General features: G+C 43.8%; 1 protein-coding gene across 3 annotated transcripts; it reads right to left on the bottom strand.

The window, feature by feature from the left end:
- Positions 1-22,911: 22,911 nt before the first annotated feature.
- Positions 22,912-36,342, bottom strand: GEM (GTP binding protein overexpressed in skeletal muscle). 3 transcript variants are annotated; one of them, XM_043483788.1, is made up of 5 exons: positions 36,190-36,342; positions 34,416-34,755; positions 27,038-27,114; positions 26,045-26,249; positions 22,912-24,567 (listed from the first exon to the last, which is right to left on the bottom strand). In XM_043483788.1, exons 2-5 carry the CDS (start codon positions 34,744-34,746, stop codon positions 24,290-24,292), a joined length of 891 nt encoding a protein of 296 aa, XP_043339723.1. In that variant the 5' UTR covers positions 34,747-34,755; positions 36,190-36,342; the 3' UTR covers positions 22,912-24,289. The 3 variants fall into 3 exon arrangements, with proteins under 3 accessions (XP_043339723.1, XP_043339724.1, XP_043339722.1); XM_043483789.1 differs by lacking the exon at positions 36,190-36,342 and adding an exon at positions 35,815-36,057; XM_043483787.1 differs by lacking the exon at positions 36,190-36,342 and adding an exon at positions 35,015-35,208.
- Positions 36,343-67,462: the final 31,120 nt, after the last annotated feature.

The raw sequence follows: 67,462 nt of genomic DNA, 5'->3' as shown, positions 1-67,462 counted from the left end.
TGAAGTGTGACCAACAGCCACATCCAGAGCAAGCGGATCTGCCGTGGCCACCTTCTGGTGGGATAAAACAGGAGATCCTGCCTTCTCCCCCACTGTTGCTGCAACAGTAGGACAGTGCCCATTTGCCAAAGCTCTGCAAATCATGACTTACATGAAAAACAATGCAAGAGCAGTCAGTCTAAGCCAAGGCAATCATGGGCAAGTGGTAAATTTAAATCGACAAGAGGTAATCCTAGGCTGATGCAAAGATAATAACCAGAAACCAGGAACGCCGTTGCCTTAATTCAAAAAATGTGTTATCAGCAATAAGGCAATAATTCAGAGAGGATTCCTATTAAGAGAATCCTGCACTGGGAAGAAGACAGCAAGGCATTAATTCATTCAGATCTCAAAACAACATTATGAATCAGGAATATATCATTAGCACTATTTTCTCGATAAGGAAATAGGGCCAGGGAAGTTAAGTACACTTACACAAAGTAACACACTAGTGACATGATACTACCAGGATATGAAACCAGAAAGTATGACTCCCACATCTAAAGACTTAACCACTCAACTTACATGGCACCCTTATTTTGTATTTTTTTTATGCCTATGAGACATTAATAAGGCTGTTGAGATTTTTCTTTTCTTTTTCCCCATCTCATTTTGCATAAAAATATCACATACATTGATGTATAATATGGAAAATAATAAAATTGCATATTTTATATTTTATAATTTGGACTTCTTTCCAGCAAATAAGATCTTGTCTATGCCCTTTCTTCCAGAATTTTCCATATATGTGACTTGTACTGGGCTGGCCAAATTTTAAGCCAAATTAGTTTTTTGAAACATGAGATCACAGTGCTCATTTACCCTATACTATGTTGCCTCTTTCAGGTCATGTTGAGTTTTAGCTTCTTTTAAGAATGATTCCATTGTATCAGAAATTAAAACCTTAAATTAAGCTCTAATTTATTTTCATATATCAGTGAATAAGGTGAGACGAAACTGAAGCAAGATTTGGGTTTTCTGATTTTCAGATTTTGGAAAGAAGTTTTTTCCTCTTAGGGTCTTCCTAAAATCACACTGTGGAGCTAATCTCATTCTGCCTCTTCAGAAAGGGGAATAGAAATTTTATAGAAAAATTTTTAAGTCACTCCAATGGCTTTAAACTGTCCTGTGTTGTCACAGGTTAGCTGTATGGTGACCTAACTTTTAATTCAGTTGCAGTAATATTGTAATTTCTTGAAGCCTCAATTTTCTCAGCTACAAAATGGAGACAATATTCCCTGTTTTCTAAAGCTGTGAGATACAATTGAAGTAGTAAAGATGAAGACCCAACACAAGCCTGGCCCAAGAAAGGACACAGTAACAGTTAAAACGCCGCTAGTCTGAGCTCTACCAGTCACCAGCAATGTGACTCTAGATATGCTTGATACTTTTTTCTTTATGTGGGTCTAGACATCAAAGAGCCCTACTGACTCTCTTTGTGATTCCAAGATGTCCTCGGTCCTACCCACCACCCCCTCAGTGTGCTGACTGCACCCCACCACCCAGGCTGGCACTCAGAGCTGGTCCACGCTCCTAGCAGATTCTTGCATCCTCATTCACATCTATTATCTCCACGACATCTGAACTGAGCTAAACATGCTAATTATGCACTCCTCAAGTAATTGCACAAGTTTGAAGTTGCCTCCATTAAAATGAAAGTTTGGGCTGAAGAAAACTTCAGCTTGGAAAGGAGCGAAGATTCCCAAGTTTGCCAGAGAATTTTCTTAATGCCAAGACTAATCTAGACTTGAGCTAGACTAATGACTAATCTAGACTAATCTAGACTAACATGACTAATCTACAGCTGAGAGATTCCCCAAGCAAGCTCTCTTCTGTATCTTCCCAACCCCAGCACACTCCAGTGAAACTGCACCACCACTTCTCCCCATCCATTGTCATCATATTTTATTTGGAAACAAACTGGTCCAAAGAGAAAGAAAACTGTGCTTGGTAAAAAAAAAAAAAAGGGGGGGGGGGATGCTGAAAGAATAAAACAATAATTACTTAGTACCCACCATTTATTGAACATCTACTCTGTGTTGAAGGTCAATCATTAAGACATTTAACCCTCACAACAATCCTGGAGGTAAGTAGATATTAATGAAGTAATGATTTTAATTATGTTCATTTTACAAATGAGGAAACTGAGCCAGAGAGAAGTGGTCTGACTTCAGAAACCACATTCCTTACCAGCACATTGTCTTATCCTTGATGGCAATAGTAACAGTGATAATAGCTCATATTTAGTGAGTACCTTCAATACACTAGACACTACACAGTGTAACATAAACAGGGGATTTGCTCATTAAAAAAAAAAAAAAAACAGCTTCTAAGATGCCCATATTTTAAAGAAGGAGCAAAATTCATCTGAGAGATACATGGTGCTTTTGTTTATTCCAGTGGTTTTCAACCTTAGCTACATATTAGAACCACCTGGAGAGAATTTTTTTCAATACCAACATCCAAAACCTAGCCCAGACCTAGGGGTGCGACTAAAGGCATCAGTAATTTTTTAAAGCTTTGCAGGTGATTCTGATGCCCAGGTCGAGAACCAGTGGTATACTTTAATCAACACACAGGATCATTTTTTGGTGAGAATGTGACTGGAAAGGAAAACACTGTCAATAAAGAAAAATAAACATTCTGCATAATAAAGTTACAGGAAATCAGAGTCTTCTTCAAATCAGAAGAGGGATTTGAAGAGGGAGAAATGATCTCTCTGGAAAGAGATCCAGACAGTCCAGGAGGAGAGACTGATGATCCAACAATAAGACAATAGGAGAGACCCTGAGGGGGAGAGACGGAGCAGGAAATTTAAAAAACATGGATATAGTACTTCACTCTGCCCTCTATCCACACCCTTTGCCATCTGGAATTGTAGCTCCTCACATCCAAAAATATATTTATTTTCCCCTACTTGAATCTGGATTGCTTCTAAGAGTTGCTTTGACCAACAGAATGCAGTAAAAGTAATGGAGTGCGATTTCTAAGCCTACATTTCAGAAACCTTGTATGCTTCCACTCACTTGACATATGAACAACTAACTGCTGAAAGTTGAAAGACTACATAAAAGAACCAATGTATCCCAGCCAAGCTCCCAGACATGTGAGAATTCAACCAGGATCAGCAAACTGACCACTGGTAACTGATGACCCATATTGAGAGTTCTGATGAAACCAGAACTACATGACTGATTCTCAGTTGCTAATGCACAGAACTGTTACCACTATGTTGGGGGGTAATTTGTTATGCAGCAATAGCTAACTGATACAGATGACTAGTGAGATGGCCTGTGGAATGGCTGAGACAACAGAAGGGTCGTACCTATTGCTCAGTTTTAGGTTGTTCTCTGGACTGTGTTATAAACTCTTTTGAAGCAACCCCAACTAGGCCCAGAACTTCAGTAAACACAACCACCTGGACTAATGATACTTTTCCTAGTAACTAAAGGTGAAGGAGAGTGCCGAGTCATAGGAGGTCAGTTACAGCTGGAAAGATGCAGAAGAGGCTTGAAAATTCTTCAGAGACAGGAAATCAGAGGGAGAAATCATCAAGAGGCAAACAAAATTCCCCCAAGAATGCTGAGAGCCCAAAAGGAGGGGAGATGGGAGGAGTCACACCTTGCGGACTGGACCTCAGGGAAGGCTTTTGGGATGTCAAGGAAAAAAGGAAGTCTCTCGGGGCTGGAGGCCTCAGGACACCCCTGCAGTGAACCCCTGGGTAAGCTGGTACAATATAATTCCGTCTGACTCTCACTTCAGCCCTAACAGGGAGATATTTATTACCCTCATATTATAAGGATAAGATAGAAGGCTAAATAACCTCCCCAGGATGACTCAACAGGAAGGAGGGCGGTGGAACCAGGTCTGACTCAAGCTTTCTGGGTAAAATCTGATTAGGAGGTAAGAGTTCTCAACCCTTCTTCCCTGAAACTCCAAACTTCCGGGCTTCCCAGGATGTGGCATTCTGCTGCACCCCGGTTGAATAAAAGGGACCCCAAACCCTCGCATTCCGTTCAAACGCCATCCCAACCTGCCCTGAGATTTTTCTCTGTAGTGAACAATTTCATTGACTCCCCACCCCCATCCCATCCGCCTGCTTTCAACAAGAGCCAGTGCTTCAGGGTTCCTGTGACCCAACCCCCACCCCCACCCCACCCCCACCCCACCCCCGTTCTCCTCGACGACGACGACGACGTGGCAGGACTGGGCTCTGAGATCCGGAGCCCAGCCGAGGGTCACGTTAGCGTTCCCGCTCTCTCCGGTGACGCAATTCCGCCCCAAGATGGCGGCGCTTCTCCGTCAGAGCCCGCGCGGCCGGAAGCCAGCCTCCCGCTCTCCAGGGTGCGAGCAGGACCCTCAGTGGGGCGCAGGGGAGCGGGAAACCAAGACCCCGGTCTATCAAAGTCAGGAAGTCCCAGAAAACATCAGGAACCCAGGGCTTGTGCCCCCGCCCTGCTCCCTCTGCCACTACAGGGTCAACATCATCTCTGGATGCTGGAAAACTTTTCCCCTAAAAAATTATGCTTTCTTGAGGGAAAAAAACTGTGCCACCTGAATTTTTTTTCAAACTAAAAAAAAAAAATCCACCAGGCTCAATTTAAGCCTCCCCAGGTCTCCAGGGGGTGGGACAGAGGACAGTGACGCTCAGTATTCCCCATCTGCGCCATTTGCTCGTCTCACAAACACGGCTCTCCAGTCTGGGAGGACCCTGCGCGGCAGCTCCCTCCGGCCCTGGCAGAGAACCCAATCCTTACAGCAGCGGGAGCCAAGCTCTGTTGCCAGGAGATCAGGCAGGTCAGATAAAAATTAATTGAACGTGAAGCACCTTCTCTTCATGCTAATTGCAAACCCGGCATGGAGCCTCCCATTTGTAAGAAGCTTTTGTCATAATTAATCATGTATTTTATAGGAGGGTGGCTCTCGTGACAGCTCAGTGCGGGGTCCCTGGGTTTGGGAGTAAGCCTGTGCGTCTCTCCTGCCGTGACTCACAGATGCATGCCTCATGCCCAGCTCCATGGAGGCCGTGACCTTTGTCCATTAGCATCTGTCCCCCGATGGTGACTTCATCAGCTGTCAGAGCCTCCTCTCCTGGGGCCCTGCGGCTTGCAGATTGTCTCTAGGCAGTTCTGTTCACTCCCCTTGAGCTGCTGGTTACCTTAAAGGTCCCTCCAAAGCCTCTGCACATCCCACACACTTCCTGTTGCTAAGGAATGAGTCTAAGCTTATCTTGGCTGCTTGCATGATAATTAAAATCCAGGGCCTGGAGGGTCAGCTAAAGATTGGTAGTCAGTCCTCCAGTTCCCAGCCAACCTCCATAAGGACCCATCCGGGCTTCACTCACATCCAGGTTACTATTTCCTACTGTGAACCCAGGTGTTGGTGGTTGTTCAGTAGCTCAGTCCTGTTGAATTCTTTGTGACCCCATGGACAGCAGCTCGCCAGGTCTCCCTGTCCTTCACCATTTCCCAGAGTTTGCTCAAACTCATGTTCATTGAGTCAGTGATGCCATCCAACCATCTTGTCCTCTGTTGTCGCCTTCTCCTCCTGCCTTCAGTCTTTCCCAGCATCAGGGGTCTTGAACCAGAACACAGGTGGCTCTAGTGGTAAAGAACCCTCCTTTCTATGTAGGAGACATAAGAGACTTGAGTTGGAACCCTGGGTTGGGAAGATCCCCTGGAGGAGGGTATGGCGACCCACTCCAGTATCCTTGCCTGGAGAATCCCATGGACAGAGGAGCCTGGCGGGCTACAGTCCATGGGGTCACAAAGAGTTGGATATGACTGAAACGACTTGGCGTGCATACACCGTGAACCTGAAGTCAGGAAAGTCACAGGGTGGCAGTGAAGGGAGGGACAGTGAGGTGTAGCAGAGGGACCCAGAGGGTCCTGAGCTTGAATCCTCCCCTAGTTCTCTAGCCAAGTGGTCTTGAGCAAGTTATTTAAACTCTCCAGGCTCGAGGCTTCTCATTTGTAGCATGGAGACAGTACTACTGGCCTCTGTGGGTGGCTGTAGTTGAGTTAAGTGCCTAAAAAATAAACTAAGGTGTGAGCCACGGTTACCCCAGGTTTCAGGGGCCAGCTCTGCACCCTGCCCTTGGGAATCAAGTCCGGGCTTCAGGCCTGATTCCTGCTGGTGGTCAGTGAGTTGAGCTAGTTCCTTTCCCTTTAAGCCCACACGTACTCCCCATGTGTTTACCGGAGCGCACTCCACTACTTTCAGCCTTCCCACAAGGGCATGAGGCTAAGCAGAAGCCCTGAGGTGAGGGCACTGGCCAGCTAGAGGTTAATTTGTCCCCAGAGCCTCCAAGCACTGGATGAAGAGAGCACCGCAGGCAGGCTTTAAGAAGAGGAAAGCCCATTTGGGGTCTTGAGGGTGGGAGGAGGGAGCCCAGGATGGCAGGCACAGAGGGAAGGGAGGACCTCGACCCCCAGAAGCATCTTCCCCAGCCAGTCCACATCATCCCTTCTGGAAAATGACAGGATGCTCCTGCTTTTCAGCTGACACCTACGGGGGCCTCTGGGCCTGAGACCTGGAATGTCTCTGGAGTCTTGGAAGTCTGTCATATTTCCCCATGAAGCCCCCAAACTCAGGACCTTCAGCCCAGGAGAGGGCACTGACCAAGGCCTCTTCACAACTCCTTCAAGTCCTCTGGCTTTCTCAGTTTTCTCCAGAGGGAACCAACGAAGACACAAAGGCCCAACCTTCAATTCTCTAGGAAAGAACAGGGTTCCGGGTCTTCCCGGTCTTCTCTCTGAGTGATCCCAGAAGGCAGTACAGTTGAGCAGCCCCAGATAGACCTGGGATCCAATGTCACTGCCAGGCTGTGTGACTCTGTGTAAGACTCAACCTTGCTGAGCCCTGGTTTCCGCCTCCGTAAAATGACAGTAACAGTAACTACCTAGTAACCGTGCTGTGAGATTTCCACAAGATAATGCTTGTAGCAGGACCCAAAGTAATCGCTTGGCAAAAGATAGGTCTTATTTCAGCGCTTGGCAAAAGATAGGTCTTATTTCACTGGATGGAAAAAAAATCTGGAAGGAAGGAGCAGTCACAGACAGCAAGCTAAAGAGCCGAGAGCACAGGACCGAGAAACAGAAACTCGGATTCAAATCCAGCCCTGTTGCTTCACAGCGGTGTATCCTGAGACGAGTCACTTGACCCCCATGCAGTGGGAGGGTGACTCATCTCAAGTGCAGATGTGATAATGCGTGTGAAAGCACAGTGTTCGAGGGCTGCTGTGAGCAGGCATCGCTCATAGACTCACAGAATGCAGGCGCGTCTGAAGACCTTGGAAAGCGTCATTAGAAAGGCATGCATCAGCTTTTATTTAATGTCACATCCCTCCAGCACAGAGCCGAGCGCATCATCAAGCTCAGTAAATGTTTATCTTTGAATTAACAGATTTGGCCCAACCCTCCCGCTTTCTAGAGGAAAATATCCTGAAGCATAGAAGTGACGAGACATTCATGGAAGAGTTGAGGCTGGTCCCAGGCCTCCAGTGCTCTGCTTCCTGGTTCATATTCTAGAAAACACTATCCTCAGTACCAAGAGCATGCCCACTGCCCATTCTCATTGGCCCTAGCTTATTGCACACAGAGTGTGAGTCATTCATCCTCAAACCTGGCCCTCTGGGGAGCAAGGCTGATCCAAGCCTCAAGAGGCTCCCAGCAAAACCCTGATTCGTCCCTTCTGAAACCCGTCCTCAGAGGGCCCTGAATTACCCCACCACCAGGCCTTAAGTGTTGGAGTTAAAAAGCAATCATTGCCCCCTTTCCTGAGCTGAGGGGGTTGCTGCAGTCCTGGTGGACAGCCATGCATTTCTTGAACACCAGGATTTATGAAACAATAGAAATATGGATGCCTGCATGGAATTTGGAGAAGAGAGGGTGCTGGCAACAAAATAAAAGACACCCCTTCTGAAAGTCACAAAAGATCCCCAAATCAATGACAGATTCACAATGTGCCCTGGGGAAGACAAGCCACACTCATGAACACAGCCCCTCTCCCCCCCACCCCCACCCCCATTTCAAGCTGGCAACCTGTCAGACGCTAAGAGGTAGCAACCCAGGCACTCAGCCAAGGTCCTGCCGATACCTGCCAGGCTCCAACAGAGACACGGAGAAATAGAGACATGATAGAAACACAGAGGCTCTCTTCTCTGTGTTTACGGGGAATTCCAGAACACAGATCTACAGAGGTGAGTCATGGCAAATTGGATGAGGTTATGGAAATTTAACCATATGGGTTGTTTTGATATGTTGCTCCTTTAGAAGCATACTGTCCATTTTTGGAAGCTGGGAGACCAGCTCTGACATCTCCAAAGACTGAACTGTCTCTATTCTACCCGCTACCCTTGCCCAGGAGACTTGTCTGGCTTTTGTCCCCAGGATGAGGCCAGAGCCCCTCAAGTGTGGTCAGAAGATGTGCTGGATCAGACTCTCTGACAGTGTGTTCTGGTCCCCGCCGCTCTGGAACTGAATCAGAACCTCTATGGATAGCACCCTGGGAGCTTCAAAACCCCCAGGAGACTGCAATTCCATTACAAAGCTGTACTCTCCTTACCCCAAATGCTGGATCACTAAGAGCCAGAGGAGGAGGAGATGGAGGTGCTGATGCTTGGAAGTAAGAAAGAGAAATGACTCAATGTCAAATGGAGTTGAAATCCCATATCCTGGGGAGGGGATGCGGCTTCCATGGGACTACCCCAGCCTTCCATTGTGCCACCCCACATGCAAGAGGACTTGAGTTTGGGTTTAGCTCTGCTTGTCAGAGGCAGATAATAAGAGATTTGGCAAGCCACACTGACAGCCCCAGGCCGAGCAAGAGGTCAGTGGAGAAGAGCATTATGAGGGGTGGGGCACCTTTCAGGAGCCCACCTAGCATGTCAGTGCCCAATACGAGGGGGACCAGCACCCAGTGAAGGCACCCAGAAAGCACAGCCGTGATGAAGATGACCAATCCCTAGAGACCAGCTGTTTGGGCCTTGAATAAGTCCCATGGTGTCATGAATAATCCAAAAGAGTGGTGGTCTCCCAAAAAGACCAGCCCTGCTGAGAAAGGGCTAGCTGAAGATTTAATTTTATTTTTAAAATACTAAGGAACATGTCATTTCTCACATCAAAGTGTCACAGAGAAATGTATTCCCATCACACAGATAATATGTACACTAAAAAATATTGTGGATGATATTTCTGCTTGGCTTATGTGAAGTCATCTTTACTCTGTGAGTGTATGAGACAGGGTTACTTGAATCTGACCTCTAGCTTCCAAGCACAAACTTGGGAAGTCCAGATCCACTTCAGCTCAGTGCTTTGATGTATGTGATGTGTGTGTGTCCTTGCTCTTTGGGTAAGCTGTGTCTAATTTACGAACTGAAGAAAAGAGTACAACCAGAATTGAACTTCAGTTCAGTTCAGTCACTCAGTCATGTCCGACTCTTTGTGACCCCACGAATCACAGCACGCCAGACCTCCCTGTCCATCACCAACTCCTGGAGTCTACCCAAACCCATGACCATCGAGTCAGTGATGCCATCCAGCCATCTCATCCTGTGTCATCCCCTTCTCCTCCTGCTCCCAATCCTTCCCAGCATTAGGGTCTTTTCCAATGAGTCAACTCTTCGCATGAGGTGGCCAAAGTACTGGAGTTTCAGCTTCAACATCAGTCCTTCCAATGAACACCCAGGACTGATCTCCTTTAGGATGGACTGGTTGGATCTTCTTGCAGTCCAAGGGACTCTCAAGAGTCTTCTCCAACACCACAGTTCAAAAGCATCAGTTCTTCGGCACTCAGCTTTCTTCACCATCCGACTCTGTCAACATTCACTCTTGCCATCTCCTGTTTGACCACTTCCAATTTGCCTTGATTCATGGACCTAACATTCCAGGTTCCTATGCAATACTGCTCTTTACAGCATTGGACCTTACTTCTATCACCAGTCACATCCACAGCTGGGTATTGTTTTTGCTTTGGCTCCATCCCTTCATTCTTTCTGGAGTTATTTCTCCAATGATCTCCATTAGCACATTGGGCACCTACCGACCTGGGGAGTTCCTCTTTCAGTATCCTATCATTTTGCCTTGTCATACTGTTCATGGGGTTCTCAAGGCAAGAATACTGAAGTGGTTTGCTATTCCCTTCTTCAGTGGACCACATTCTGTCAGACCTCTCCACCATGACCCGTCCATCTTGGGTGGCCCCACACGGCATGGCTTAGTTTCACTGAGTTAGACAAGACTGTGGTCCATGTGTTCAGATTGGCTAGTTTTCTGTGATTATGGTTTCAATGTGTCTGCCCTCTGATGCCCTCTTGCAACACCTACTGTCTTACTTGGGTTTCGCTTAACTTGGACGTGGGGTATCTCTTCACGGCCGCTCCAGCAAAGCGTAGCCACTGCTCCTTACCTTGGACTAGAGGTATCTCCTCACGGCCGCCCCTCCTGACCTTGAACGTGAAGTAGCTCCTCTTGGCCCTCCTGCGCCTGTGCAGCCGCTGCTCATTGGACGTGGGGTTGCTCCTCTCCGCCGCTGCCCCTGATCTCGGGCGTGGAACTTGCTATCGTACAAGTACAGAGTTCTTTTTATTAACATGTGAAAGCACTTCCCAAAACATGTTCTATGGAACATCAATCCTGTAAGATGCACTTAAAAGTATTTTGGACAAATAGGTGTGGAAAACATGCCATACTCTGTTGCTGTCTACTTGAGATTCACAATGCAATATCAATCAATATCTGAGAAAGTTTTCAGTGAGTATCTATTGTTTGGCCTAGACAGTATCCCTTCCCACTTCCTTTTGCTCCTGCATTCTGGTTTTCTTGTGGGGAATCCCTTCCTCCTTCCTCCCTCTCTCCCACTCACTCAAACCCTACATTTCAAGTGATCTTATCTGTTGAGATAATTCAGTAACAATGCTGCCTTATCCTCAGCATGCATGCACACACGCACGCGCGCGCGCGCACACACACACACACACACACACACACACACACTTCCCCTTATAGGCTTCCTAGCCAAATATGCTATCCAGTGAAGTACACACACATGCGATTTTTGGAGCTACATCTCTCTGATCACAGCATCATTAGAAACGGTCCATGACTAAGATTCCTAAATCATTGCTATATTCTTTACTTACAGAGATTTTACCATTCAGAACTTCTTTTAATTTCTGTGAACTATCTAGAATTATTCCAATAGTTAGCCTCTCAGTTTCTGTTGCTTGCAACCAGTGAACTATAGATGATGCAAGAAACCTATTTTCCATGTGCAAAAAAAAAAAAAGTTGTACCTTTACCTTACACCACCTAGAAAAGTTAACTCAAAATAGATCAAAGACCCAAACATGAGTTAAAACTGTAAAACTCTTAGAAGAAAATATAGAGAAGAAAAGTTTCATAACATTGGATTCAGCAAGGATTTTGAAACTGAAAGCAGTAATCGATTAGATCTTTTAAACCATAACTTGCTTAATAAATAATATCCTATAAGGTCCATATAGTCATAGCTATGGTTTTTCCTGTAGTCATATATGGGTGTGAGAGTTGGCCCATAAAGAAGGCTAAGCACTGAAGAATTGATGCTTTTGAACTGTGATGTTAAAGATTCTTGAGAGTCCCTTGAATGGCAAGGAGATCAAACCATTCAGTCCTAAAGGAAATCAAGAATACTCATTGAAAGGATTGAATATTCTTTGGAAGGACTGATACTGAAGCTGAAGCTCCAATACTTTGGCCACCTGATGTGAAGAACTGACTCACTGGAAAAGACCCTGATGCTAGGAAAGATTGAAGGCAGAAGGAGAAGGGGATGACAGAGGATGAGATGGTTGGATGGCATCACTGACTCAAAGTCATGAGTTTGAGCAAACTCCAGGAGATGGTGGAGGACAGGGAGGCTTGGCATGCTGCAGGCCATGGGGTTGCAAAGAGCTGGGCAGGACTGAATAACCACAAAAACCTGCCTTCACCAATCAAGCTTACCTTAATTATTCTTGTGAATTACATACCCTTCAAGCTTCATGGAGCCTAGACAATGTCACATGACTCGATTAACTGCCCCCAGAGATAAAACCTCTGATGTATGGGCTTCCACAGTAATGGCTGAATCATTTTTCAGGAACATGGGGCTAGTTTTGCTCAGATCAAACCAATCAAGATGACCAACATCCAACTGAGACTATGCAAGTGTCCAGTGGATGACCTTTTGACGTTAGAGGGCCCCAAACTCCACCCTGAGATCATGCTAATGCTGCCATTTTCTGAACATGCGTATTATGAAGAAGCATGTAACTCAGATACACCTGCACAGAACACCAATTATTTCAACTTTTTTCTTGCCTCCAGTCATCTTTCCCCACTCCTCAGGCCACTTTACTTCCTTACTCCATAAATATCCCGAGGCCCTCTCGCCTTTGGGGAGGTGGACTTGAAACTTGTTCTCCTGACTCCTCGCTTGGCTGCCATGTGAACAAACCCTTTCTCTGCTACAAACCTCTCCATCTAGATTTGACTTGCTGCATGTCAGGCAAATGAAACTGGTTTGGCAACAATTTCTTGGATATGACATCAAAAGCACAGGCAACAAAAGAAAAAGTAGACAAATTGGAATTCATCAAAATTTAAAACATTGGTGCATCAAAGGACACCATAAGCAAAGTAAAAAGACAACCCATGAAATGGGAGGAAATCTTTGCAAATCATATATCTAATGAGGGATTAATATTCAGAATATATGAAGAACTCCTACAGCTCACAATAACCCAATCAAAAAATCAGCAAAGGACTTGAATAGACATTCCTCCAAAAATAGTATGTAAATGGAGAAGAAAATGGCAACCCATGCCAGTATTCTTGGCTGGAAAATCCCATGGACAGAGAAGCCTAGAGGACTGCAATCCATGGGGTCGCACAGAGTCGGACACAACTGAGCAACTAAACCACCACCAAATGGCCAATAAGCACGTGAAAAGACTTTCAACATCATTAATCATTAGGGAAATACAAACTGAAACCACAAGGAGATACTGCTTCACACCCAGTCGGATGGCTATTATCAAAAAAATATATAGGAAGTGTTGGCAAGAATGTGGAGAATGCAGAACCCTTGTACATTCATTGCTGTTGGGAATGTAAAATGGCACAGCCAGTGTGGAAAAGGGCACAGAGATGTCTCAAAAAATGTAAGACAGAATTACTAAAACATCCAGCAATTCCACTTCTTCTCAAAAGAATTGAAAACAGAGACTCTTACAGATATTTATACACCCGTGTTCATGACAGTATTTTTCATAATAACCAAATGGTACAATCAATCAAGTGTCTAATGATAGATGAATGAATATAGAAAATATAGAATTCATTTGTGGATACATAAAATGGAATATTATTCAGCCTTAAAAAGGAATGTGATTCCTTTGTGGCAGGAAGTTTGGTCCATCCTTTGCAAGGACATTCAGGCTGGACTCCCCTCTAGAGTACTATTGACTGCCAAGGGGAAGATGACAATTTAGGATAACAGACTAGGAGAGTCTCCTGTTAGACAGCCCCTCCCTGCTTCCAGACTTCCTTCCTAGGACTAGTCTCTGCAGGCACTTGGTTTTTATTTGAATAAAGAAAATAAACCTTGCTAAAAGCTTTAGGCATCATGTACCAGGAGGCTGCACTTTTCCATTATTCTCTATAAAAACCTAAGAAATAGATCATCTTAATTAATTTACTTGTTTCTTCCTTCTGATGATGAAACTGAGCCTGATAAAGACTGTTACCTGTCCAAGTTACCTAGCTGGGATAACCCAGGGGGAGCTAGCATCCAAACCCAGGCAACCGATCCTCACCTTGGGTTCATCTTATGTTTTCATCTACTCTCTCACGGAGCTGCACAACCTGCATCTTCCTTTTCAGTCACAAAGGAGGTGAACCTCATGTGTCCATTTCTGTATTCTTGCCTATACTCACAGTTATAATCTGAAGCACCTATGACACCCTCAGTTCAGTTCAGTGCAGTCGCTCAGTCATGTCCGACTCCTTGCAACCCCATGGACTGCAGCATGCCAGGCTTCCCTGTCCATCACCATCTCCTAGAGCTTGCTCAAACTCATGTCCATCGCATTGGTAATGCCATCCAACCATCTCATCCTCTGTCATCCCCTTCTTCTCCCACCTTCAATCTTTCCCAGCATCAGGGTCTTTTCCAATGAGTTAGTTCTTTGTATCAGGTGGCCAAAGTATTGGAGCTTCAGCTTCAACATCAGCCCTTCCAATGAATATTCAGGACTGATTTCCTTTAGGATGAACTGGTTGGATCTCCTTACAGTCCAAGGGACTCTGAAGAGTCTTCTCCAACACCACAGTTCAGAAGCATCAGTTCTTCAGCTCTTAGCTTCCTTTATAGTCTAACTCTCACATCCATACATGATTACTGGAAAAATCCTAGCTTTGACTAGACGGGCCTTTGTTTGTAAAGTAATGTCTCTGCTTTTTAATATGCTGTCTAGTTTGGTCATAGCTTTTCTTCCAAGGAGCAAGTGTCTTTTAATTTCATGGCTGCAGTCACCATCTGCAGTGATTTACTCACAGTTATAACCTGAAGCACCTGTGACACCCTAGGGTCTCGTTTATCTGTTGGGTGGAACACCGTTCCACCTAAAAGCAAGGAAATGGACAAGGTCACTATCAATCTGATTATTTTTACGAGTCAAATGTCCTCATTTTTAACACCTAAAATAGCATTTCTCATTGCCCAGTCTGTACAGAGACTCTCAAAGACACAATAAAGAAAATCAAATTACAAGTTCTCTCCTGCTACTGCCAGAAGAGATGGCATTGGCATTTCCCCAACTGCTAATGCGTTTTAACTGGCTTCAGACATTCCAAGGGACAGTGATCAAGGCCAGTCCAATACGTCAGCAAAGTAGGTGAGTGTCCGTCTGGGGTGGTGGAGGGGGGAATCCGCTGAGGGCGGGCACTGAGAGACCCACCTGCTCCACGTGCTGGTCTGACTTCCACCTGTGATTCTCCTTCAGACACTGTTGAAGCCATTGATGGGCAAACAAGCCTTCATGCCACCTCGTATGTGCATAGCATTTTAATGACTCTGTAGAGGTTTGAAGACTCTTCAGAGATTACAAAGCACTTTTACTTATCTCATTCTGTCATCTTAAAAACACTGTAGTTTTTTCAGGGTTATATGCCCAGAAGTAGGATTGCTGGGTCATACGGTAGTTCTGTGTTTCATTTTTTAAGACCCTCCATACTGTTCTCCATGGTGGCTGCACCAATTTACATTCCCAGCAACCATGTAGGAAGGTTCGCTTTTCTCCACCTCCTCCCCAGCATTTATTGTTTATAGACTTTTTGACGATGGCCATTCTGACAATGTGAGGTGATACCTCACCGTAGCTTTGAGAGGGGTCGGATGGTGGAGGGAGGCAGGCTGAAGAGGGAGCGGGTACATGTATACATACAGCTGATTCACGTTGTAGAGTAGAAACTGGTAGAATATTGCAAAGCAACCATACTCCATTTTAAAAGATTTAAACAGTTTTTAATTAAGAAAACACTGTAAAAAAAAAAAAGAAAAGAAAAGAAAACACTGTGAGATCAGTAGTATTTTTCTTATTTTATGCATGAGGATTTTAAGATGCACTGAAGTGAAGAAGTGAAGTGGAAGTCACTCAGTTGTGTCCAACTCTTTGCGACCCCATGGACTTAGTCCGTGGAATTTTCCAGACCAGAATACAGGAGCGGGTAGCCTTTCCCTTCTCCAGGGAATCTTCTCAACCCAGGGATCAAACCCAGGTCTCCCACATTGCAGGCTGATTCTTTACCAGCTGAGCCACAAGGGAAGCCCAAGAATACTGGAGAGGGTAGCCTATCCCTTCTCCAGCAGATCTTCCTGACAGGTGGATTCTTTACCAACTGAGCTATGATTAGCAAAGCCAGGACAGCCTTTTAACTCAGGTGGCAGGGCAGTGATTCTTGTGGAAAGAGCATTGAACTGAGGTGTGGAACCCTGGGTTGTGGCCCAACTGGGTCACTGAGCAAATCACACCTTCAGGGTCTCAGCGTCTCTCTGTGCAAAACGGAGGCGTCCTCTGCCATCTGAGGCCCTCTAAAGCTCTAAACTTGAGTGACCTTTTGGAGTCAACAGGTCCGCATGTACTACTGTGGGACCAAGAGAGCTCATGAACATCCAGAGTCTAGAATTTAACTAAAGCTTCTCTATTCCAGGGCATTGCTGCCTATGCATCCATTTTATTTGACCTAGACTTTAATAAAGCCCTCCAACCTCAGACTTTAATAAAGGCTTGTGCCCAGGGTCCTGTTGCTCTGTGGGCACCTTACCTGGACCTCCCTTCAAGGCCCACTGCACTTCCTCTTGGACCTGTGAGTAGCAAACTTCTGTGTTTCACTTCATTTTTTGGTCTGTTGTTGACCATGCAGCACTCCATGCTGCATTAAGAAATGTTAAGTCGGCAAAGTCATAATAGTTCGCTACCACCCTCCTTATGCGCAAAATGGTCTTGGCCGTGACTCCGACAATCCACAAAGGAAAGTTAAAACATGTCCTTGCACAACAGTGGGTGAGGATGCACTTGGGGTGACCACCCAGCTGCTGGACTGTTTCACCAGGGGTGGAGGGGGGAGGCACATTCATGGTATGGCAGGTCTCATCTGAAAGACATCTGGAGGCCCTATTTGCACTTGTTTTTTCTTCCACCTCAGCTCAGAATTACTTTTGCCCCATCATTCCTCAGATAAGCCAAGCTCCTCACTTGCTGTTTCCAAATATTGAACCACACTATGGCCAGCCACCAGCTCCATCTTACCATCAAATAGATGAATCACAGGCAATTTCCTCTGCATTTTTTTGAATAGGATTTCCACTCCTACCTCATTGCCTTGTCCAGCCTGATGCTTACAAAACAACAGAAAGTACTGCTTTCAAATGTATCTGATTGTGTTTTTAATCAAATAAAAGCTGACCGACTATCGATTGCACTCCTCACGGCTCTTCGCCTGCCCGTTTTCTGGTATTTGCAACATGCTCTCTGTGTCTGCAGTCCTCCTGATAAGGTACATTTTGCCGACATTCACATGAGGGCTATAGTTCGCTCATCAAATATCTAGTTTGCAACATCTCCCATCCGTATTACAATTACTGTTTGTCTTCAAGTGAGGCTGGTGTAAATATGTGCATCTGTACATATACAAACATATATAGGTGGAAGGTATATGCGTGTAGCTAAAATTACAAATACCCTTCAAGAAAGTGCCCTCCAAAATTGTTTCAAATCACCCACAAGGCAACCAGTTTTCTGCAAGTCAAAGGACATCTGTGGGGCCTCCAAGTAATGCTAATCTAGTACATCTCAGGCCACTTGAGTTTCCAGGTTTCTTCAAGTCTGACAGTGAGAGGTAACTTCTCTACTTTGACTCAAGTGGTTAAAAGCCTCAGCCCCACAGAAGCTGCAGGTTCATCTTGTTTCAACTTATTTGACCACAATCTCAGTAAACTTAAATTACAACTCATTTTGAGTTTCTGAAAGGGCACACACCTCTTGAATACTCAGTTTCCTTCGTAACTACTGAAGTAAATAAAACCATTGACAGAAGCTGTATTTTTGAAATATACTGAATAGTGGAGCAAGATGAGAGTCTAGTTGACATTTGAAGTTATTTTAATTGCAGTACTCTACTCCAGATTTTCCAGTAGTCATGTACAGATGTGACAGTTGAACCTTGAAGAAGGCTGAGCACCAAAGAATTGATGCTTTCAAATTATGGTGTTGGAGAAGACTCCTGAGAGTCCCTTGGACAGCAGGATCAAACCAGTCCATCCTAAAGGAAATCAACCCTGAATATTCATTGGTAGGGCTGATGCTGAGACTGAAGCTCCAATACTTTGGCCATCTGATGCATGCGAAGAGCTGACTCATTGGAAAAGACCCTAAGCCTTGGAAGTTTAAGGGCAGGAGGAAAAGGGGGTGACAGAGGATGAGATGGTTGGATGGCATCACCAATTCGATGGGCATGAGTTTGAGTAAGCTCCGGGAGTTGGTGATGGACAGGGAGGCCTGGTGTGCTGCAGTCCATGGGGTCGCAAAGAGTCAGACACGACTGAGCAACTGAACAGCAACAAGACTCTAACTGTGAGCTCTCTCCTTCCCACCTCTGCCCCCCAACACACACACACACACAAATTATGCACTGGCACACCTACATGTGTGCACACACACACTCATGCAGAATCAAGTGCATGTACGTTAGTTCAGTTCAGTTCAGTCGCTCAGTCATGGCCAACTCTCTGCGACCCCATGAACCGCAGCACGCCAGGCCTCCCTGTCCATCACCAACTCCCAGAGTCCACCCAAACCCATGTCCATCGAGTCGGTGATGCCATCCAACCATCCCATCCTCTGTCGTCCCCTTCTCCTCCTGCCCTCAATCTTTCCCAGCATCAGGGTCTTTTCAAATGAGTCAGGTCTTCACATCAGGTGGCCAAAGTATTGGAGTTTCGGCTTCAATATCAGTCATTCCAATGAACACCCAGGACTGATCTCCTTTAGGATGGACTGGTTCGATTTCCTTGCAGTCCAAGGAACTCTAAAGAGTCTTCTCCAACACCACAATTCAGAAGCATCAATTCTTTGGCGCTCAGCTTTCTTTATAGTTCAACTCTCACATCCATACATGACCACTGGAAAAGCCATAGCCTTGACTAGACGGGCCTTTGTTAGCAAAGTAATGTCTCTGCTTTTTAATATGCTGTCTAGGTTGGTCGTAACTTTCCTTCCAAGGAGTAAGCGTCTTTTAATTTCATGGCTGTAGTCACCATCTGCTGTGATTTTGGAGCCCAGAAAAATAAAGTCAGCCACTGTTTCCACTGTTTCTTCATCTATTTGCCATGAAGTACCCCTTGGCTAAAAACCTCAAACCCTTGATTTGCATCCTTTTCCCTAGTCACATGACAGGACAAGCAGGTGTGCAATATTTATTTCCTCAGAGCTTCAGGAGTTAAACTGGACACTTACTGGTGGTTTCAGGCCTCTTTTATGGCTTTTCTTGGCAGTCACAGAGTCGGGATCCACACCCTTCCTCCGGGATCGTCTGGTAACCCGGCGATCCCAGCCCTGCCGCCCTTTTCTCCTTGTCTATTATTTGCACTGCCGTCTGGCTGTTGTAGGTATCAGGCCTCGTTGCATTGGGAGCACACCCTGTACAAAAGCTGGGAACCTGCCCAATACGTGCGCTCCTCAATGCAAAGCACACATCGGCGGCTCCCCTGCTGGCCGGCTTCCGTCCCCCTGCACAGGGTTCAGGACACGAGGCAGGTGCTCCCGCGGCTTCCTCGCAGGTCTCCTCGCAGGGAGGGCGTGGTCTTGTACTTCCTGGTTCCTGCCGCGGGGGGTGGGGGGTGGGGGGCGGGGGGGGCGGGGGGGGCGGGGGGGTCAGCCCCCCCGGGGCACGTCCTGGAGCAGCGCAGCTTGACCTCTCACACCCTGTTTGGCGATCTTCAAGCCCCTGCCTTGCCTTCTGAACCCAGTTCAAACTTCCCAGACTGGAAATTGACATATCCTATCACGACCCCGCTCTTACCTTCCTGTTTAGTCACTTTCTACCTCTTGGACAGACAATAAATTAAGCGTTTTCCATTTAATCCTCATGATAATCCTTTGAGATGGGCATTACCTTTGTTTCTCCGATGAAGAAATGGAGGCTTATAGAGGCTACTGCCCTAAATAACCCAGTGCATTTCATTTCCTAGGGTTGCTGACAGTTACCAGAAACTTGTTGGCTTAAAACAACGCAAGTGTATTCTACTGCAGTTCTGGAGGCTAACGCTCTAAAATGATGATGTTGGCAGAGCCATTCTCCCGCAAAAGGCTTTAGGGTGAATCTTTCCTTCCGTCTGCAACTACTGGTCCCAGATGTTCCTCAGCATTCCTCGCCGGCCACACCATCATGCCAATCTCGGCTTTTGTCTTCACGTGGCCTCCTTCCCTAAGTGTCAAATCTCTCTCCCTCTCTTTTCTCTTATGAAGGCAGCACTCATTGGATTTAGAGCCCACGGTAAATCCAGAATGATTTCATTTCAAGATCCTTAACTAAGTACACCTAAAAAAAAAATTCTTTCCAAATGAGGTCACATTTTGAGGTGGATGTGGATTTGGGGTGAATACAACCCACTATAGCTAACAAGTCATAATGTGAAACTACATTTTTCTGACTCCAAGACTCATATATTTAACCACTTCACTTAACCACCTTCCAGAAATCTCCTGGTCAAACTGGACTTCTCTTATTTTTTCTAAACAGGTTTTTCTCTTTCCTGCCTCTCTGCTCTTACTCGTGCTATTTTCTTTACATAGGCCAACCTCTCCCTTTTTCTTTCTTTTAACTAGCCTGCCTGTGGAAATCTTGAGTAGTCTTCAAGATTAAGCTCAATGCCACTTCCTCCAAGAGGCATTCCATGATCGCACCAGCCAAGCTCCCACTGCATTACTTCACATGTCTGCAGCCCCTTCTTATCTTCTATGTCATATTCTAGGTTTTTGTGTAGCTGTCCTCATTCACACCATTCCCACCTCCCACAAATATGCCGTAACTATATCATAAGCTTCTCAAAGGCGAGACCACCGTCTCCCATTGTGTATCCTCCACAGCACCTTGCACAAGTAGACACTCCATGGATTTTGCCAAGTGAATTCATAATCATCCACCTCATTCCATTTATTGAGTAGTTCATGTATTGAGCAAACAGGCAGGTTGCTTAAAATCCAACTTTTCTCCAATGCTCCTACTTCCCAAAATGGAATTTTTTTAAATAGCCCAATTTATTTTTCCACCTCGAATCCAATCATTTTAATATTTTTTAAACTTTATCTAATGGCAGCAAATCCAGCACCTTCCATGTATAATCCTCCCACAGTTTCATTTTCTTCCTATCCCTAATGCCACCTTCTTTGACTTTTCGGGACAGTCGTATTTCCCTCTCTCAAGGACTCGGAGGCCCAGGACAATGTCTTAGCCATCACTGTATCCTTGGCATCTGATGGTGCCTGGATGCCCAGCAGTGTCTGGAGGAGGTGAGGGTGAGTAAAGGCAAGATGCTGTGTAGGAGCAGCAGCGGTGGGAGTGACCTTGGGGTGAAAACCTTGCCCGTCTCTCGCTGTTCTCATCACAACCTCGTGAAGTAGGTGTTATCCCTACAGCACAGATGGGAAAACGGAGGCTGAAGAGGATGAGCAAGTTCCTACTGGTCACACAGCACAGTGATGAAGCCAGTTTGAAACCCAGATCTGTTTGATGAGCCAAATCACCTCTCGGACTGGACTGCAACCTGCACTGTGTGCCTGGCTCAAGCTGGGGGAGCCCTGGGGCGACGATCCTCAACGGGCCCTGAAGCTTAGATGCTTGGGAGCTGTTGGCTATTTATCTAAGAAGATCTGGAATAAGTGAGGAGGCAGGTTGAATTGGAGAAAAGAGTATAAAAAATACATGTGGTGTGCGTGTCAGATACATATGTGGTGTGTGTAGTGTGGAATATGTGTACTGTGTTTGCTGTATGTGTATGTTATGTGTGTATGCTACGTGGAAGGGTGCATGTATGTGGTTTGTGTTACGTGTAGGGCATGTGGAGGGGAGGTGTGGCATGTTAGGTGTGCTGTGTGCAGTGTGTGGGGCGGGGAGAAGGGCTGGCTGATGAAGATGAAAGGAGCTGTGTGTATAGGAAACGGTTTTAGATTCTAGAAGATGCAAATACGTCACAGCTGGACACCAGTCATAACCCAGACACTTCATAGCTGAACAAACTGAGAAAATCACTTATCCCCTGGCCTTGTTTGCTGTCAAATGGCCTGTCAACTTCATGGAGCCACTGGGAGAACTATTCAAGAAGAAATGCTATTAAAACCTTCAACGTATGTAAAGCTCTGTACCACAGAGAGCAGAGAGGTGAAAAGGAAAAGATTGAAGTGGTTCTTGACTTTAAGGAGTTTCCATTCCATTTGGGGGAGACTGACACATAAAACAATATTGTAAAGTAATTAGCCTCCAATTAAAATAATTAATTTTAAAAACTAACTTATGCAAAATGGAAGATGTGTGAAATCTTGAAATCAATGAAATTAATGAAAACTGCCATCTCTCGAGCTCCTTACAGTGTGGCCAACTGAGTGACATCCATCTCACAACCTTATTAGCCTGGTATTTTTAGCAACCCCGTTTTGCAGATGAGAAACTGATAGTTAAGAAGCTTTCATCTCTGCTCCCGACACACATGTTAAATGGCACAGCCGGGACTCCCCCCAGGCCTGTGTAACCTGAATCTCTACTCTTATCTCTTCCCTGTACTGTTTCCTTACACAATTCAAAGATGCAATGTTCTGAGATGGGAACCTTTGCTCCCAACTTGGAAAAGGGAGGAGAAAGGGCAATAGATCAGAAAAGAAATCCCTTGTAAAACTGTGTCCCTTGGGGCAATATACAAGGTCCCATGATTGTCACTGTGAGTGTGCCTGACCACAAACTCAGAAAGAGAGGAAGTTGAGCGTGAAAGAGGGTGCACGTGGGGGCCCGGGGTGTGAACAGGGAACGGCAGGGCGTCCCACTCCTGCCGCAGAAGGGCTAGCTACACAGCACCACTGGAAAGCAGCCATGTATTAATGTCCAGCTGTAACAACGTCAGCGAGGAGAATTTGGTTAAAGCCTCGCCTGGCGAGATCTCAGGCTGAAAATCACCAGCTTCCTTTATTCCCTCCCTAATCCTTTATAATTTCCTCTAATGCCTTACTCAAGCTTAGGACCATGAGCCTTTGGGGAGCAAAGTGAGGCCCATCTGTTGAGTTAGGAATTTGCCAGACCAAAGTAAAGATCAATCTCACTTTTATTGTAACTTAGCATTTATGTGACTCCAAATACTTCCTAACTGTATCAGCTGAAAATCATTTTGTATTATTGTGAATCACGTCCCAAAGGAGAGATGTCAGGAATACTCTTTAAAACAGATAATGACTGGGCTACTGCCAATGAAAAGAATAAATAAAATGATAGGTAGGTTTCTTTATAATTTGCTTGCTCTGGAAGCTATATCAAGATGATCACAATCATCTTGCCTGGAGAGGAAAAATATTTAAGAATGCCTTTTTTTTTCCAAAGATTTTATTTATTTTATTATAAGACATATAGGTAAAAACTTGAATATTCTGAAAAATATAGAAAATGGTAATAAAATGGGTGTTTTTCTTAATAAGAAATAGGTTCATAAATACGCTTTATCAAATGTTACAATGGTTGTTATTTTGCAAAATAATAATAAATAGAGCAGAGCTGTGGCATACAAGGGTCAACCCAAAATGCTGGAAGTATTTATATTTTGTGTTTTACAAAAATTCAGAGCTTTGATTATATTTAAAAATATGGCATTTTACACTCTAGGTTCTCAGTAGTTTAGATGTTAAAAATATTTTTATGATGGCCCCCCCCATGATTTTAAAAACAATGCAACAGAAAATGTGGTTTGGCTAAATAGAATCTGATTAATATAATTTTCCCCTAAATAAAAAAATATAAGACACAATAGTAAATACATAATTTTTGAACCCATTAGTGGTACATGTATCAATTCCCAATTCTACAGATTTCTGGATCACCAATTATGGACATTGAACAAAAATGGTTTGCTAAGCTTTAGTTTCCAGCAAGTCCCATCACCTCTCACAGCGTCACGGAACAATGACAGGGATGACCATGATGAACCCAGTTATGCAGTCCTAGCTCTACAAATATAAGCTACAAAGACAGAAGTTCACCTTCCTTTGGCAACACTCCTTTGACAGCTTTCCTATATTTGCCTATGACCGATTGATTGGCCTCAGATTCACATATCAGAACACCAGGCAAAATTTTAACAAGGAAAAGTTCTTGTCCAGGCATCCTTCGGTAGGCTTCGATTCTCTATCGGCCAAAGGGGAGAAGAAACACATGTGAACCCCGACCACGTCCTCTAATGAGTCTCGGGTGTTCAAACAGCAAAGGTCAGGGTTTTCCTGTAAATAAATACTGACTCCTCAGGAAGCTCTTTCATTTCCCATGTGTAAGGTTGCCCAGCAGGCTAGCACATTAGTTCCCAGCTACAATAGGGGAAGCCACATCTAACGGCACTTAAGAATCCAATCTAATATAGATTATGGGTCCCAGCAGGCTTCGGTGATGTCCTTCGGGGGAAGGCTGGTGACTCTGGGTGCCTAGAGCACCGAGAGGTCGTGGCAGGATTTGGACTTGAGCTTGAAGGCCATGTTCTTGTTGTTTTTGGCCACAATCTTGCCCCAGAAGCGCCTGGCTTTCCTGGGGATGCTCTCCCGCCGCTTCTGGTAGGCTAGCCGCCGCTCATTCTTCTCCTTGCTGTCCCGCCGGAGGCGGACCTGCCGCACGATGCCCTCAAACAGCTCCTTGACGTTGTGCTGGACGGCCGCGGAGGTCTCGATGAACTTGCAGTCGAACACCACGGCACACGCTCTCCCTTCTGGTGGGGAAAGCAAGAGGGGGAGAGGAGAGTCAGGGGAGCTGCAGATTTGACCCTCCATGCACACAGCCAAGGTGGATGCGGCCTAACTTTAAATGGTCCCCCCTGGGAGCTGGAAGTCAGTGATCCACATAATGGATACCGGCGGCCACGGGGACACACGGCCTCCCTTAAACAGGAGCAAAGAGCCTCACAGGAAGATTCCTGGAGGCAGCAAAGACGGGCTTCAGATTGAGCCCACCAAATTCACAGTGTGAAGGTCCAATTTCACCAGTGTCATAGTATTAATTATAATAGTCCCAGCCATCATCTTAATTGACTCCCCTCAGGAAATGGGTTAAATACTTGACAAATATTTTTTTAATGTTCACAACAATCTTTAAAAATACACTATCTCTTTCACATAGCTGATGAGACTGGAAGGGAGAGAAGGCAATCGTTTACAAACTTGAGGGCGTTCACACGGCCTGTAAGTAGCAGCTGTGAATCCAGGTCTGCTTCACACTCAAGTTCATGCTCTTTACTCTTTCTCCTGACTCAGTTACCTGAATTGAAAATTAAGAATCCTACTAGTTGATTTCCTCTTTTAAAAAAAATTTTTTTACGTTTTGGTGAGATATTTTGAAAAAATTTTGAAGATTTCACACATGTACAGTACAATTACAGCAACTCTACAAACAAGTTTTTCTGTAACAGGCTCAATTTTGAATGTTCTACTGTGTTCAATGACCAGGTGTCCATGTTTTGGTTTGAGGGAAAATGACTACTATAGACAGCCATTTCCCAAGAGTAAAACAGTCCCAAGCTGGTTGGGTCTATTCAGTCTTTCACAGGGTTCTTTACTCCTGGGTGGAGGCTGGCAATGCAACATTTTATTTTTCTGACCATTGTACAAATCTGTATTAGGCCAATAAAATTTTAAGGGCCCCAAAGGCACTTGGGTGCCAGCTCAACAAATAGGAAGTATCCCTGAATTATGAGAAAGGGTACGTGACACCAGCAGACTGATGCCTTGACTGGAATTCAGGAAACAAAGAGGGCTGGGAGGGTGTTCATAGGGTCAACAGGAACCAGAGGCAGCCAGAGTAGAATTCTCAATCTCAGTGAGACTCTTTGTCACAAAGCCCCTTAATCAAAGTGCCCATCCTTCCTGTCTAAAGTTACTTTCACTTCCCAGAAAGCTTGAGATCTCCCTGGAGAATAGAAGGGATGAGGCAAAAAGGCTGGGGACGGCCAGTTTCCCCTGAGTCAGACCTCTTCCCTAAAGGAATCCCAGAGAAAGCCTTGGGGATGGAGAGACTGGAATCCCGCAGGTAAAACAGATGATCTGCTGGGAACATGGACCTCTTAGAGAGGATGCATGAAAACGTGGCATTTTAATAAGTCCCCAGTTTCAGCTTCAGGAAAGAGCAACCGTCGGAAGGAAAATGCAAGGGACTCAGAGACGTTTCTGCAGTATTGGCACCACTCCTCTTACCTGATACAGACACTTCCCGGCACCGCACCAGGTCACTTTTGTTGCCAACCAGGATTATCGGGATGTCCTCGGTCTGCCGGGCCCTGCGGAGCTGAATCCGCAGCTCAGACGCCTTCTCGAAGCTGGCTCGGTCCGTGATGGAGTAGACGATCAGGTAGGCATCCCCCACCTGCATGCAGTGGTCCTGCAGCCACTCACTCTCCCCCTGATAAAGGAGAAGATCTTCCATGAGCTCAGATCTGCCTGGTAAATGAGGTGTCCATTTAAAAGAGAGAATGTGTGTATCCCAGAGTCCCTCTGCTGATACAGGAAAGGAAGGAAATTCATTCCGACTCCCCCCAAAGGCATCAGTCCTCCATGATGTCTGTGACTGTAAAGACTGCTAGCTCAGACAGGATGGATGCCAAAAACTTTGACTTTCCGATTCCTCCTACAGCTTGGGGAGTTGATAAATTATACGACAGGTCTGCCAAACAATATTTCCAATTGTATTTCAACTACCGAAAAGGAGCCTTTCCTGGCTTCCATAAAATTCTTTTTGCCTCTCCTAAGTGATGAAATTAAGAATCCTTTCATTAGCATAGGAGGGTTCTCAATAAACAGAAGGTCTAGCATACAAGCTCAGAAACCCCAAACCTTTCACAAAAAGAAAGCAAAATGTGAAAACTATTGAGAATGTCAACTTCATATAATATGGTTTTATGTAGTTTAAAATTATCACCCATATTTACTGGGACTTTCCCTAAAACAAATACACTTTGTATTTCTGAATAGACCTAAGGGCAGATCACTGCCACTTGCTTGTTATTCAAAGCTCATTTATGAACAACTTGTTCCTTACAACAGTTTCAGTCTTCTGAAGTAAATGCTTTTTAATCAAGAAAATGAGTCCACCTTATCTGGAACATCAAGAAGGACAATGTCACCCTTTCACCAAACAGCCTGTTGGAAGGCAGGCCCCAGAGTTTACAGAGAGTCACAGGCCCTGCATACCTTATTTTCCCACATGTCCAGGAGGATAATTGTTGCAATTTCCCCATCAACCATCAGTGTTCGCTCATAGGTATCTTCTGGAAAAGAAAGAACAGTGATGTTGGAGTCAGACAAATAGGCAACACTTTTCTCTAAGAGGGTGATGCAGCAAATTACGCCAGAAAATAAACTTACTAAACATGCAATTAATTATGCAAGTATACAGAGTAAACTGTGTAAATATTCACAAACTCTTTTTTAATCACCTTTACCAACATTCCACACATATGCCTCCAGTATTTACTAAACAGATCTCCTGCATCTTCCGAATATGTGTCAGTAAACACTTGAAAGGCAACCACTCATTTTCATCATTCCTATACGTTTTATGCAGGAAAACCCTTTAGGAGAATAAACTCACTTCAGTACTTTTGACTCCGATTCCACGGATGCTGCCTGATTAACACTGACTGCCCAGGGGAACTGCAAACCTAGCTCACAACCCTCACAGGGGTGATGACTGAATATTCACTGGCAATTTCAGGAGCTTTCAGCTCACAGAGCTCTTTTGAGATACGCAAGGAAAAAATCTTGAGACTACCCTTGTTTTGATGACATTTTCTGCATTTAAAAAATACAGGTCCCTGGAATAAACGGGCTTGCTTTTCCATCTTAAGTAGAACAGAGGCGCAGCCTCCAGCTCCACTTAGTGATGGAAACTTCCCTCCTGGCACTTGAGCCCAGATTGAGTGTAGGTGAAGGGTGAGTGCAGTCCAAAGGGCAGAGCAGCTCTGGGCCAGAAAAATCAGTGTGTGTGTAGGGGGGAGGGGATTAACTGAGTTCAGTGGGATTTTTGCAAGAGAAATTCCCATCAGTTCCATACAACTGAGCCCGTACCCCCTCTATTTGCTCAATGCGGTTTCCTGTTTTGAATTTTATCATTAGAAAATTATGATCTTCATAATGATTTGTCATCATTTTTTTGGTCATTTTTCGTTGGCTGTTCTTTTTGCTAGGAACTAGTTCTATCAGAGAAGGAAATGGCAACCCACTCCATTATTCTTGCCTGATGAATCCCATGGAGAAAGGAGCCTGGTGGGCTACAGCCCATGGGGTCACGAAGAGTCAGACACAACTGAGTGACTAACACACACACACACACACACAGAGTTCTATCAGAAGGAGAAGAGGGCATCAAAGGGTAAGATGGCATCACCGATGCAACAGACAGGAACTTGGGCAAACTTTGGGAAACGGGGAGGGACAGGGAGGTCTGGCTACAGCCCATGGGGTCACAAAGAGTTGGACACGGCTGGGCGACTGAACAACAACACTTCTCTCCAATATTCTAAGGCTTATTCCTTTACTCCTTCTGAGGGATGTGTTTCCTGACCATCTTCTTAAAATTCCATCATCCTTCTCCTCTCAATATTCCTTACTCCCTTCCCTGTTTTATTTTTCTTCACTCTGCGGACTGCCAGCTAACATGAATGCATTTAATGTACTCATTTTATTATTTTCTGTCCTTCTCACCTTACAGAATGTTAAGGCAGAGATTTACCTCTGTGCTCTTCACTGCCCTCTCCCCCAGCACCCAGGACACTTCCTGGGTCCTTATCAAATGAATGAATGGATGATAAATATAGCATTGCAGATGCAAGCACAAGCAAACCTGAACCCAAATTTGGGTGCCGGCCCTTATTAACTATTTGGCTCTGTACTGCTTTCTTAATTTCTCTGAGCCTCAGTCTCTTCATCTGTGAAATGGAATTGATTACAGTATCCATATCCCCAGGGCTATCTGACAATTACATTTATCAAGCCTGGGCAGAAAGTAGAAACACAGTAAATGTTGGCTGTTATCATCATTCTTCAGGTTGTGGAAGCTGGTCCCTGCATACTTGCTGTTTCCTATCACCAGTAATCCTAGCCGAAGAGCCCTGCATTGTAGGAACCAGGACATCTCCTGCTTTATGACAGTGAGGGACTCAGAAGAGGCAGTGCTCCTGGTTTACATAATTGAAAAAGACACATCATCCCAGTGTTCATGTGCAAATTGTAAAAGTACTATTTACAACAGCCAGGACACGGAAGCAGCCTAGATGTCCATCAACAGAAGAATGCACAAAGATGTGGTACATATAGACAATGGAATATGACTCAGCCATAGAAAGGAATGAAATCGGGTCATTTGTAGTGATGTGGATGAACCTACAGTCTGTCACACAGAATAAAGTAAGTCAGAGAGAGAAAAACAAACACTGTACATCAATACATACATACGGAATCTAGAAACATGGTACCCATGAACCTATTTGCAGGGCAGGACTAGAGACAGAGCTGTAGACAACGGACTTGTGGATGCAGTGGGGGAAGAAGAACGTGGGACAAATTGAGCACTGGTGTGTGTAAAATAGCTAGTGGGAAGCCGCTGCATATAGCACAGGGGGCCCAGCCCAGCGCTCTGTGATGATCTACAGGGGCGGATGCGGGGGGCAGAGGCTCAAGAAGAAGGAGATACAGGAGTGCTTATAGCTGATTCACACTGTTCTACAACAGAAACTAACAACACTGTCCAGCAACTGCGCTCCAATTTAAAACAGAAAAGCCGTGCTCCTGGTCTAATGTTTCTTCATCCAGGGATTAGAATCAGGAGAGGGAAAGGAAGGAAACACGGACAAAGGAGAATAAAAACTAACCAGGAATGACTTCGTCTTTCTGTCAGTGTCCCTAACTTTTTGGAGTCACTCTTCTAAACAACGGTAACTGTTTCCCACCGGGGATTTTTAAGTCTATTATTCCCACCGTGTTTGCCACCCTCAGTATGCATCAGGAATGGATCGCAGGGAATAGCATAACTTGGCTTAGTGGAGAGTAGGGTCTCATGACTTCAACAGGCAAATTTATACAACCAAGTGCAAATCATCAGTTTGGGCCACACAGATGGTACAGAGGGTAGTGGTAGGGGCATGCCTGACTGCCCATGACCACCTTGGAGTGCTTACCTTTTCTCTGAAAGCTTTCCTTGCACTCAGAAAACTCAAAAGAAAAAAGGAAAAAAAAAAAAACACTTTCTCTGCTCATCACTCACTACCCAAAAGTAGGCACAAGGGATCTGCTTGAATCTCTAGTAGTTCGGACAGAAACATACTGCACTCCAGTAGCTACGGGAAAAAACAAACTCAAACTTTCTCTTGGTTTAAGAATTATCAGAAGTAAAGAGGAAAAAGTGGACTGAAGAGTCCAGTTGCAAATTAAGGCCAAACTGCTTTGCTGTTCCAGAAGGTTCCTGACAGGATCGTTTTGACTTACCTCTGCCTGAAAGTCACTGTGTTGGAAACCCAAGAGCCTAAAGCAATACATTTCAGCCCTGCTGTGTGCATGTGCCCTGCACCTGGGTTATGTATCACCTCTGGCTACGTGCCCCAAGGATTCCTCAAACACACAGAGCGTCCCGCTTGATAGCCTTCTGCTACCAGGAGAGGACCTGCTTGAAACCAAAGCTTGCATTTCTCTTCCTCTCTTAGGCACTTACCTTTCAGCCTTTTTAAGTGCTAATCAGGTGAGAAGAGCTGACATAAAAGAATATGAAATTCTAGAAGAGTCCTTTGAAATCTGCACTGGATTAAGGTGTGTGGAGAAAGGGTTGAGGCCTCTTGCTTGGAAGGCTTCTCAGAACCCTGGTGTGGAGAAGGCCTCCTTTTTCTGGTGCTGCCCCATGAAAGCTGGGGGGGGGGGGGCTCGCCCCCTGTAGAGCAGGAGAGACCCTCCTGAGGGGTGGGGGAGAGTTTCTAACACTGAGTGACTGTGGTCGGTCGCCATTGTCCCTGAACTGCTGCCTCTTGATTTGTCTGTACTGCATTTGACCCCCTCCCCTCTTTGCTCGGAGGATCACCCTCCTCAAGACTGGCTCCAGCACTGTGTGTGAGCCTGAACAGGAGTTCTCTCACCTGCGGGAACCGGTCCTGGCAGCCCCTGGAAAGTTCTGAGGCTCCAGCATCCCTCTCCCCCCAGAACTCTCAACTGCTTTCAGCTTTCAGAGTCCAGAGGGTCCCACTTGGAAAGGAGCGCCTGCTGAGGAGCAGCGGCCTCTCCTCCAGCGGCTCCCGTCTCCTCCGCCCGCCTCACAGGGCCCCAGGTAAGAGGGACCAGGGTGGATGAGGGACTTCAAGCAGTGGGAGAGTCAGCACGGAAGACAAGGCCACGGGAAGGAAACAGCAGACACAGCATCAGCTCCAGCTAATGCTCACTTGGTGCTCACTCTGTGCCCAGCACTGTGCTATCTCCCCTTATCCTCTTAATAACCTTTGACATAGGTACTCTCCCTATTTTACTAATGAGGAAGCACGAGGAGGGTAAGTATCTTGTCCAAGAGCACCCAGTATCAAAGTGAAAAGAAAGTGAAAGTGGCTCAGTCGTGTTCAACTTTTTGCGACCCCATGGACTGCATAGTCCATGGAATTCTCCAGGCCAGAATACTGCAGTGGGTAGCCTATCCCTTTTTCAGTGGATCTTCCTGACCCAGGAATCAAATCAGCGTCTCCTGTGTTGCAGGCGGATTCTTTACCAACTGAGCTATGAGGGAAACCCAGTTTCAAAACTGGGGTCCAAACCCACACACGAGGTTTCGAGTCCAGTGGTCTCTGCTGTATCTCCTGTGCACGCGTGCAATGTCTTTCCACCTCCTTCAGGGCGTCTAAATCCTAGTGGTCCTTAGGGTCCAGCTCAGAGACCAACACTTACATGAACCTTTTTCTGATTTTTCACAGCCAGAAGTAACATTTATTTTCTCCTCTGAATTCCCCCAATACTGCCCTTGTACCTCTTTGAAGAAACTAATCACATCCTATCTTGATTTATAAGTGAGTGTATATCTGCTCTCTACTGCATATACTGTCAGCATCTTTAAGGAAGAAACCCCATGACTCTTCGTATGTCCTCACTGAGTCGCATCAAGCTTCATGGTTTACGTTCAGTAACGGATGAATGGACAGATGGATGAATGAATGAATGGCATTAAATGTGCACAGAGAGTCATATGTGCAATATAATCTTAACAACATTCATCTTTATTTGGAGAAATAATGATGAGAGTATTGTGTAGTGTCTATCTTATGGATAATGCTGAAAAAAGAACAATGCAGTGAACTGCCATGGAAAACCCTCTCCTCAGGGAACATAAAGCCAACTACCAATTCCAACAGCCTCCCACAGGTAAGAGCTATAATCCTAGACAGTATGAGTCACTCAGATAGGTCAGGTTAGGTGGGATGAGTCACCCAAGGAGCTTCCTGTTGTCAAAGATTCTCTGTCTGAGGAGATCAGGAAAGGATTCTCCCTACCAACAGTCCCCTCTCCCCATTGAACAAAGAAGCCTCCAGAATACAGAAGTCTGCCTTCCCACAGTTCAGGGATGGGTCAGTCTTCTTCATACCCTATGCCCACAGGAATACCACCCTCTGGATAGGTACCACTGTGCTCTAATGGACAAACATTTTTGAAAGTCTGCTATCCACTAATTATTTCAATTCCTCCCTCTCAAAGAAATGAACAAAAATTCTTAGTTGGTCTCTTTTTCATATCAATCCCCAAAGTACTTTACTGTGACTTCTTTATTAATTTTTATGCTGCTCTAAATTATAGCTCCTGGCCCTCAGATCCTTCCTAAGAGGGTATTATGGTATACCTCATCCATCACTGAGTACCCCAGAGCGTGGCATGGAACCAGGCATGTGGGAGGTACCCTGCCCAAAGTGCTATAGTATGTAACAGCATTCAGATGCTAAATCCAGGGGCAGCCAAGTACACTGAAAGAACACAGGAATTTAGGTTCAATCACAACTAGTTTTGAATCCTAGGCAAACCATGGACTAACTTTTTCACCCTGGGAAAGTCACTTGACTTCACAAGCTTCCATTTCTTCACCTGTAAAATAGGGACTTTAGAACAAAATGGGCTTAATTTTTATAAGTACTATTAAAATACCTGTGGGAAGTACTTAGCACTATGTGCCTGGCACATAGCAGGTTCCCTATCAATGGCGGAAGGTGAACACCACCAAACTAACATTCTAAAATCCCGGGTTCTAATCCGAGATGCTCCAGAGGGTGATTCCAGGTAAGTCCCTAAGACTCAGTGCACAGACATGATATGAGGACCAAAATAAAGTCACAAATATAAGGCACCGAATAAAGTGCCTGTCCCACTGCAAATGCAGGTTCTACATGATATCCTCCTCCCTTTCTCCTATAGGGACACTCACCCATGGGTTTTACCAAAAAAAAGAGATACTGAGCCTCTTTCTCCCTTGAACTAGGGTTTAGCTATCATCCCTGAGACGTCAGGAGTGAGGAGAAAAATCAATGTTCTATCAATGAGTCATCATTTAAAGCCGGTTCCGGAGCTGCCTCGTGAAGCAGTGAACTCCCAGACAAAGGAAGAATAGATGTTTAGTAGAAATGGGCTGACAGCAGTCAGGAAGGAGTAGGATTTCTGTGCATCAAGCAGAGGGCAGAACCATGTCATCACTAAGGCATCTTCCTACTCCTGAAATCTGTGATTCAGCGGTGAGTTGCAACTGAGCATTCAGGCAGACCACGCCACTGGGACAAGCACGCTTCCTTCATCTCCGCAACTGCAAACAGAGACATACAGGGACCCTGGCATTGTCTAAGACCCTGTGGCTGAAAGACACTGAATGGAAACCATCGACTACAGGAGCCTCATCTTACATCCCAGAATACAGTGCTATGCTTTACTTGAGGAATATGTGACTTTTTGAGACTGTATCATCTCAGATCAGTTTTGGAAACCAAGGCCTAAATAATAAATACCTTAAATGAGATTATCCATGGAAAATTGAAAAACCATAAGTATACTTACAAATGTTAAGTATCATCATTGTTACACTTCAATATCTTTTTAAAATATTGTGCTATTTAAAATAGAGATTTTAAACAATTTTATACCCTCAAAAGCCTCTGATACTACTATAAACAAACTAATGAATTCATCCTAACAGTTTTCTAATTGGCTTGGTTTTAAGTATCACCATGGAAAAAGGCTATGTCTACAATGAATGCTTGAAAGGTCCAGGTCAGAACTGGTAAAAGCCAGAGGTGGGATCCTGATCCTCCGGCTCCACCCTCTGGAAACCGTCTCCCCAGCTTAGAGCTGGAATCTAAGAAATTGCCTCTCTGGCCCAGCTTCTATCTACAAGCATTTTCACTTTCTTGTCCCAGAGGCCTATGCCAGCGCTTCCGTGGGGACTCGGCTCCCCAGGCAGAGCCAAGAACGCATAATCACAGTTCCCAACTCTGCAGACGAATGACCCACCCACTCACTCTTCCTCCAGGACCACTGCCGACCGCGTAAAGCCCGCCGGGGCCGGGCCACCTACCTCCAAGCACTTCGCAGTCGCTGTCCATGCTGTCATGGACACCCGCAAAGATGTTGGCCAGAGTGGACTTGCCCACCCCCTGCTCCCCGATAAGAACCACCCGGTAGTAGGTGTTCCCGGACTCGGAGGAGATGACTGAGTCCGTGGAGTCGGAGGACCAGCTCCGGCGGCAGGGGTCCTCGGGGGCGGCAGGGGGGCGGCTGCGCTGGCCGTACTGCTGGGGCTCCTTCTGGACCATGAGATGCCTGCCGTCGGCGGGGATGCTCCAGCGCTGCTGCTGCGGCTGCACGCCCGCCGTGCCCTGGCGCATGGTGACATGGTTCAGAGTCATCGTCAGGTCCTGGAAGGCAAAGCAGCCAAGATGGTAGTGTCAGGAAGCAAGAGTTCAGAGAGCCTGAACGCAGTCATCGGTGATATTTTAGTACGTGAGGTCACCACGTAACCCTCACACAAGGAACACCGGGGAAGCAGTCCCCAAACCCAACAGGCTTTCAGCTGAACACACACACACACACACACACACACCACACACACACACACACACACACACACACACAGCAGCTCCTCGGGCAGGCTGTCATTTGCAGAGGAAAAGCTACCGTTAATAACGTCCAGGGCCCTGGGGCTTCCTCCATCCTCAAGGAAGCCTGGGGATTCCCCACTCAGAGCGGGCACAGAGGTAGTCACAAGGCACCAACAGCCTCCAGAGAAGGCTTGAAAAGCAACAAGTTAATGCAGCTGGGGACCAGCTGGCCAGGTTAGCTGCTCTTGTCTAAACATGGCACTTAAGTAGCACCAGCCCCCAGCAGGCTTTTATGCCTCAGTGGGGAACACGTGACAATGACATCATTCCCCCCCGGCTGGACTGGACCAGGGCTGATTGGAACTTCCATGTTTAGTAAAGTTGCCCTGATGCTCCCCAGCTGCCTGAATATGCTCTTGAGGGAGAGAATAATTTCTGCTTGAGGTGTATGCCTCACTTCTGCCGGCCTGCCCACAGATAGCACATTTAACCCATCCCAGCCCCCTGCCTTGTCCTTCTGGCAGAGAGATGACCTGCTCACGTTCAGAGCTGTCAAACTTGCAGAGACAGCGCTTCACTCTTATTAAACTCTGTCCACTCCAAGAGTTCCCTTCCTTCAACTTGGATTTCCACCTTCCTGAAGCCAATCAGGTCCAAGACTCCCTCCAGAAAGACATTCAACAACTTGGCTACAACTTGGCCTTTCTCAAGACTCCCTCCCCTTGCCCAGAGGTCTGGACTCCCGGGCTCTCAGACATAAAGCAGAAGCAATCTCATTTTCATCAGCAAGATACACTTGTGAGCACGAGACCCTCCCCTTCCCGCACCCATTCCCCAAAACCCCAACACGTCGATGACCCTAGCCGCGACCCTCACCGCGATGACCCTGATGACCGGTCGGTTGGTTTGTCTTTAATCTTACAAGCAGCGCCTCCGGTCGGCCGACTCTTCAAATAACCAGAGCCTGAAGTCTCCCTGACGGCTGTCCTCCGACCACAGTCTGGAGGAGGCGATGACCCTCAAACTGAACTGCGCTAAAGCAACCTGCCACTGCCTCACGGCATCCTTAAACTCTGCAACACTCGCCCCGACCCCCGATCGAAAGACCACCGCGCCGGACAGCAGGTCCCGAAGGTTCTTTTCCCCACTTGGAAAGTTCTCCGCGGGCTGGGGACGCCCACCCCTTCCCCAGTCCTGCCCCCCGCGCTTCTCCGGAGGCCCCGGTTCCCCGCCGCGGGCCGCGCGCCTTACCCGGGGGGCGGCCGAGGGCGGGCGCACGCCGCGTTGCGTGCGGCCGATCGCGGGGTGACTGCGCCGGGTGCGCCCGCGCCCGCGCCCCGCGGTTTATACGCGCGCGGCCCGGGCTCTGCCGTGACGTCAGCGCCCCCGCCCGGGGTTTGGGGGGCGGGCGGCTCTGCAGCAAGCCCCGAGGGGCAGCCCCTTCGCCAAATCGGTGACTCGCCGTCATGTGACCCCCGCCTCTCTCCTCTTTTAAAAAAAAATAACGACAGTTGAATTCCGGGCTCCTTTATTCTGTTTTGTTCTTTTGACCAGGCGGACGCTGGAAGGGGGGAGATAATACATGAAGTGCCCCTTAATCGCACTTCCCAGCAAAACAGTTTTCGAGCTGTCCGGATGAAGGATGGAAGAAGAGGCAGGTTGGGATTGGAAACCCAGTTTCGCCAAAAGACAAAAAACAAAAAACCACACAGGGGGCTACAGCCACATTGAAGTGTTCAGGGCTTGTGTCAGCCGCATCTCCTGCAAGGGAAACCCAGTTTCGCCAAAAAAAAAAAACAAAAAACAGGGATCGGCCAGGCTCCCGTGGAGATTTAGGCTGGGGCTACAGCCCCACTGAAGTGTTCGGGGCTTATGTTAGCCGCACCTTCTGCAAGGAAAACGGCCTCTGCCCGCTCCCGTCGCCATCCCTGGGAAAGAGGGAAGGAGAGGAGACCCACACTGCTTCTCTCTTCTCCCTTCTCTGACCGGGGACCCAGGGAGAAGGGGCCAGAGGAAGGTGGGGCAAGCGGACAAGACCTAGAAAAGGTCTTGAAAAAATAGCTTAAGTAGGGATCCAAGCAGATTGTGCTCAATGTGGCTAGCCCTCCTGCCCTGGACCAGGACGCTGAGGCTCCTGGATCAGGGAATTTAATCAGCATCCCGATTGGCAGCATCTTCTGTACCAGGCTCCGTGGCATGGCCGGTCCTGGCTGTGGAGCCAGGGCCTCTGGCCTGGAGTCAGGGCCTCTGGCCGCGGGAGAAGCTTTAGCCTGCGTTCCAGTCCCCAGAATGATGCCTATGAATAATGGGCACAGGATAATAGAAATAATAGCCACTTCTACTACCATTTACTGGGTACCTCTGAGTCCCTATGTTTAGTAGGTACTGTTAGACCTCTGCAGTATCTCAATTTTACTACAGTATCTCAAACTTTACTACAATTTTGCAAGGTGAAGATACTGCTGCTCCCATTATACGGAGGAGGAAAATGACCCCCAAAGTCAGAGAGCTTGCTTAAGGCCACGCAGTTCATGTATGTGGCAGCATCAGGATTCGAGGCTCCGCTTGCCTGGCTCCTTGCACTGTGCCCCCAGCTGGAGGGATTCAGTGACCTCTTTCAGGGGTCACAGGAATTTCCCAGACACTGTGTTTGGAGGTGACACCGGCCTTTCCAACACATCCATCTGCTTTTCCAGCCAGCTGCATCTCTGGATGGGCTGGTGGCTCCGGAAAACAGCCAGAGGCACCAGCATCTATTCAAGTGGCTGGACTCTGCTGTGCACAGAGTCTGTTCTGTTACCCTTCAGCACTTATGTGCTCTGGGGATTATCCAAGTGACCAATTGCTGAGACATGCCAGGCCCCACGCTGGCAAAGGTGGAATTCCGCAGAGGAATGGCAACCCAGAGCTCTCTTGGTCCCAGGTGCCCTGGGCCCAACCGCCTCATGTTATACGTGAGGAGGCTGACACCCAGAGGGATGACTACCACTCAGGTAGTAACCGGCAGATCTTCAACCAGAGCCTGAGGGTCATAATTTCCTGGATGGTTCCTTTCATTTCCATCAAGTTTTCCTTCTGGGCTCAGCCAGGAAGAGAATGGCTACATACATGGTGAAAAGAGAAGAGTAAGGGGTCAGGGAGGGACAGAGAGAGGAAGGGGAGGAGACCATCTGAAAGTTTTCCACTGACTCCATACCTGTAGTCTGTGAATTATCTGTATTTCAGAATTATCTGTGCTTTTCCATGCTGAGCTGACTCTATCAACTGATCTTAACAAAGACACTGAAAGTGAAAGTCGCTCAGTCGTGTCTGACTCCTTGCTATCCCATGGACTATAATTCTCCAGGCCAGAATACTGGAGTGGGTAGCCTTTCCCTTCTCCAGGGGATCTTCCCAACCCAGGAATAGAACCCAGGTCTCCCGCATTGCGGGTAGATTCTCTCCCAGTTGAGCCACAAGGGAAATCCAGGAATACTGGAGTGGGTTGCCTATCCCTTCTCCAGAGGTCCTTCCCGACCTAGGAATCGAACCAGGGTCTCCTGCATTGTAGGCAGATTCTTTACCAACTGAGTCATCAGGGAAGCCAACAAAAACACTATGTGTAAATCAGAGTATATAAGCATATCATGTAGCCTCTCAATTCTACTTTTTCCCATTGATAAGAACCTAATTCTTCCCATTAATAAGAACCTAATTCTATGCCTAGACCATATCCCCTCTTAACTGTTGTCCAGTCCCCTATTGATTGGAGAAGTACAACAGTGCTGTGTTTGAACCTGCCTTCTTAAATTTTCTGTCCCACAAGAAGCCAGATGAGAAAGCAATGACTTGGGAAGAGTTTCAACTGAGTGACAGTTAAGTTGGAGAGGATATTTAGACAAAAGTCACAGTTATACCAGCAAAAACACATATCAGAGCCAAGCTTTATCCAGCAGAGTCCCAGCTGCCTCATCCAGGATTCCAGCTCACTGGGACCATCTGAGGGTTTAGAGATGGAGAAAAAAGGTGGAATCAGGACATTTGGACAAATAGCAAGTTCTGAAGAAGAAAAATTGGCAAAAGATTGTAGTTTCTTATTCTATGAATTATTGTGTCTGTATTCCTTTCATGGGCATTTGAAGGCTTCCTCAGGTTTTAGCTAGTAGGGTAAAGAGTGGGGCTAGGAGACAGAACTCCAAACAAAAATAACTGACATTTACTGACAAATGCACATACCTAATCTCAGTTCATCCTCACCACCACGGCCTCTGCCCATGTCTCACAGACGAAGATGCTGAGGAATGATGTGAAATAACTTGTTCAAGGTCACAGAACCAATAGGTAGCAGAGCTTCGCTCTCTGGGGCCACAGACTTAACCACTGTTGTGTAGAGTAGGGGCTACACGTCAGCCCCGTTCCCCACACCCCCTCACCTCAGCCTACCTCCTTCCTAATCCCCCTCAAAAGAGGAGTTTTGATTTGATTGGCAAAAGCCCCTGACCTTCACTAGGCCACATATCACTAGTGTATTACTAATGGCGAAGGTCTATCTCTCCCTAAAGGCATGAACCACCCTCTTCTCTATCTTTTCTCCAGCTTCTATGCCTGGATGAGAAGGTAAACTCGGGGTGCCTTTGGGGGACTGACTATCTCCCAGTCTCGGTCGTCCTGTCACTCTTTTTTCTCAGCATAGAGACCTGTGCAGCCACCCCATGATTTCAGAAAGAGATGAGAGAGGGAGGAAGAGGTTGGGAAGGAGGGGGAGAATGTTTGACCAGGCCTGGAGTTGAGGCATAAGGGATCAACCATTCATGTCCTATTACTATGAATATCATACTTGGAAAGTTCTAGGGAAGGCAAGATGATGGGTAGACCCAGGATCAGTGCACCCTTGGGTCTATAATACTATCCTAAAAGCCATAGAGTTACTCGATCTTCCTCATTTATACTGGAGACTTGCTGCCACCAAGGTCATGCTTCTTCATGCCACCAAGCCAGTGCTACTCAGTGATAAAGTGATGCCGTCCACCTTCACCAAAACCAAGAGAAGGGATGTCCTGAACACTGAAGAGGTGATCAAATAAATGGGCTTGGTTTTTATTGCCTTTGAAATGCTTGGCCTTGAGACGCCTTGAGGCAGAGCTTGTGGTCTGACTCCCCAGAGTCCTGACTACCCCCTAATGTCTTCTACTCTGGTCAGCTTCTCTCATTTAGATGAGCTACCTGGCCCCGAAAGCATTTGCCTTGGTGACCCCTGCAAGGGCTGAAAGAACAGATAGGGATTCAGCGCTAGGAAGGCAAGGTCAAAGCTCAGCCTTTCTTCTCCTGGTCACACGATCCTGGGGATGTCACCAAACCCCAGAGGCCTTGGCTTCTGCTGCTGTGAGGACTAAAGGGCTACTGAGCTTGGAGCAGCCTGTTAACCACAGAGAGCACTGTTTCAACGCGAGTGATTATGACGATGACGCAGGAGCCGAGGCTTGGAGCTTGGCCACCTGCCATCAGTAGCGCTGCCCCTGAAGGCTCCAGTTAAATGAATCCAGCAGCATTCAGGACACACGAGGCAGGGTTGGAAATGTACTGCTATTGATGTTCCTAGGAAAAAATAATTAGCAAGAAGAGTGGGATGGTTAAGTCCTTTATAAACAAACAAGGATGTGGGGTCAAATCCCGCACACAGAATAGGTCTCCACCAGCCACAAAAGCAGTGGGAGGAGCTGGGTGGGAGGCAGCGTGCAAAGTGTCTGAGTGCAAAAGAACCTCCCACCCACTATGGGAAGTCTAAAGAAGGAAAGAATTACTATATGGAAAATCATTGCTTTACAGAAGGGGGAAAAAAGACTCCAATTGCAAAATCAAGAGAGCCCTGATTAAGAGAAAATGAAGACCAAAGAAAAGAAGGCTAAGAATAACCTTGCCACTTTCAGAGGCCTGTGGGATCCAGATGGACACTCCCGCCAGCTGCAGCCTCCTTCAGTCTGGCCCCAGCATCTCATCAGACTCCTGCTGAGCAAATTTAATTTTCCATTGAAAAAATTTTTAGCTGCCACCCTTCCCCTGCTCCATTATCCCAGGCTGCTGCAGACCTTTGCTACTCTTTCTAAAACCCTACAGGCTGCATGCAGGAGGTATCTCAGAAGGGCCTAGGGAAGGCTCCTGGAGAAAAAAGACATTCTCTGCCCAGGTTCCTCCATTCATTACAGTAACTACTGAGCACTCCTCTGTTACCAGAACGTGTTCTAAGGGCTAGGGGTAAGGTACACATTCATGGAACTTACATTCTGGAACTTATTTAAAAAATACTAAATAACGAAGTATCACCATATTCACTCATTCATTCATTCACTCGTTCTTTCTCTGAGCTTGCCACCCTTTAGCCTCAGTTTTCTCATCTGTGAAAAGAGAATAATACTGGAGACAGTGTACAAAGTCAGAGTCAAGTACACACCCGTTCAGAAGTCTGACAATAGCAAGGCTGATGAAAATGTGAAGAAGTCGTGTTCTTGTGCCCCGTTGGTTGGAGTGTGAACTGGAAGGCCACTTTGGAGATCAGTCATCAACATCCAAAATGTGTATATCCTTGGTGACTCAGCAATTCTACTTCTGAGTGTGTATCTTCTGTATCACACAAGAGACAGACACAAGAATGCTCATTAAATCACTTATAGCACCAATCAGAAACCACCTTGTGATCATCAATGAATACATTCATGGTGCTATATTTTTGCAGTGAAACATACAGCACTGCAAATGAATGACATAGACCTACTTGTAGGAACTTTGATAAATACTGAAACCATAATGGTGACTTCAAAAAGCAAATGGCAGGATACTTACAAGAGTAATAATTTATGTAATTTTTTAAAGCCCACACTGATATTTTATAGTTAAATATATTCAGTAAATTGAAGAAAGTAGGGAAAACCACTGGACCATTCAGGTATGACCTAAATCAAATTCCTTACAATTATACAGTGGAAGTGACAAATAGATTCAAGGGATTAGATCTGATAGACAGAGTGCTTGAAGAATTATGGATGGAGGTTCATGACATTGTACAGGAGGCAGTGATCAAGACCATCCCCAAGGGGAAAAAATGCAAAAAGCCAAAATGGTTGTCTGAGGAGGCCTTACAAATAGCTGAGAAAAGAAGAGAAGCTAAAGGCAAAGGAGAAAAGGAAAGATATACCCATTTGAATGCACAGTTCCAAAGAACAGCAAAAAGAGATAAGAAAGCCTTCCTCGGTGATCATGCAAAGAAATAGAGGAAAACAAGAGAATGTGGAAGACTAGAGATCTCGTCAAGAAAATTAGAGATACCAAGGGAACATTTCATGCAAAGATGAGCACAATAAAGAACAGAAATGGTATGGACCAGCAATCCCACACCTTGACATACACACCGAGGAAACCAGAACTGAAAGAGACACGTGTACCCCCATGTTCATTGCAGCATTGTTTATAATAGCCAGGATATGGAAGCAACCTAGATGCCCATCAGCAGGCAAATGGATAAGAAAGCTATGGTACATATACACAATGGAATATTACTCAGCCATTAAAAAGAATACATTTGAATCAGTTCTAATGAGATGGATGAAACTGGAGCCCATTATACAGAGTGAAGTAAGCCAGAAAGATAAACACCAACACAGTATACTAACACATATATATGGAATTTAGAAAGATGGTAACAATAATCCTATATGCAAGACAGAAAAAGAGACACAGATGTATAGAACAGAATTTTGGACTCTATGGGAGAAGGCGAGGGTGGGGTGACCTGAGAGAATAGCATTGAAACATGTATATTATCAAGTGTGAAACACATCGCCAGTCCAGGTTGGATGCATGAGACAAGTGCTCAGGGCTGGTGCACTGGGATGACCCAGAGGGATGGGATGGGGAGGGAGGTGAGAGGGCGGATCGGGATGGGGAACACATGTAAATCCATGGCTGATTCATGTTAATGTATGGCAAAAGCCACTACAATATTGTAAAGTAATTAGCCTCCAACTAATAAACATAAATGAAAAAAAAAAGAAATGGTATGGACCTAACTGAAGCAGAAGATATTAAGAAGAGGTGGCAAGAATACACAGAAGAACTGTATAAAAAAGATCTTCATGACCCAGATAACCATGATGGTGTGATCGCTCACCTAGAGCCAGACATCCTGGAATGCGAAGTCAAGTGGGCCTTAGGAAGCATCACTACGAACAAAGCTAGTGGAAGTGATGGAATTCCAGTTGAGCTATTTCAAATCCTGAAAGATGATGCTGTGAAAGTGCTGCACTCAATATGTCAGCAAATTTGGAAGACTCAGCAGTGGCCACAGGACTAGAAAAGGTCTGTTTTCATTCCAGTCCCAAAGAAGGGCAATGCCAAGGAATGTTCACACTACTGCACAATTGCACTCATCTCACACACTAGTAAAGTAATGCTCAAAATTCTCCAAGGCAGGCTTCAACAGTACATGAACCATGAACTTCCAGATGCTAAGCTAGATTTAGAAAAGGCAGAGGAACCAGAGATCAAATTGCCAACAGCTGTTGGATCTTCAAAAAAGCAAGAGAGTTCCAGAAAAACAACTACTTCTGTTTTATTGACTATGCCAAAGCCTTTGGCCATGTGGATCACAATAAACTGTGGAAAATTCTTAAGTAGATGGGAATAACAGACCACCTTACCTGCCTCCTGAGAAATCTGTATACAGGTCAGGAAGCAACAGTTAGAACTGGACATGGAACAACAGACTGGTTCCAAATCCGGAAAGGAGTACATCAAGGATGTATATTGTCACCCTGCTTATTTAACTTATATGCAGATTATATCATGTGAAATGCTGGGCTGGATGAAGCACAAGCTGGAATCAAGACTGCCAGGAAAAATATCAATAACCTCAGATATGCAGGTGCATCACCCTTATGGCAGAATAGGAAGAAGAACTAAAGAGCCTCTTGATGAAAGTGAAAGAGGAGAGTGGAAAAGTTGGCTTAAAACTCAACATTCAGAAAACTAAGATCATGGCATCTGGTCCCATCACTTCATGGCAAATAGATGGGGAAACAATGGAAACAGTGAGAGACTTTGTTTTGGGGGGGCTCCAAAATCACTGCAGATGGTAACTGCAGCCATGAAATTAAAAGATACTTGGTCCTTGAAAGGAAAGTTATGACCAACCTAGACACCATATTAAAAAACAGAGACACTACGTTGTCAACAAAAGTCTGTCTAGTCAAAGCTAGGGTTTTTCCATTAGTCATATATGGATGTGAGAGTTGGACTATAAAGAAAGCTGAGTGCCAAAGAATTGGTTCTTTTGAACAGTAGTGTTGGAGAAGACTCTGGAGAGTCCCTTGGACTGCAAGGAGATCCAACCAGCCAATCCTAAAGGAAATCAACCCTGAATATTCATTGGAAGGACTGAAGCTGAAGCTGAACCTCCAATACTTTGGCCACCTGATGCGAAGAGCTGACTCATTTGAAAAGACCCTAATGCTGGGAAAGATTGAAGGCAGGAGGAGAAGGGGATGACAGAGGATGAGATGGTTGGATGGTATCACCGACTCGATGGACATGAGTTTGGGTAAACTCCAGGAGCTGGTGATGGACAGAGTGCCCTAGTGTGCTGCAGTCCATGGGGTCAAAAAGAGTCGGACACAACTGAGCAACTGAACTGAACTGATATTTAGTAAAAGTGTAATAACATAGATGGGAAAAATACATACCAGCTTCAAAATAGAGATTGCCCCAGGGAACTGGGAAATAATGATAAGGTATCAATAGATGGGTCCCAGGCTTCTCAAAAACAACCAAGAAGCAAGTAGGCAGTCATATAACAAAATCAAAGTGTTTAGTGAAAATAATCGTCACACTGGAATTTTATGTTCAGCTAAACTGTTGTCTAATAATGTGAGTTAAACACATATTTATTGAGCACTTGTTATTACTAAGCAATACCCTAAGCCCCGGCGACACAGACCAGGAGCATATGCTCAAGGAGCATAAAGCCTGGTGTTCCTTTTCCCAGAAATTACCAAATCCATGAGAAGACCATTCAAGAGCTGCTTTAAAAGCTTTGGCCTAGCGAATAGTTAGTTTCCCAAGCAACATAATGTTTTCCTTGAAGTTCCTTCCTTTAGCAACTGAGAAATCAATGACACTATTTAACCCAAAGAGTCAAATCCAGCCTAAGGCTAAAGCCTTGATTTAGCCAATTATAGTGGCCCAAGAATTCTTCAATGATGAATCGAGACAGGATAAAAGAAAGAATAGTTGAGTTGAGGACATGGGCAGTTAACACCTTTCCTACATGGTTAAAAGTAAGCTCATATTTTGATCTGTCTCATGAATCTATCTCACTGGATTGAGAACTTTGGAAACACATTAAGATTTAGCATTCTGTCAAACACCAGCCTATACAAAGGTAGAGACCACATATGATTTATTTACCACTGCACAGCTGGTATCTAGCATGGTGCCAGGCTTATAGCTGACATTTAATAATTATATTGGATGATTGAATAAAGAGTACTTCAGAATAGAGTGGTTGAGAAAGACTTAATAATAGTGATTTTAAGATGAGTATTAAATATAATTAAATATAATAATACTCATAATATTAATGAGAATAATATCAATTAATATTTATCGAGATCTTTCCATATTGTAGGCTAGGCACTGTGAAGGTAGAATATCTCTACCCTATGAGCTAGGTACTATCATAATTAAAATTTTAAGAGAATGAAACTAAAATATAGAAAGTTTAATTAAGTTGCCAAAGGTCCCACAGCTATAAATTGGCAAAAGTTAAGATCTGAACCCCAACTTCTGATTCCAGACAATATGAACTTAATTGAGTAGGCCAGCAGAAGCCATCTGTTCAAAAATTCAACTCAACAAACAAAGGTGAAAGATCTATTATACGCCAGTCTCTAGGAATACAGGGTGTGTAACAGTCCCCATACAAGATGGATGGGAACAAAAACTGAGGAGTTGGAAGATGGGAGGGAAGTTCAAGAGGAAGGGGACAGATGTATACCTATGGCTGATACCTGTCGATGTATGGCAGAAACCAACAGATATTGTAAAGTCATTATCCTCTAATTAAAAATAAAATAAAACTTAAAAGAAAAAGAAAAACTGAGGAGTGGATAGTAACAGCCGCCCTTTATTGAGGCCGGGTATTTTGCTATGTGATTTACATGTATCATCTTGCTTAACTTTCTCAACAAATGTATATGGTCATTTATGCATCCCCAGTGTACAAATTAGGAAACTGAGGCATAGAGATGTTCACTTGTCCAGGATCACACAACCCAGTGACGGAGCTGCAATTTGTAGCCAAGCAACTTGACTTGAGAGACAGAGCCCTCACACCAAACCCATCACTGCAAAGCGACTGGGAGGCCCACAGAGCACACGTGCAGAAGAATGGGGCAGCAAGTGGGTGATGAACGCTGCTCAAGTGGGTCCAGGAGCCCCTCACAGGGAAAACGTCCATTCGAGTTTTGAAGTACAGACAGCAGTTGGCAGGGTGGTGTGCGCGTGTGTTCTGTGTGTGTGCATGCACACATGTAGACAGGGGCTGGGAAAGAGACAGCATTCCAAGGTTTAAAAAAAAAAGTATGTGCATTTGAGGGATTACAAATAATTTCAGATGACTGGAAAAACACATAGGGAGAATGAGAGGTAGAGCCAGAAAGGCAGTCAGAAGCTTTCTGCAAATTCCAAGTTATGGGGCACAATTTCAATGTTCTGTTTTGTCCTGCCTAAGAACTCCAAGTTCCAGCAGGAGCTTGGGTGAAAGGAGATGGGGAAGGACCTCTAGAGGGACAGGAGCAACCAAGGAGAAGCCAGCTGTGCCAGCCTTGAGGGCCAAGTGGGTGCAGGCTGGTGGCATGCTGGTTCATATACACCCTTCCCCCTACAGGGGCAAGAGATGCCCATAATTATGGAGCTAAGTGGCTCACCAGACCTACTGGCTCTGCCTCAGAAGTAAGGAGGGATCCACCAGGCCCATCCAGACCACCCGGAGGGATGGGCCACACACAGTGCTACCAGCGGGCACATGGGTTGTCCTGCACACTCAGCCATTCACCGCTTCCCCCTTCTCCTCCCCACTCCCTCTTCACTCCTCTCTTCTTTGTCCTTCTTCTACATTATTTTTCTGTGCATCCAATCAATACACAGCAAACATGGTTTGTGTTCAGTCAGGGACTCTCATCTATACCCAAAACATCACGGTTGGATAGGGAACAGATGTTCCTGCCCATTAAAAATGTACATGAAAACTACAAACAGTCCTCTGATGGGTGAAATAAACAGAAGCCTCCAAGAAACTGTAAAGTCATCTCTCCTGGGGAATTCAGTGAGAGTGATGCATGACCCAATAGCAACTGGTATTGTCATTTTTCTCTCAACATTAAAGCACCATCGGAAGTAGAAAAAAGTAAGATCCCTTCAAATGACACATGGACCCAATATTCTTATTTGTTTCCCACACTAGGGCATTCACACCTGGAGGGTTAAGAACTTTCACACCTTAAATACCATCATCATAATTAAGACCCTAATGAATTATATTAGGCATCTGTCCATTTGCACACTTAGATAATATAATTTACTATGTGGTTTGGTTTTAGGTTTGGGGTCCTCTTTTGCAACTTCCCCGGTAGCTCAGACAGTAAAGAATCTGCCTGCAATGCAAGAGACCCAGGTTCAATCCCTGGGTTGGGAAGATTCCCTGGAGAAGGGAATGGCAACCCACTCCAGTATTCTTGCCTAGAGAATCCCACAGACAGAGGAGCCTGGTGGGCTACAGTCCATGAAGTCACAAAGAGTCAGACAAGACTAAAACGACTTGCACTAACACTTTGGTGCCTTCAAACTGCTATTGAGAAACATATTTAGTCTTTCACTCAGTAAGTTTTGATGGCGGGCACAGATGAGAGCAACACAAACCTCACCCTGGGTAAGAGTCACAATCACTGAACTCACATTTAGTACTTAAGTGACTATTCACCAAGAAGGTCAAGCCCTGTCATCACAAATGGGCAGGATTAGTGAGACTTCACATAGGGAAAGGGGTCTCTGAGCCTGAGAATATGAGCATATCCCCCCTCCATTCCTACTGCACTGAGCCTCTGCCCTCCGAGAACACAGACATACAAGGCAAAAGGCAATAAAAAGAAAAAATAGAAGTATTCTCATATAGAAACTGGTATCTGATGTTTGAAGATCTAACTCCATTAGTTCCATTATATCAGATTCTCTAGCTATGGTTGTTTGTCCCTTCCAGGTTTCAAAAGAAGGAGCCATAGCCAGCTGGGAACTTATTGTAAGAGAGGCAAGAAGCCATCTTGACAGCCGTCCTGCCAAGCTTCATGAAGAACACAAATTTAGTGCACGTGACCACACTAGCTCTTTGTTTCCATTGAGACTCTCCCTGGCAAAACCCGAACATTACCTTGAGCCATGCTAATTTTTTTAATGGTGTTGGATATTACAAAAATATAGGTATCTTGAGGCCCTAAGGGATGTTTTAGGGGATCAGAGCCAGGAAATGGAAAGGTATCAGAAGCCAAGACTCTCACACCATCTCCTTCCTTTTCTCCATGTGACTTCTCCAAGTCTGTTCTTGCTGCACATCTGTTTCTTTCCTTTCTCTCCACAAGCCAGAAAGCTGTTCTTAAGTTCTTAACCTTCTCAACCCACAGCTCCACATCCCTTTGCTGCAGCCACTAGTGCACGCACGCTCCGTCATGTCTGACTCTTTGCGACCCCCTGGACTGTAGTCCACCAGGCTCCTCTGTCCGTGGAATTTTTCAGGCAAGAATACTGGAATTGGGTTGCCATTTCCTACTTCTGGGGATCTTTCCAACCCAGGGATCAAACCCACGTCTCTTGTGTCTCCTGCATTGGCAGATGGATTCTTTGCCACTGAGCCACCTGGGAAGCTTCCAGACAATGAGACAGACTATCCCTCAGTCCCAGTTCCAAAGCGCCAAGAGAGAGCATTTAATTGGCTCAGGAAAAATGATGCCGCCCCTCTTGATCCAATCAACTGAGGCCTGGAAGGCAAGGCGAAGTAGCACAAACATGGCTGCCACAGAGTAGCGCAAACATGGCTGCCACAGAGAAGCCTTAAGAGGATGAAAGAAGGGGTTCTTCAGATGAGAAGTGCTGTGAACTGAGCCCCACCACTGCAGTCACCACAAGAGGTGCGACTAACCATTGACTATTTTGTCATCTCTCCACAGAAGGCTTCCCTTGCTCCCTGTCTTGAGGCACGACTTTGTGGTGACCCAGGAGCTGATAGTCTCTAAACTAAGTTTCTCCTCTCTTTTGTTTTATATCTTGTGGCTTCTTTTTACGCGGACAGCACTACTGTTTCATGCTTTGTGTTTACTTCCTATCTCCATATCTCGTGGCTTCTGTACCACTTGACTGTCAGCACCTCTCTGAGTAAAAGGAATTCACTCTCCCCCAAAGTGGATTGGCTTGGTTTGGTTTGGCTTGGCTTGGCTTTCCAACCTCAACTGACCTGTAGCTTTCTCTGGGCCAGTCATCGACTCATCAGTCCATCAGCCCCTAGTCCCATGTGGGCAGGGTAGTGGGGCTACAGGGATACAGAACAGAAACCCAGAATAAAGAACCGTCTACTTTTGCTTTTCCCAGAAAAGAACTATGGGTCTGCTGGTTTTCCTCAAAAGTGCCATGAGCTTTTAGCACACAGACCGTGAAAGACCTGTCCTGTCTCCAAATTGCCACTAGACATAAAATGAGCTCCTCAGGAATCTTGATGAGCATTTAAAATTTTCAAACAATAACTACTTTAGCATTTCATACACATTTAATAAAATTATTACTGAATTCTTCAGTATACTATTGTACCCTCAATTGGTATTTTAATAAGCCTTATTCTTTTTCAGATACAGCGGACCCTTTAACAACACAGGTTTGAGCTGTGCAGGTCCACTCCCATACAGAAATTTTTCTCAATAGTAAATACTATGATAATGCAAGATCCGAAACCCGCAGTTGGCTGAATCTGTGAAGGCAGAACTACAGATACAGAGGAGCCAAGGATATGGAAAGTGAAAAGTGTTAGTCACTCAGTCATGTCCAACTCTTTGTGACTCCATGGACTGTAGCCCACCCGGCTCCTCTGTCCATGGGATTCTCTAGGCAAGAATCCTGGAGTGGGTTGCCATGCCCTCCTCCAGGGGATCTTCCCAACCCAGGGATCAAAGCCAGGTCTCCTACACTGCAGGCAGATTTTTTACTGTCTGAGGCACTAGGGAAGCCTGGAAAGGATATGGCGGGCCAGTTATAAGTTACACACACATTTCTGACTTTGGTGGGTGCCCCTAACCCCCATACTGTTCAAGGGTCAACTTGTACCTACTTTTGAAAATCTTAAAGTCAAATAGGGCAAGTAATTGATAGATTAAAAGAAAAATCCACATATCACAAAATCATTAAAACTGCTACATAAGTTCTTCATGACTAAGGCCTTAAAATGTTGATGGTAAGATTGGGATCCTTCTTGTAAAATCCTCTGTACATTGCTTATTGAAATAAGAGAGACATGCAGTAAACTCCCCCTTCTGTTCTGCACTGAGAAATATAAGCTAATTAATCCTCAATGTTACAATACCTCAATTCTCACCATAAATTAGGGAGAAATATAGCACAGAAACACAAAGTAAGAGGAAAATATATATCACTGAGAACAAAGAGTATATCACTGAGAACCAATGGGAATTTTCAAAAAAGACAGACACATCATATTAAACAAAAGCTCCTAAATGTTTTGATCTCCTAGATACAAACCTAGTTTCATTCATTTATCACCTGAAGCGTGCAGTCTCTGGTGAGCATGTTCCTGTGCAAAAGAAGCAGATTCCTTTGCCATCGGGAAGTTCTCTTATCAATAAGAAGAGACAAACTACTATTTGGTGCCAGCCCAGATGGGGCTTCTTGCTGAGGAGAACTCCATTAGGGTATGATGAGTTTTATCTGACTGATAACCATGGAAAGGCAATCTCTCCTACCTGTCACTCAAGAAAGATTTCTTTAAGGGCTTCATTTGAATCCCTTTAAATTGTTTTAAACAATAGTGCAGAAAAAGAGCCTAGAACACTCAAGATCAGATGGCAGGAGACTTAAGCTGTCCGAGAACTATAGCCCCACCTCTCACAATGAACCCAATCTGGGTCATTCACCAAATCCCCTTCCTATCGCACGTTCCTCCCTCCCATCTTGTGGGATAAAACAGCTTTTGCCAAATCGGAGCTTATTATAAACCCCAGGGTAATTTCTCCTGTGATGCTAGATCTAAAATTGAATAAATCCTTGTTAGCAAAGCCCAAATATGATATTCAGAAAATATGGACTAAAAGACAAATAGAATACATATGTGAATGTAGAAACCCAATGAGTTGTATTACCAAAAACCTAAATCTAGAATTCTTAGGTAAATCTTTTAGAATGAAAAAGCTGTGGAAAAACTCATTAAGACAGCGAACCCCTCAATAGCAGCAACACACTGTAGTGTTATAAACCTTAGTGGCTTAAAACAACTAAAATTTCTTAGCTTATTTATCTCCCCATGATACTATGGGTCATTGGTTTGGGCTAGGCTCAGTGGGATGTTTTCTTTCTTCTGGTCTCACCTGGGTTTACTCTTATTTTAACTATCACTGAGCAATTCATCAGGGACTGGATGACCCACAGTGACCTCACTCGTGTGACTGAAAATTAGTGCTGGCTCTCCACTGGGCTTCTCTCTCTCCAAGTGGTGCCTCTCTGCCAACAAGGCTGCCTTCTCCTCTCAGCAGCAGCAAAATTCCAAGGAAGCAAGACTGGAGGCTGCAGCCCTGGAACTCCCACAGCTGAAAACTCCCCCAAATATCTCTCTTGCCACACTCTGCTGAAGCAAGCAAGACACACGATCAGCCCATATTCAAGATGGTGGGAAAAAGACTTCCCCAACTGATGGGAGGAAAGGCAGAGTCAAACTGTTGGGGAAACAGGACAGGGGGATGGGAGAAGGCCGGAACCGTTGATTTCAGTCCGCACACGTGGGGATACATTTTAATGAGCACTATTCCCCCTAGAACTTAGTATAAAGTTAGGATTACCTGGAAGATATTTCAAGTCTGGTGTTAAATGAATATACAAGTTTTTGGAAATATTGACAATCTAGATGAAACCATGATTTCTAACTAGATGAAAGATGAATTTCCAAATTAAAACTGCCAGCACTTTTCAAAAATGATGGTACTAATATCTTGCTCAGTTCTACTCTTCTGTCACCATATTCCCCTTTTTTCTACATCTACTGGCATGAAAACTCATTTTCTCCAAATAACAAAGCTTAGCTGAGGCTAATTTTGACATCTCATTGAAAAATTGTGCTAGTTTCCCATCCTAGCTTCTAGTATCATCAAAATAGCATGGGTCATCCTAGATATAATTGTATAAACTGTTTATAAATATAACATTGATGTTCTGCTCCATACCATGTGGAAATATAACCACAGTCCTTTACCGAAAAGATGCAGGCTTACTTGTAGCTCATCACAAACAAACCGAGGGCCCATTTTGCAGTCTCTCTAAGAAGGGAACCTAGAAATACTGTCCTTTTAAATTCTTCCTTTTTCCTTTTCCATCTGTATGCCCTTCCCTTTTCATGAAATGTGATACATATTGGCATATAAGTAGCTTTGTCAGACTGCTTCTCATCTCCACGACTTTGGGGGGCCAACAGCATTGTCACATTTCCTTCTGTCCCTTTCAGTCCAAGCTGACAGTGCTTCTGCTGGTATAAAATTATCAAGAATATTGTGAGTCTCCTATGTGTGTCACAAGGATTCACTCCATTTGGCAAGAGGCTCGTGCACAGATCTCTGCTAGATAATCCCATCTGTGTTTTTGCTTACACTGAAATGAATAAGAGACAATGATCTGAAGCTTTCTCTATTCCCTCTGGTTTGACTGGGGGTATCTGTGGGCCACACCCTCCAAAAAGTATTTTGTGTGACCTTTTGATATTTCTAACATTTTAGCAAAATGTTGTACAGCCACACCCTCAGCTTTTTCTTTAGATTGTGCTTTCCCAACAATAAATCTCTCAATTTTAGAATCTTCTGCAATCTGGATAGGCTGATTTTCCCAAAACATCAAGTCTTGGGTCTTTTTTGTTTAGCCATGATCTCTCTCCTCTTGCATTTTGTTGTAAAGCAGCAAGCAGAAATCAGATTGCACCTTCAACACTTTGCATGGAAACCTCCTCAGCTAAATATCCAAGTTCATCATTTACAGGCTCTGTTTTCCACACAAATTCAACACGTAGAGGTTCTGCTTTCCACATAAATACAAAATCCCAATTCTGCTAAGTGTGTTAGTCGCTCAGTTGTGTCTGACTCTTTGCAACCCCATGAACTGTAACATGCCAGGGCTTCCATCCCTGGAATTCTCCAGGCCAGAATAATGGAGTGGGTAGCCTTTCCCTTCTCCAGGGGATCTTCCCAACCCAGGGATCGAAGCCTGGTCTTCCGCACTGCAGGCAAATTCTTTACCAACTGAGCCACCAGAGAAGCTCACAATTCTGCTAACCTTACCACTATGTAACAAGGATCCACTTTCCTCCAGTTTCCAATAACATGTTCCTCATTTCCTTCTGCATCCTCATGGGAACTGTTCTTAAGGTCTAGATTTCTATTAACAGTCTGTTTACAAGCATTTTGATATCCTCTATGATGATTCTTCCAAGCCCTCATCAGCAGAGACTTTAGCATCTCTATTTCCACCAGCAGTCTAAAGCAATCTAGCCTCCTCAGAATTCTTCCAGCCTCTGCCCACTGCTCAATTCCAAACATATTTCAACATTTTTAAGTATTGGTTACAGCAGCATCCAACTTTCAGATACCAAAGTCTTCTACCACTGCCATAACATCTGAACACAAATTAAGTGGCTTAAGACAACACACGTTTATTGTTTTATAGTTCTATAGGTCAGAAGTGAGGCAGGGTTTCACAGGACAAGGCTAGGTTCCCTCCTGAATTTTTGTGGAAAATTTTGTTTTCTTGCCTTTTCCAACTTCTGGAAGCTACCGCATTCCTTGGCTTGTGGTTCCATCCCGTCCTTCATCCTTAAAGCAGGGAGTGGCAGGTTGAGTCTGTCTCATGTTGACCTCTCTGACCCTCCTTCATCATCACATTTTCCCTCTCTGACCACAACCAGGAAAAGGTCCCGGCTTTTAAGAGCTCATCTAGATAATACAAGAAAATATCTCAGTCTCAAGGTCTGTAACCTTAATCACATCTACAAAGTTCCTTTTTACATGTAAGGTAATATTCACAAGTTCTAGAGATTAGGACATAAATATTTTGGGAGGCCATTACTTTGCCTACCACAGAAAGATACTTCTGTCCTGTTGAAGCCACTATTATTTTGTCCTCTGCACTAGCAACCAAATTGGTATCCTAAGAGATGTAATGTCCTCCTGTCCAGTTTCAAGGGTTTGAGTATTTAAATTGCCTGCCTTTTTCAAGTGTTGTTTGTAAAGCAGGACGAGATGACAGTCCACTGAGAGACAGAAAACAAACAGCATTCTATGTAATCTAAATGTACCTCGCTATATATGTAAGAGTTATCCGTGATCATATATATAATTATGACTGTTGTAAATTGAACCATATTTTAAATACATTAGGAAATTTACTATAGATAATCATTTATAAGGTGAAACAACACTTTCTAAAGTGAATAAGTATGACCTAATTTACATTTTCTCTTATCTTGGACGTGGGGTATCTCTTCACGGCTGCTCCAGCAAGAAGAGAAGCGAAAAGCAAAGGAGAAAAGGAAAGATATTCCCATTTGAGTGCAGAGTCCCAAAGAATAGCCAGGAGAGATAAGATAGTCTTCCTCAGCGATCAATGCAAAGAAATAGAGGAAAAAAACAGAATGGGAAAGACTAGAGATCTCTTCAAGAAAATTAGAGATATACCAAGGGAACATCTCACACAAAGATGGGTTCGATAAAGGACAGAAATGGTATGGACCTAACAGAAGCAGATGATATTAGAAGAGGTAGCAAGAATACACAGAAGAACTGTACAAAAAAGATCTTCATGACCCAGATAATTATGATGGTGTGATCACTCACCTAGAGCCAGACATCCTGGAATGTGAAGTCAGGTGGGCCTTAGAAAGCATCACTACGAACAAAGCTAATGGAGGTGATGGAATTCCAGTTGAGCTATTTCAAATCCTGAAAGATGATGCTGTGAAAGTGCTGCACTCAATATGCCAGCAAATTTGGAAAACTCAGCAGTGGCCCCAGGACTGGAAAAGGTCAGGTTTCATCCCAATCCCAAAGAAAGGCAATCCCAAAGAATGCTCAAACTGCTGCACAATTGCACTCATCTCACACTCTAGTAAAGTAATGCTCAAAATTCTCCAAGCCAGGCTTCAGCAATACATGAACCATGAACTTCCAGATGTTCAAGCTGGTTTTAGAAAAGGCAGAGGAACCAGAGATCAAATTGCCAACATCCTCTGGATCACTGAAAAAGCAAGAGAGTTCCAGAAAAACATCTACTTCTGTTTTATTGACTATGCCAAAGCCTTTGACTGTGTGGATCACAATAAACTGTGGAAAATTCTGAAAGAGATGGGAATACCAGACCACCTGACCTGCCTCTTGAGAAACCTGTATGCAGGTCAGGAAGCAACAGTTAGAACTGGACATGGAACAACAGACTGGTTCCAAATATGAAAAGGAGTACGTCAAGGTTGTATATTGTCACCCTCCTTATTTAACTTCAATGCAGAGTACATCATGAGAAACGCTGGGCTGGAAGAAGCACAAGCTAGAATCAAGATTGCTGGGAGAAATATCAATAACCTCAGATATGTAGATGACACCCCCCCTTATGGCAGAGAGTGAAGAGGAACTAAAAAGCCTCTTGATGAAAGTGAAAAGAGGAGAGTTGGTTTAAAGCTAACATTCAGAAAACTAAGATCATGGTATCTGGTCCCATCACTTCATGGGAAATAGATGGGGAGACAGTGGAAACAGTGTCAGACTTCATTTTTGGAGGCTCCAAAATCACTGCGGATGGTGATTGCAGCCATGAAATTAAAAGACGCTTACTCCTTGGAAGGAAAGTTATGAGCAACCTAGATAGCATATTAAAAAGCAGAGACATTACTTTGCCAACAAAGGTCCATCTGGTCAAGGCTATGGTTTTTCCAGTGGTCATGTATGGATGTGAAAGAGTTGAACTGTAAAGAAGGCTGAGCATCAAAGAATTGGTGCTTTTGAACTGTGGTATTGGAGAAGACTCTTGAGAATCCCTTGGACTGCAAGGAGATCCAGCCAGTCCATCCTAAAGGAGATCAGTCCTGGGTGTTCATTGGAAGGACTGAAGCTGAAGCTGAAGCTGAAACTCCAATACTTTGGCTACCTCATGCGAAAAGTTGACTCATTGGAAAAGACCCTGATGCTGGGAAGGATTGAGGGCAGGAGGAGAAGGGGATGACAGAGGATGAGATGGCTGGATGGCATCACCGACTCAATGGACATGAGTCTGAGTAAACTCTGGGAGTTGGTGATGGACAGGGAGGCCTGGTGTGCTGTAGTTCATGGGGTCGCAAAGAGTCGGACATGACAGAGCGACTGAACTGAACTGAATTTACATTTTTAATCCAAATTTTTACATATTTTGTTTGACTGAAGTAGGACAAATCTACATATAAGATACGAACATGCTACATAGCTACTCTTTAATTTTGGATGCCTAAGGTATTAGACTTTGTGCCAGGTGCTTTAAAGGACTCAAAAGATTTTTAATAGAGCATTATGTGTATTTTATTATTGAGAATATTTAGCTCTACTAGAAAAAACAATAGAAATAAGTGGATGGATCAAACCCACAAAATATAAGTTATATGAGATTTAAGTTAAGCTTAGAGGAGATACTAAACAGAGACTGTGAGTAACAAGTAGCTTGTGAGGATTAGGCAGAATTCTACAGTTATGTGCATCCACTGTCAGAAGGAACTTTTTACCCTTAGACGACACCTTGGTAAGTTTCCCCTTTCAGTGAGAAAATCTGTTCAGCTACAAACAGGAATTCAGGAGTCAAGCTTGACTATTTCATCTCTCTCTTTCCTCACATCACAAAGTCCTGTTGGTATAATTTCAAAATAGTTCCTGATTTCATGCACTTTGCTCCATTTTTCCCGTAATGGCCCTCGTCCAAACTAATGTCCCCTCTTGTCCAAATTTCAGCAACTGCCACCTAATGGGTTTCTCTCAGTTCACAGAATGCAGGATTGTTGCTTTAGAACACAAATATCATCTTGACCTACCTCTGCACCAAGCCCTTCACTGGCTCCCACAACCTTTTTTAAAGTTTCAAAAGTCTCTGTGAGAAATAGTCCCTGCCTCCCACTCTACTCTTAGCTTCTCTGTGTTCCTGCCGTCCCCCTTTCTAGGCTGTCTCAATAGTCTTACCTCCTTTTATTGGCCCGAACATGTCAAGTTCTTTCCTCCCTCAACCCCTGGGACTGAAACACTCTATTCCTACCTCTTCTAAGTTCAGTCTTATCCTTAAGACCTTGGCTCAAACATCATTTGCTCAAGGAAGCCTTTAACCCCCAAGTCTACACTAGATTCCCTGATGTTTACCCAGATTTCTCTGGGCTTTTCCTTCCCAAGGATTACCACAAGTCCAAAAAATATTTACTAAAGACTTATTGAACATTCTAGACACTGTGGACACAGCAGTAACAAAACAAAGTTACTGCTCTTACACATATACATTCTACTATATTAAGTTAGGTGGTTAGTTGGATAATGTCCATCTCTGCCCCGGTCTATGCAGGCAGGCAGCCTACTAATTTATTCACCGTTATATCCCCAGTGGTTTACACTGTGCCATACATGGAGAAGGTACTTGGTGAATATTTGTTAAACAAATAGATACACCCTCACAGCCGACCTTCCCTATAGATAAGTTAGTATTTTATCCCTAAAATCTGATTTCTGTACAAGATCCACACTTTCTCTAGTGCCCATGGGCTAAAGGTAATTTTAAGTATTGTTTCAGGAGTGCTGACCCTTCTGAACAACAGCTTTCATTTATATAGTAGGTTACAAAACATTTTTTTAAATATTGTCTTTATGACAGTCAGGTGAGGAGAGCAAAGGTAGTCTCAATTTTCAGATGTTAAAAATAAAGCTCAGAAACCTCCTAAAGGGCACACATTAGTAAGTGACAAGGCCAGGGCCAAATCTTAGCTCTTTTGATTTCTTTCTTTTTTTTCTAAACTGTTCTAAGCTCCCCCACCCCCTTTCCTAAAGTTAAAATCTTACTCAGCTGATAAGAGATCAGAATAGAGGAAACTAAACACTTGAGAATTTAACAAATCCTCATTGTTTTCTTTTGGGAAATGGGGGGGTGGGGGAGAAGAACTATAAAAACAACTGGAAAACAAGATTTAAAATGGCAATAAATACATATCCATCAATACTTTAAATATCAATGGAGTAAATGCTCTGATCAAAAGACATAGAATGACAGATTGGCTAGAAAAACAAAAATCTACAACATAATGCCTATAAAAAACTAATTTCAAGGTGAAAAACCTACAGAGACTTAAAGTGAGGGGTGGAAAAAGATGTTTCATACAAGTGGAAATTGCAAGAAAGTGAGAGTAACAATACTTATATCAAATAAAAGAGACTTTATACAAAGACTGTAACAAAAGACAAAGAAGGACATCATGTATGATATTTAATGATAAAAGGGTCAATACAAGAAGAGGATATTACACTCATTAACATATGTGTACCCAATATAGGATCACCTAAATATATAAAACAAACACTAACAAAGATAAAGGGAGAAATTCATAGGAATACCAAAAAAAAAAAAAAAAATTGGAGACATTAACACCCCACTGACATCAATGGACAAATTATCTGGACAGAAATCAATAAGACAGCAGAGGTGCTAAAAGACACAATAGACCAGTTGGACTTGAGACTTTCTTTGTTTTCCAGTGGTTAAGATGCCATGCTCCCAATGCAGGGGGTGCAGGTTCAATCCCTAGTCAGGGAATTCAGATTCCACATGCTGCACAGTCAAAAAAACAAAAAAAATAGACCAGTGGGACTTAATTGAAATTTACAGGATCTTACAACCAAAAAAATCAGAATACACATTCTTTTCAAATGCACATATGACATTCCCTAGAATAGACCAGATACTAGGTCACAAAACAAACTCCAATTTAAAAGAATACAAATTATTTCAAGCATGTTTTCTGATCACAGTGGTATGAAATTAGAAGTCAACCACAGAAAGAAAAATAGGAAAAGAATGAATACATGGAGACTAGACAACATGCTATTAAAAAATCAATGGGTCAATGATGAAATCAAAGAAGAAATCAGAAAATACCTTGAGACAAACAAAAATAAAAACAAAACCTTACAAAAATCTATAGTATGCAGCAAAAGTAGTTCTAAAAGAGTTCAGAGTAATGTAAGACTTCCTCAAGAAACAAGAAAAATCTCAAATAAACAGCCTAACTTATTGCCTAAAAGAATTATAAAAAGAAGAAACAAAACTCAAAGTCAGCATAAGAAGGAAAATAATGAACATTACAGAGGAAATAAGTAAAATAGAGACTTTTTTAAAAACCAATGGAAAAGATCAATAAAACAAAGAGTTGTTTTCTTTTTTTTTTTTTTTAAGATAACAAAGTTAATGAACCTCTAGCCAGACTTACCTAGAAGAAAAGAGAGAGGGTTCAAATAAAACAAATGAAAGAAGAGCGATAACAACTGATACTATGGAAATACAAAAAAATTGTAAGAGAATACTATGAACAGTTATATGCCAACAAATTGGACAATCTACAAGAAATGGACAAGTTTCTAGAAACATACACCCTGCCATAACTGAGTCAATAAGAAACAGATAGTTTGAAAAGATAGATCACTAGAAGCAAAATTAGATCTGTAATTTAAAAAAACAAAATTCTCTGCACACCAAAGTCTAGGACTGGATTCCTTCACAGGGGAATTCTACCAAACATACAAAGAAGAACTTATACTGATCCTTCTCAAACTCTTCACAAAAATTGGAGAGGAGGGAAACCCCCAAATTCATTCTATGAAACCACTATCCCCCTGACAAAGACACTACAAAAAAAATTATAGGCCAATATCGTTGATAAATATAGAAGCAAAAATGCTCCACAAAGGATTTCTCTGGTGGTACAGTGGACACCAATCTGCCTGCCAATGCAGGGGACACAAGTTCAAACCCTGGTCTGGGAAGATTCCACATGCATGGAACAACAAAGGCCCATGTGCCATAGCTACTGAGCCCATGCTCTAGAGCCTGCAAGCTGCAACTCCTGAGCCCACATGCTGCAACTACTGAAGTCTGGGTGTCTAGAGCCTGTGCTCCACTACAAGAGAAGTCACTGCAATGAGAAGCTTGTGCTCCACTATGAAGAGCAGCCCCCACTCTCCACAACTAGAGAAAACTCACAAGCAGCAAGGAAGATCCAGCACAACCAAAAAAAGAAAAAAAAAAATCCTCAGCAAAATATTAGCAAACTGAGTCCAACAATAATACATAAAAAGAATCATATACCATGATTAAGTTGGATTCATCCCAGGGTTGCAAAGATGGTTCAACATATGCAAATCAATCAATGTGATACACTGTATTAATAAACCAAGAGACAGAAACCACATAATCATCTTAATAGGTGCAGAAAAAGCATTTGACAGAATTCAACATCCATTCATGACAAAAACTGTCACCAAAGTGATATAGAGAGAAAATATCTCAACACACTAAAAGCTATTTATAGCAACCCCACAGCCAACATAATACCAACAGTGAAAAGCCAAAAGCCTTCCCACTAAATTTAGGAACAAGACAGGGATTCCCACTCTCACCATTTCCATGCAATATAGTACTGGAAGTCTTAGCCACAGCAATCAGACAAGGAAAGGAAATAAAAGGCATCCAAATTAGAAGGGAAGAGGCAAAATTGTCCCTATTTGCAGATAACATGATACTCTACATACAGAACCCTAAAATCTCCATACAAAAACTATTAGCATTAATAAGTGAATTCAGGAAGGCAACAGGATACAGGATTAATATACAGAAATCTGTTGCATTTCTTTACTCTAACAATGAAATATCAGAAAGTTTTTTTAAATCCCATTTAAGTATAACATCAAAAGAATAGTAAAATACCTAGCTATAAACTTAACCAAGGAAGCAAAGACCTATAAAGATCTATAAACTGAAAATTATAAAGCACTGATAAAGGAAACTGAAGAGATGATTCAAAGAAATAGAAAGATATCCCATGCTCTTGGATTGGAAGAATTAATATTGCTAAAATGGCCATACTACTCAACGTAATCTACAGATTTAATGCAATCAAAATACTCATGACATTTTTCACATGACTAGACAAATAATCCTAAAATTTATATGGAATGACAAAAGTCCCAGAGTTGTCAAAGTACTCCTAAGAAATATGAACAAAGCTGGAGGCATAACCCTTCTAGACTGTGGACAAAACTGCAAAGCTACCATAATCAAAACAGCATGGTACTGGCACAGAAGGACAATATATGGATCAGATATATGGACATATGACAGATATATGGATCCACAGAACAGAATAAGAGCCCAGAAATAAATCCATACACCTACAATCAATTAATCTATAACAAAGTAGGCAAGAACATACAATGGAGAAAAGCAGTCTCTTCAACAAGTGGGGCTGGGAAAAGTGGATATCTGTATGGAAATCAATGAAGTTAGAACACTTTACACAATAGACAAAAGTAAACTCAAAATGGCTTAAAGACCTAAATATATGACATGACATCATTAAACTCCTAGAATAGAATATAGGAAAAATATTCTCTGACACAGTTCATAGCAATACTTTCTTTTTAGATCAGTCTTCCAAGGCAAAAGAAATAAAAGCAAAAATGGAAACTAATCAAATTTAAAAGCTTTTTCCTAGCAAGGAAAACCATAAACAAAATGAAAAGACAAGCTATAGAATAGGAGAAAATATTTGCAAATAATATGACTGACAAGAGGTTAATATCCAAAATATACAAACAGCTCATATCACACTATGTTGAAAAAACAAATAACCCAATCGAAAAATAGGCAGACAACTTAGATAGACATTTCTTCAAAGAAGACAAACATTTAGCCAACAGGCACGTGAAAAGATGCTTATTAGTAGAGAAATACAAATCAAAACCACAATGAAGTATCATCTCACACTGGTCAGAATGGCTATCATTTAGAAGTCTACAAATAACAAATACTGGAGAGGATGTGGAGAAAAGGGAACACTCTTTCACTGTTGGTAGAAATGTAAATTAGTGAAGTCACAATGGGAAACAGTACTGAGGTTTCTTAAAAACTAAAAACAGAGCTACCATATGATTCATCAATCCCACCCAAGTATGTACCCAGAAAAAACAAAAACTAATTCTAAAAGGACTTTCCTCGTGGCTCAGTGGTGAGGAATCCACCTGCCAAGCAGGAGGTGTGGGCTCCATCCCTGGGTCAGGAAGATACCCTGGAGAAGGAAGTGGCCACCCACTTCAGTATTTTGCCTGGGGAAGCCCAAGGACAAAGAAGCTTGGCAGGCTACAGACCACAGGGTCACAAAAGACTTAGCAATTAACCAACAACAACAACAGCAAAATTCTAAAAGACACATGCATCTCAATGCTCATAGCAGTACTGCCTATGACAGCCAAGACGTAGAAACAACCTAAGTGCCCATTAAGACAATTAGCTTAAGAAGATACGATGCACACATACACACTAGAATATTACTCGGCCTTAAAAAATAATGAAATACTGCACTTGCAGCAACACAGATCGACCTAGAGAATATTACATTTAGTGAAATAAGTCAGAGAAAGATGAGTACTATCTGATATCACTTACATGTGGAATCTAAGAAAATAATACAAGCAAATTTACATACAAGACAGAAACAGACTCACAGACATAGAAAAACTTATGATTACCAAAGCGGAAATGGAGGTGGGGATAAATGAGCAGTACAGGATTAACAAATGCAAACTTTTATATATAAAAGAAATAAGCAACAAGGATTTACTGTTGCACAGTAATTTCCTGTATATTCAATATGTTATAATAATCTATAATGGGAAATAGTCCAAAATACAATTTTTCTGTATCACTTTACTGTATATCTGAAACTAATGCAATACTGTAAATAAACTGTACTTCAATTTTTAAAACAGAGAGGAAGGAGTAAAATCCCAGAATTAACACCAGAGTAAAGCTGTAGCTAAAGTTAGAGTCATCTGGGGGCCTCTGAGACCAAGGTCAGCAGAAATAGAGAGTGGGAGTGTGAAGGAAAGCAGAAATCAGCATGACCTGTCACTGGAACAGTTGGCTACGCCTTTACATTTTGAGAACAACTGTCAGCTGAAGGATTCCTTCTTGGGTAAAAAACTAAGATACTACTAAAGAGAGGGAATGAATGATCTTTTCAGGGAGGACCAAGATGACAGAAAACTGCAATGGGCACCTCTCCTTTTGCCTGAACCACATGCATTCTTTTCTTTCAAAACCCCAGTTTTGCTTTGGGGAACCACTCATCCTGCACTGCTCACAGACTGGTCAATTAACAAACTGCAGACCAAAGATTCACCTCTTTGGACTTCCTTGGTGGTGCAGTGGATAAGAATCCACCTGACACTGCAGGGGACATGGGTTCGATCTCTGGTCTGGGAAGACTCTACATGCCTTGTATGTGTGTGTACATGTGTGCATGCGCACACACACTCACTCATGTCAAACTCTTCTCTCCTCCTTCCCTCCCTCCATCCCTCCCTCCCTCCCTCTTCAGTGATCCACTGGTTGTTTACTAGCATATTGTTCAGTTATTTTTAATTTGTGTTTTTGCAGTTTTTTCTTGTATTTGACTTCTAGGCTCATACCATTATTATCAATAAAGATGCTTAATATTTCAATCTTCTCAAATTTATTGAGACTTGTTTTGTAACCTAGCACGCGACCTATCCTGGAGAATGTTCCATGTGCACTTGAAAAGAAAGTATATTCTTCTGGGTTTTTCTTTTAATTTTTTGACTGCACTGCATGGCTTGCAGGATCTTAGTTCCCTGACAGTGATTGAACCTGCACCTTTGACAGTGGAAGTATGGAGTCCTAACCATTGAGCCGCGAGGGAATTCCCTATTCTGTTTTTAGACAGAATGCTCTCTATGTGTCTATTAAAAGTTCATCTGATATAATGTGTTATTTAAGGCCAATATTTCTGTATTGATTTTCCACTTGGATGATCCGCCCATTGATGTAACTGGTGTGTTGTAAGTCCCTTTTTATTATTGTGTTACTATCAATTCTTGCCTTTATGTTTGTTAATTCCTCCCATAGGTATTCAGATGCTCCTGTGTAGTCCACGGGGTCACAAAGAGTTGGACACGACTGAGCGACTTCACTTTTCACTTTCACTGTTGGGTGAATATATATTAACAGTTGTTATATCTTCTTGTTGGACTGATCCTTTGATCACAATGTGATGTCCTCCCTTGTCTCTTGTGACAGTCTTTGATTGGAAGTCTATTTTTTCTGATATAAGTATTACTATCTCAGCTTTCTTTTTATTTCTGCTTGCATGGAATATGTTTTTCTGTCCCCATACTTTAGTCTGTGTGTCTTTAGATATGAAGTCAGTCTCCTGTAAGCAGTCTATATTATTTCATTTGGAGCATTTAGTCCATTTACATTTAAAGTAATTATTGATGGGTATGTATTTATTGCCCATTTTGTTAATTGTTTTCTGACTGTTTTTGTAGTTCTTTTTTATTCCTATCGTCTTTTGCTCTCTTCTGTTGTGACTTGGTGACTATCTTTAATATTGTTGGAATTCCTTTCTCTTTTGTGTGTGTGTATCTAGCATCGGGTTTTGGTTTGTGGATATGTTTATGTGTGTGTGTGTATAGAATTGTTTTAAACTGCTGCTCTCTTAAGTTTAAATGTGTTTTACTATTCCCCCTTGCACTCACATTTATTTTTTGATGTCATGTTTTACATTTTGTATGTGTGTGCATCCCTTAAATATTTACCATGATGTAGATGATATTACTACTTTTAACTTTCCTATTAGATTTGTAAGTGGTTGATCTACCACCTTTATTGTAAGTTTGCCTTTACAAGGAGACTTTTCCCTTTGCAATTTTCATGTTTCTAGCTGTGGTCCTTTCTTTCCTGTTTACAGAGGTGCCATTAACCTCTCTTGTAAAGCTGGTTTGGTGGTGCTTAATTCTTTCAGCTTTTGCTTATCTGTAGAACTGTCTGTGTCTCCTTCAGACATAAATGAGAGCCGTGCTGGATTGAATATTCTTGGTAGTGGGTTTTATTCTTTCATTACTCTGAATATATTGTGCCGCTCCCTTCTGGCCTGCAAAATTTCTGCTGAAAAGTCAGCTGATTGTCTTATGGGAGTTCCCTTGTACATAACTAGTTGCTTTTCCCTTGCTGCTTTTAGTAGTTTCTTTAATTTTTGACATTTCAGTTATAATATGTCTTGGTATGGACTTCTTTGGGCTTCCCAGGTGGCACTAGTGGTAAAGAACTTCCCACCAATGCAGAAGATGTCCGAAAGTTTGATGCCTGGGTCAGGAACATCCCCTGGAGGAGGACATAGCAAGCCACTCCAGTATTCTTGCCTGGAGAATCCCATGGACAGAGGAGCCTGGTGGGCTACAGTCCATAGGACTGCAAAGAGTTGGGCATGACTAAAGCAACTTACACACACACAGACTTCTCTGGCATTCATTTCATTTGGGACTTTTTGTGCTTCCTGGATTTGGATGTCTGTTTCATTCCTGAGGTTAGGCAAGTTGTCAGCCAATTATTTCTTCAAATAAGTTGTCTGTCCTTTCTTCTCTCTCTTTTCCTTCTGAAACCACATAATGTGGATGTTAGTATGCTTGATGTTGTCTCAGAGGTCTCTTAAACCATCCTCACTTTATTTTTAATTCTTCTTTTTTCTGATCAATGAGGGTGATTTCCACTACTCTGTCTTCTGGTTCACGTATATCATTTAATATACTGTTAATTCCTTCTAGTATATGTTTTAATTTCAGCTTTTGTATTCTTCAGCTCTGCTTGTTTATTCTTTGTATTTTCTAACTCTTTGTTAAACTTATCACTATGTTTATCCATTCTTCTCCTGAGTTTCTTGAGCATCTTTTTGATCATTACCTTGAATTCTTTATTTCTAGCAAAGACTGTATCCACTCTGCTAGTTCTAATACTAGGGCTTTGTCTTGTTCTTTCTTTGGAATATATTCTTCTGCCTCCTCATTTTGCCTCTGTGTCACCTCATTTCTGAATTTTCTGTTTATGATTTGTGTTTTTCTTTCACGTCTGGTATTATCTTACTAATCTGTTTTAGTTCATTTTGAAATAGAAGAGTACAGTACCCTTTTAATTTGTAGGCAAGTGTTCCTGGCATGCATTCATTGTAGGGATATCATTCTGCTTCTTACTTTTTTTTTCTTATAATAAGTTTTATGGGATTTGACTTCAATAACTTTCTGTTCTTTTTTAATATTTATTTATTTATTTGGCTGTCAGGTCTTAGTTGCTGCATGCAGGATCTTTAGTTGTGGCATGCAAACTCTTAGTTGTAACATGTATGGTCTAGTTCCCTGACCAGAGATTAAACTTGGGCCCCCTCCACTGGGAGCACAGAGTCTTAGCCACTGGACCACCAGGGAAGTCCCTTCTGTTTATTTTTATGTGAAGTTTATTGTCTTGGACTTTCAGAAAGAAAAATTAGCATGGCTTTTCTAACATCACAGAGTTTCCATTCTGTGTTACATCAGTAGCTGTTGCTTTGTTATTAATGCTGGTGATGGTGGGGTTTCTTTTTCTTTTTTTTTAGAAAGTGGGGATGTTTCAAAAATGAAATGCCTTGATTTATAAGACTTTGGTCTCTTCTCTCATTTTTTCCTGGTCCTTCCCTTTCCTTCCTCTCTATATTCCCTATCACAATAAACGGCTGGAGGGGAGCTCTGGCTGGTCCAACCGCTTAAGATCTTACCACCCCTTGCATCCACCCAGTGCATGCTTCATACTAAGTCACTTCAGTCGTGTCCTACTCTCTGTGACCCCATGGACTGCAGCCCGCCAGGCCCCTCTGTCCATGGGATTCTCCAGGCAAGAATACTGGAGTGGGTTGCCATTCCCTTCTCCAGGGGATCTTCCCGATCCAGGGATCAAACCTGCATCTCTTACATCTCCTGCATTGGCAGGTGGGTTCTTTACCACTAGCGCCACCTGGGAAGCCCAGGATGGAAGTAAAAGTCATCTCACACTTGGTTCTTTTCTCAAATTGGCTTTCCAGGCTTGTCAGTGAATATCTATTGGATTTCTCCTG

The sequence above is a fragment of the Cervus canadensis genome, chromosome 12 (assembly GCF_019320065.1).
Source record: "Cervus canadensis isolate Bull #8, Minnesota chromosome 12, ASM1932006v1, whole genome shotgun sequence".
Taxonomy (NCBI): Eukaryota; Metazoa; Chordata; class Mammalia; order Artiodactyla; family Cervidae; genus Cervus; species Cervus canadensis.
Note: the sequence above shows the minus strand (reverse complement) of the source record. Positions and strands in the feature narration are given on the sequence as shown.

Coding starts and splice junctions, on each gene's coding strand:
- GEM (XM_043483787.1), bottom strand. CDS start 35,050: ATGGAGGAAGCCCCAGGGCCCTGGACGTTATTAACG. Junction 27,115..34,415: donor CGACTGCGAAGTGCTTGGAG/GTAGGTGGCCCG, acceptor TTTCTTTTCCAG/AAGATACCTATGAGCGAACA. Junction 24,568..26,044: donor CCGGGAAGTGTCTGTATCAG/GTAAGAGGAGTG, acceptor TTTCCCCACCAG/AAGGGAGAGCGTGTGCCGTG.